The sequence below is a fragment of the Carassius auratus genome, unplaced genomic scaffold (assembly GCF_003368295.1).
Source record: "Carassius auratus strain Wakin unplaced genomic scaffold, ASM336829v1 scaf_tig00028197, whole genome shotgun sequence".
NCBI classification, from domain to species: Eukaryota; Metazoa; Chordata; class Actinopteri; order Cypriniformes; family Cyprinidae; genus Carassius; species Carassius auratus.
In genome coordinates, this window is record NW_020525665.1 from 17,990 (window position 1) to 90,078 (window position 72,089).

Here is a 72,089-nt window from a genome sequence, read left to right on the forward strand (position 1 = left end):
GCAAAGCAGTAATCAAAGCAAAAGGTGGCTACTTTGAAGAACCTACAATATGACATATTTTCAGTTATTTCACACTTTTTTGTTATGTATATAATTCCATATATAATTCCACATGTGTTAATTCATAGTTTTGATGCCTTCAGTGTGAATCTACAAAGAAAACTCTTTGAATGAGAAGGTGTGTCCAAACTCTTGGTCTGTACTGTATATAAATGACATTTTTGTGACAACATCACAACAGCACCAAAGTGAACCCCTTTTCCATCAGTTGCTGCATGGATAGAACGGCTGTAGGCTTCAACTCTAGAGAAAGAGAGAGCGAGAGACAGAGAGAGATAAATAAGAAACATTTGTTTAACATATTCAACTGGAATATATATATATATATATATATATATATATATATATATATATATATATATATATATATATATATATATGAAAAGTGAAAGTCCTTGCAGCATGTGGTGCATCTCTTCAATTCGGGCAGGGATTTCCCTTTTTGATTGTTATATGTATCTATGAAAAGTGAGAGTGTAGTTGTTGGAATATTTTGAGATCATGAAAATATCCCTAGTGCCTTTTTTAATCATCTGTCCTACAATGAGCCTAATCGAATCCATAAAATCACAGAAACTAACACATGATAGCAATGTATAACTGTATGTGGAATAGACCTGCAGATTAGGCCAAATTGTAACAAACTATTAAAATTGCCAAATGCCTAATTTATCATTGCAAAATAATGCCAAAACAACAGGCTAACACATACTGCAACTAGGCAGTCTAGTGCAGTTTAATTATGAAATATATTTTATACCTAAATATGGTAAAACAACGACTATTAAGCCAGTATTCACACTAATACATTAAGCTGCAGGTAAATCTTACAAACCTTACATCAACCATGCTCTTGTCATCTGATAAGTTTAATTAATGTGCAGGCTAGATTCACTTATAATACTTCGTCATTAAAACACAATTAGGATTTATGAAATCATAGCCACGAATTAACGTCGTAGTAATTAATAAAACTAGCTCACAAATTCTTAATTTGGTGGGAATTAATTATTTATTCATAGGTAGCAGTTCTCACTATGTAAACTTTGCACCGTTTAAACGTTATAAAATAAAACTTAATTAAATATCGATACTCACCGTCTGGTTGCTGTCCATGTCGTCCATCTTTAATTAGTGTTGATCCAGTACAGTAGGTGGCACTGTCACAAAAATACTAGGGTCCTAAAGCTGCGGTCACAGAATTGCGGTCCTGTAACTGCAGCCTCCGGTTGTGCAGGAATACCCTTCTCGGAGAATCTGTGAAATCAGTCTGAGAGGAGAAACTATTTGATCAGACACGAAGAACAAACCGACTGAAGACAGTTACAGGAGAAACCAGAGTCAAAGACTCTCAGGATCTCAGGATCAAACACTGCTTTAACACATTTTTAACATCTATATTTGGCTCAGCTTATTTCTGTTGAAAATGACAGCATTGATCTCCAGGAACCTCAGAAGAGCTGATGATCTTGTGCATCAATGCTGAATAAATCGAGGGTTATTTAGCTGACAGGAGAGTTTGACTTCACTTTACTACAGAGCAGCCTCACATCAGCTCATCTGTCTCATCTCTCATTACTGATCCAGTTTGTCTCTTCATATCTGTGGACTCAAACCGCTCAAGATGTTTGACACAGTTTGCTTCTGGTTGTGTTTGTGGAATATGCTTGGTGAGTTTGAAATGTGTATTTTCTTCTCTCAAATATGTGTGTGTGTTTTTCTAAATATCCTTTCTATAAAAACAGTGAAGCTCAAACAGCAGCAGCTTTAGTTTCAGTCGTGACGTGATTCTCATCTGAAGAGTTTTCTGTGGATGAATTCAGCTCAAATCAACTTCAGTTCCTGTGTCGGCAAATGGGTTTTATTCAAAATCAACATTTTCGTTTTGTTGTTTGGATATTATTGGTCCCAGATTTACATTTGACACTGTTTACTTCAGTAAACCTTCACCTTAATCTGTGACAAACTCTGTCTGTGTTTGTTCTTCAGGTGTGTTTCTGATTCAGATGAAGTGAAGCCAGTGTCTGTGATGGAGGGAGATTCAGTCTCTCTACAGACTAACACTGAACTACAGACAAATGATGAGGTATTCTGGACATGTGGACACCCAGAGACTCGTATAGCTGAAATTGATAAAGACACTGGAAGATTCTCCACATGTGATGTTCTTGATGGAGATTCAGAGACAGACTGAAGCTGGATCATCAGACTGGATCTCTGATCATCACAAACACCAGAAACACAGACTCAGAAGTGTATGACGTAACCATCAGAAGTAGGAAAGAGACCATGTACAGATTCAGTGTCTCTGTTACTGTCTCTGGTGAGTCAGATTTACAGTGTTATTTCTGCTGCTGGTCTTCATAATAATGATTCACAAATAATAATTTATTTAAAATCACATTTATTGATGCATTTTTTGTTAAGTCTATTATTTTTCTTTTGCTCATTATTGTGGGGCTTCCCAGCTAGAATTGTTTTGTTCTAAACATGTTCTAAGATCATTACCATGGATTGCTCTAACAATGTTTTAAGCGGGTAGTTTTATTTTTGCTCCCAGAACGTTCTCTCAAAAGATAGGATAATGTTCTCTACAAACATTCTAAAAATATTTATTAATAACATTATTAAATTTCTGCATTTAACAGATGCTTTTTTTAGCAGAGGTTTTGATGTTTGTTTTAAAGTAATAATTTGGTTTGTTGTCACCATAATGGTGGTAAGTGTTGGTAAAAACAGCAAGATAACATGTGATTAGATGATGCTGGTTGCTTGCTGATGATTAAGACATCATCCCATATGTGTTCTGGTTCTCTGGTTTCACCCAATCTAATGTATGGGGTTAGTTGCATATTATTTATTGAAGTTACTCATTGGGTCAAGAGTCTGAGACCCAGCCGAATTTAAAGCAGATAATTTCAAGGACTTGAAAAATAAAAGTACTTTTCTTTGTCAAACGAACACCAAGATTCAGTGTATGAATCTCAAGAATGGTGACATGCTTCATGCTGCAATGTATTCTGGGTACATCATACAAAACTCATCCATATCACCCAGAATGCATTGCGGCATGAAGCATGTTACCATTGTTGAGATTCATACACTAATTATTGATGTGTCTGCGTGTCTAACCCTTCTGAGGTTCATGAATAATGTAATTGTAAAAGAACAGACAAAAGTCCATATGATAAAAATCTGCAAGATCTGCATTGCAACACATTTGCTATAGACACTAATACTAAATTAATAGCATAAATAAAACTCCAGATTAAACCAGTTGATCAGATCGTTTTATGATGCAATTTTTAACATCAGCAAATAACCATCACTTGATGAAATTTTTTTCTCACTGTTTTTGCCATAACAAGTATAGTTACATCAGTCAAACAATGAAAAGACTCAAACTGTCTAACTACTGATCAATAGGCTACTGTAGAATTAACAATAAAATATATAAAATGGATTAACTTAACAATAATAATAATAAAGAAAAATGTGTGTTTTACATGAATTTAGAAATGTTTGTAGACCGGTTATTTATTATGTGGTTTTACTGTTTAGATGGTGTTACTGTCTGGAAACAATGACAAATATTTTATCCAAAATCTGTGTTCACGCCACCTCATACAATTAGTAAAGTTCATTAGAAATTCAGATTTTTATGAAAACATATTTTAAGTTGTGATTTACCACCACTGGCACGTCATCGGACCTTTGGTCTTCATAGTCTCAAGGGGTGTCCCCCCAGGCGTCCCTTATTTTTCTGTATTGAAGGTGGCAACCCTAGATCTCAGTGACCTTTGAACTGAGTATGGTCGTACAATGTTATCATATAGGTTTGGGCAAGCCAATTAATTGCCTTAAAAACAAACAATAAGACTTTAAACTGAACCCTAAAAGGAACTGGGAGCTAATGCAAGGAGGCCAAAATAGGGGTGTTGTGCTCGCGCCTCATAGTGCCAGTTAAAAGATGCGCTACTGCGTTTGTACTAACTGCAAATGTCTAAGGATAAATTTCTCAAGTTTGTTAAAAAACTTCAGGTGGGAAATCATTTTGAGCTGGTAGAAACTATTTTTAACAACAAAACTAATCTGTTTGTCGAGGCAGAGTTCTGAGTCAAGAATGACACCAACATTTCTGGCATAAGGTTTGATAAATGGGGTGAAGTTCCTAAATGTTGGACCACAGTGCATCTTGCCTTGGGAGAACCAAGAATAATCACTTCTGTCTTGTCACTGTTTAACGGGAGAAAGTTGTTAACCATCCAAGTTTTGATGTCTTCGAGACAGACCAGAATAAACTGTATTGAATCCCTAGATTTTAGAGGCAAGTACAACTGTGAGTCATCCGCATAGAGATGAAAAGAGATGTTATGCTTTCTTATGATGTCACCCAGTGGGAGCATATACAGGCTAAAAAGCATAGGACCCAAGATGGACCCCTGAGGCACCCCATATGAAACAGAAGCAGAAGTCCTATCATTGAGATAGGAACTGAACCAAAGTAATGCAGTCTCCTTATGCCCACCTGCTGATCAAGGCGAGGAAGGAGGATGTTGTGATTGATGGTGTCGAAGACAGCACTAAGATCCATCAATATCATCCAAAATTATCACCTAAATCTAGTGTAAGGAGAAGATCATTAGTTACTTTGAGCAGAGTGGTTTCAGTACTAGGAAGTGATCTAAAACCTGACTGAAATGGTTCTAGTATATTGTGAGTGTATGTATGTTTTCCTCTCAGAGCATTCCCTGGTCTTTTCAAGGCATGAAAAGGCTTTATCCCAACTCTTAAAAAAATTAATTCTAGGTCAACACACATCCAGTTTTTCCTGCTAAACAGAAGTGTTGAACGGACCCCAAAATCCTCAGATGAGTTGATTCTTCTGCAGGCTGGACTAGGACGGAGGACTGTTGCATCCCAGAGGATGCTGATCACTTCAAGTTTTACAAATGACTTTTCATTGATCTAAAAGCTGGCATAGTTGAGATTTACCCCTGGTTTAAAGCTAGTCCCAGACTAAATGCATGTTTGAGCTGTCTTGACTAAAAATAACTTGCACCTACATCTTAAAATATCTTGGTGTCATTGTTTTGTCTCAAGATGCACAGCAATAATGTTGCTTTCTCGGGCATTTTTATAAAACCTGCTTAAATATCCTAATTTAAGTAAGGCCTAGACTGGGCTTTAGCTAAGCCCTGTCTGTGAAACCAGGCCTTAAATAATGTATTGATTCAGCTTAATTAGGCTCACTATATATAATTAGTCTCACTATATTTAATAGTGTGATTTTCTTATCAAGCAAGTCTCATCTTAATAGAGTTTGGCATGTTTATTACCAGCAGATATCTAAACTATTGTTGGAGACATATTCAGGAATGGACTCATTGCTATATAAAGATGTTGGTAAGATATCTTGGTTGATTTGTGATTGTTTCGTTGTGACTTCAACTTTACACATCAGTCCACTGGATTGTTCCTTTGAGAAGCATCTCCGCTTTAAAACTATTTTTATTTTTCTACTTTTGAACCTATCATAGTTTGTCTACCTTGGCTATTCATACTAATATTTTAATTGGCTGAAGACGATTATTTTGTGTTACTCATACTAATACAGCCACAACTGACAGCTGTTTTTTAGGTAAAAGGATCCTGAAGAACGTACAGATGAAGTAGTGGCATCTACTTCGACAGAAATGAATCGGAGTAGTGGTAATGTAAGTAGTAATTTAAATTATGGATAATTACGTATGGAAACTATGAAACGATTTCTCAAATTTGATCCTGTTTTATGTTTGTTTTTATCCACAGTTAGGGAATGAGTTGGATTCACCTTCAGCAGTTATGGATGCCAAGGTAAGACCAATGCAGGAATACTTAGTGTCATTTTATAGAAAGAAATGTTATCTTTAAAAAAATAGCAAATCTTTTGTACAGATTCATTTTCAGATTAATTACTTATTAAATGTAATTACTTGTTAATTGTATAATTTTACTTGTTAATGGTATATTATAAGATTAAGACAGACAAATCATAACTGCTGATTGTTCCTTTGAAATTGTAATTAAGATTATTAGATTTTTTTTTTAAACATTGAATGATGTTTTGAATATCTTTTTATCATTGTTTAAAGCTACTGCATGTCATATTCTTATAAGAAAAAAAGTTTAACTTCAAATGTCAAGTATACATTGGTTTGGTTTCTTCTTTATATATACAGAAGCTCGTCATATAATTATAATATCATAAAAAAAGTTTATTTCACAAATTCCATTCAAAAAAAGTGAAAGTTGTATATTATATTCATTCATTACACACAGACTGATATATTTCAAATGTTTATTTCTTTTAATTTTGATGATTATAACTGACAACTAAGGAAAATCCCATACATTAATGTATTAACTGACATGAACTAACAATCATTTGTTTTAATGCATAAGTAAATGATGAAATTAACATTAACTAAAATTAATAAATGCTGTACTAGTATTGTTCAATTGTGAATGCTTAGTTCATATTAACTAATACAGTTAACTAATGTTAGCCAATGAACCTTATTTTAAAGTGTTATCATATATATATATATATTTATATATATATATATATATATATATATATATATATATATATATATATATATAATTACTATAATTCCGTTTGTTTATGTAATAACATAATTGTGTCATCTGTAATGGTAATCACCCAAGTATCATTTTGTTTGTGTTTTTCTGTGTTTTAAGTGTTTTCCTTCATTTGTTTGTGAGGTATCTTGTCCTGTGTGTTCTGCCATGTATTCAGAAGACTTTACTGAAGCACATTCAAGTTTTTTCAGCCTCTGTGTCACAAGAGAAGACATGTTTTATACATGTTGTATAAAACAAAATCATTGTTTCTTCAGAATTTAATTTCTGCTCTGAAAGTAATCTTTTTTATAATTTATTTGATATCTTTTACATCTGCCTTACATTTAACTGTTCTAAAACTTATGTTCACATCAAATATTGGGATGAACTCTAAAAGTGCTGTCCTTTTTTTTTGGTAAACATGTATGTGTCCAAAGACCTAAAAATAAAATGTGACATTCTGTAGTTTTATTGCATATTCATCTTTTAATCATATTTGCAAATATCTTGACTCCACAGCAGAGAAAACAATTTTGTATTTACTTTACTTATGGAGGGCATTTATCTATAATTATTATATAAAAATAAAGTAGAAAATTACAAACCATAAGACAAATACAATAGATACAAATAAAATATCTTTCGAATACCGTAGGTTTAACATGTATAAAGTAATTTGACATCTTTCGTTGTATAATTATCTTTAATGAGACAGACAAGTATTTATAGTAATTGGGATGCTGTCCCTTTAAGACCGAATTAATGTAATAATACATATATCCGGTTTTTAACCAGCTGTTTACGTCACTTAAGCCATAACCGACTGTATTTACGTGAGATAGTGCACATGATGGAGATTTTGACAGCTGTGTGTGTTTTTGACAATAAAGGCTCAAGGAGAAATGATCGAATTGATCGTCTTTCAACCTGATTCCTTCATTTACTTACTGCAATAAATAACAAATTGTGATTGGATGGTAATTTTGTACTACGACAAGATTAGTTACCTTTGATTAGGCTGTTCTCACGTGACAGAACACTTACTGTACTTGCTCTGATCACCCAGTCCTGAGGAAATGTGGAAATACGGGACAAAACATGATTTTTTCAAAATAAGTCGGGACACTAAAAATAGAGCTGAAATATGGGACTGTCCCGGGAAAAACAGGACGTCTGGACACACTAGGCCTAATGTTTATGTTTATTTTCACCAAATCAAGTTCAAGTCATTAACTGTCATGTGTACAAGTATCATCATGTACAAAACAAGATGAAAAAAAAAAAAAACGTTCTTGAATACTTCTGCACATACTGTAGTAAACACAAAGTAAGAATACAGAAAATTCTGTGCTTGTGCTAGATCCTGTTATTCAACATTTGAGTAAAATGAGTCAAGCTCATTTGAGCACTACCCTCGGGCAGAGTTTCACAAAGACAAACCTCTCCCAGAAGCGCGTCTGCATTCAGCGATTAGAATGTGACATTTATTCAGATTAATCACAAGACCCCATATATATAAATTCTATGAGTTTGAATATTCTCATTCTGTTCATCAGAACAACTAAAGTAGACATCGTCCGTGATTAATTTCTGGATTAAAGAAATTCAATAAATGGATTTAAACATGTCAATATATATATATATATATATATATATATATATATATATATATATATATATATATATATATATATATATATATTATTATTATTTTTTTACAATCTCTGCAGTTGTGTCATATTCGGTTTCTGTGAAAAAACTGTTCCCGTGGGTGGAGTTTACATGAATATTCATTAGTTCACAACAGCGCAAATTAATGGAGCTGAAATGATCAGCGCACACTCCTTAAATCGCTTCTTGTTTAATGAATTATTTTGAACAGGTAATTTACAATGCAACAGTGCATTTAATCTGTGTCTTAATTAAATCTGTTTGAGCATCCTGTGTCATGCTTTCTTTAATCTTTAATCTTTTTTTTAATAAGCCGTTTTTACCAGCCTCCACAGTGCCATCAGTATATTTCTTTAATTATTCGGTATATCAGGTAAAGTAATAATTAAAGTCACACTAAATACACATTTACTTCTGCCACATATTTTCTCCTATTAGAAGATTTTAATGTATCTTCTACAGAATGAGTCATACAACATTGAAAGAACATGTGAGTTAATTTTTATATTTAAATGAACTGTCTTTTTAAAATGGACACATTTTTCTTTATTGCATTTAGTTAACAGTCAAATCCAGAGCTAAACGGTTTAGACAATCTGAGAAAGAACTACTACTAATAAATACTGTAATAATAAATATAATATCTAAGCATACATTGTGTTTGTTCTTTGACCATATAGGCACTGAAAAACAACCTCATCATGTCATGTTTAAGAATAGTGATCCATTGTGTAAATAATGTTTAACATTTGAACACCTCATTCAAAACTGTTTCTCACATTTTACAACTATTACATACAATGAAACCCAAATGTTTTTTTTTTTTTTTTCAGCCAAACTTTGTTCTCCTGTCGCTTTCCGAGATTAATCGATCAAGCAAAACAGCTTACAGATGATTTATCATATTACACAATCTGCATTGTTTTGACACTGCTGCAGTGATTCAGTGCTTAATATAGACACTTCGTTACCTGTTCAAAATAATCAGTTAAAAGCCAGCGATTTGAGGAGCATGCGCTGATATTTCAGTTCGTTAGTTTGCGCAACAACAAGAGAACTAATGATTATTCACGTAAACTCCACCCACGGGAACAGTTTTTACCGAATATTACTCAACAGCTGTGCAGATCAGCTCTCTATCAGAGATTTTCTTTCGATATGTTCAGGTGTAAAAATGGCGTCAGGTAAGAAACTATTTGGATCCGAATAAATGCAGCCACGTTTCATTGATTTATTATGTATATATGAAATATTAGCAAACATAGAGTTGTTTACTTCATTTAGTTTATTGAATGATATTTCACTTCAGTCTTATATTTATGTTTAATCCATTGGACACCAGGAAGTAACTAAACTTCTGCGTGAGGTTTCTTTTATTATCATTGCCCATGATATTAATATTAATATTTTTGTGTAGGCTATAGATCATGAGTTGAAGTGAAATTTGTAGATGTTCTGAAGTTAAGGAAAATAATAATGTCACCAATCAAATGATTGTTGATATCAATGATCTCTGATCAGCAGCACACTGTTCTGAACTCAGTTCGTTGGTAAATGCAAACATTGTGAAGTCAAAGCTTTGTAGTGCATGCAGGCTTTAATAAATAATTTATAATGGATAAACCATCTGTTCTCTTTCTCTGTATGTCTGTGATTTGTCTTCTCTAGCATCAGCAGACAGACACAGTCCAGAACTGGATCGTCCTAACAGTAAGTAAATGAATTCTGAAATACACTTGTCTGTAAAACCGAGCTTTTGTGTTGTAACTGTAAAAGTAGAGGTTACCCTAAAATGAAAATAATGATTAGTCCCAATATGTTGAGATTTACTAAAAAAAAAACAAGAAAAAAAAAAAAAAAACATGATTGTGAATTACTCGCATATGTGCAGCTTTACCAAAACAGTTAAATTGATCAAGTTAATGTCTCGCTTTATTTGACAGAGAATGTGATGTTGGACAGTGGTGAACTGTTTGATGAGAAAGACCCCCATATTTTTACATGTATAGTTAGACCAACTTATGCAGTGTAAGAAAATATTAGGCATCATAACATAAACTAAAGCCTCCATAAAACCACCACAAAACATGTCCGTACAGATCTGGGTCTACAGGTTTTTCTGGTTATTTTTTTTTTAAACATTACTTCTTGTCTTCTGCTAATCTGCTAATTCTAGGATTTTTTAAATGTTTATATTGTTCACTGATGATTATGCTGTGCTTTTTTATTGATTTTTCTTTTCAGTTAGTGATGTTCTGCTGGGAAAGAATCAGGAATCTGACCTTAGTGAGAACACAAACACAGGAAGTGATGGAGGAGGTTTGTTACTCATTATTTTTCATAATAAAACGATAAGAGTATGATCATGAACTATTTTTTCCTTCAAGAGACAGAAAATGACAGGGAGAAAAATGAGGGTCACTTTGTGACTCCATTGATAAAATGAAGAGTGTGCGCTGTAGTTAGGCTACTTTTTGGATAATTTTACTTTGTCGGCTGTTTCATATCCTGTTTAACGCGCCTTTTACAATGATATCATGACATTACTAGCATTTAAAATATAATGATCCCAAATGTAACTGCGGCTTGTGGGGCTGTGTTGTACAGTCAGAGAACCAGAACCAGAGCTGTGGCAAGGTACAATTGAGGTGAGGTACAATTGATCTCCTGACTCATTGCGGCCTACCCCTGATTTGGCAGAGAACAGTCCCTGTTAAATCCTGTTGAATCGTGCTACCTTCTCTCCACTGAACATCCTCTGTGTCCTGCTCCGTCATCGACACACTGTTTGGGCCACCGGAATTTCTGGTTTCCTCCGTGAAAAAGTCAAGTTCAGCTCCATCGACTCCCAGGTCTGGGACAGGGACTTCCTGAGGTGGCCAAACTTCTTCTTTAAAGTCTTTAAAGAAGAGTCTTTAAACACCCAGCTGTCCTCCAGGGGTTGCCAAGAATGGTATGGTTTGAGCATGTCATGTTGAACGACTTTTACTTTGGTCCTAAGGTTTCTCTGGATCCGGTACACTAAGTCATCCAGATGTCGCAGGATAAAGTTTCTTCCCATAGTCTGGGAGAAACTTCCTGATTTTGAGGCCTCTTTAATGGTCGAGCATTTGCAGCACAACTGGTGCATGTGCAACACCTAAAGTGAAACATCGACTCACATTTTGTACCAATAATACCTGGTCTGCAGCCGAGACTGCATTCGCTCCACCCTGAAATGTCCACCCACTGGCCCCTTATGCATCTGGTGCATGACATCTTTCCGGAAAACTTGCAGCAGGATAATCTGGCTGTAAAACTCAGGGCCCTCATTTAGGTAGTAACATCGTAACAGAATGCCATCCTTTAGGTACAGTCTTTGTCACTGACTTCAACAGGCTTTCATTGCCGGCCTGTAGAGTGACACATCTTCTCAAGAGGCTCGTTCCTTGCTTTCCTTCATCCACCTTTTGATGGGAGTGATATCAGAATCTGCTGCTTGGGCAGTACTCAGTTCTTCAGTAGTCCACCCAGAGAATGAAGAAGTACAGGCAGTGATGGCAGGTTGTACTAACCCCACAAGACTCTGTGGTAACAGCTGCAAGTACATTATTTATAGGTTTGTTGTCACACTGGACTGCCTGGTGACAGAGCTGAGAGCTAATCAAGGTGGGATTCTTAAGGTTGCTTGTGGCCTGTAGAGTGACACATCTTCTCAAGAGGCTCGTTCCTTGCTTTCCTTCATCCACCTTTTGATGGGAGTGATATCAGAATCTGCTGCTTGGGCAGTACTCAGTTCTTCAGTAGTCCACCCAGAGAATGAAGAAGTACAGGCAGTGATGGCAGGTTGTACTAACCCCACAAGACTCTGTGGTAACAGCTGCAAGTACATTATTTATAGGTTTGTTGTCACACTGGACTGCCTGGTGACAGAGCTGAGAGCTAATCAAGGTGGGATTCTTAAGGTTGCTTGGGAAAGTTGATTGGCATGGCCTTTGGGAAAGCACATCAGCATTTTTTTATGACAGCGCCCAGGGTGATGAACAACTTTGAAGTCATACTCCCCAAGCTTCTCGAGCCACATCCCTCCGGTTCTCTCATTCTTATTAACCAATGTAGGCTACTATGGTCTGTGCGTACAGTGAAGGATCTGCCCAGCAGATACTGATGGAAATGTGTTGTGAACTCCACTACCGCTAAAAGTTCTCCCAGTGTGGTGCAGTAATTCTGTTCAGTTGGCGTCAGTGTTAACGAAGATGACATTTTTTGTGATGAAGATGAGATGCTGACGGAGATAAAACTAATATCTGATGATGAAAACTATGACGAAATATATGCTGTGTCTTCTTTAACAAAATGAGACGGGACTATAATGTTATCCGAGGTCCACCGAACATTCAAAATACATCCTATAGGCTACTGTCTTGTCCTTGAAAATGTGTGTCCATCATTGGATTGCAATCGGATAAGAGGCATTCGCATACTAGTCTCAGTATGGGAGCCGCAGTCAATGGATAGACTACCAAAAAGCGAACTAGCGATCTGAAACAATGGCCTTAGCACCCGAAAGGGTAGGAATGATGTGACCAGATGTCCTGTTTTTCCCGGGAGTTACCATTTGTTTTTGCTTAACTTAAAGTTAGTGAAGGTGGGTAGGCGGAATTGCGCTAATAGTGTTTTAGCAATAGCGATCAGTTGACAGTGCTCAAATACACATACAGAAGTACAAATGTCTATCGTGTAGCGTATCTCACGTAAATAACAAAATGAAAATTGTCATTTATTCATGTTGTTCCAAATTCAATCCTTGATTCAAATTTATCATAAGCTTAATTGATTTGGTCTAAAGAGAGAAAAATTAATGACTATTTTTGTTTGAAGACTACATAAAAAAATATGTTGTTAACTGCAGCTTGACTAAAAGTAATGACTACAAGTATCAACTAAAACTATATAAGACTCAAATGACTAAAATGTGACTAAGACTATTAAGCATTTACGTGTCAAGCTAAAGACTAAGACTAAATCAAAAATTACTGTCAAAATTAACACGGGTTGGCATCAGGCTCCGACGTCCATTTTCTAGTAGGTGCTCCTCTCCTTGTTGCGGTTGAGACAGCACATCCCTGATTCTGAAGTTACTGGCATCTGTTTCCAGAATAAAATAATCTTTGATTGCACAGAATGTGCATCCTGTGTGCAGAATGATGAGCTTGAAACAACATGGAGTCACAGTTTCTTAAAAAGAAAATAACTTATAGTCATTTTTGGATTAATGCTTACTGGAGACGCAAACCGGTTCAAACGATTCAGTATGATCTGGTGAACTGGTTCAACGGGTTCACTAAGAAGAATCGGTTATATCAAACGATTCGTTTGACAGAGAGCCGTAGCGAAAAGAAGAGTTTATGTAACTGAGCTTTTACGGGTTTGAAACAACATGGGGGTAAGTGATTAATGACAAAAATGTACTTTTTGGGGTGGAGTATCCCTTTAAAGCAGCTACTCCTTTTTCCTCTCTCCCGCAACACAAGGGAAGAACCAATGTATCAGCCAACGATATTTATCAGATGATTTTTCCTCAATTAACAACCATCGGCATATCGGGTATATAAGGAAAAAGGGCGATATAACAAACCAATGGTTTATTAATTAACTATGATTTATTTCCTCTGTGGAAAACAAACAGAGATATATTTCAGATACCAAATATATACCAAATCTTTAATTGTAGCTTTTTAAATCATTATACATGAGAGAACTTCTTTGTTTGCATATAGCTGGAAGCCTAGCACACTCAACAACATAGAAAGAGCAGAAGAGCAATGAGAAACTGGGCATGAACTAATTGGATCTAGCATGTTATCATGACTGGTCAGGTTTTAATATACGGAGAAAAAAAAGAGATTTGAGAGCATGAGGCAAGATTTTTGTTTTCTTAGTCTCTTTACTAATGAAGACAAAGTAGAATTAGAGAAGATCCAGATAATATTTAGCACATTAATAATGTGCTACACTATGATCCGCATGATTGGTCCAAACACACAAGTGTCTGTGTTGCTGGAGAAATTGGAGCAGATTATTTAGTCAAACAGTGTTTATTTGTTTCTCCACAGAGACATCGATGGAGACACAGATGGAGAAACTGATGAACTCATTAAAGATGTGGCTTCAGTCACAAGGTAATGACCGTAAAATCTGCATTAATTAAACACACTTTTCATGATTGCTGAAGTCTACACACATTTGTGAGACAAAACAGTAAAATTAAATGCAGAGAAACAACATGATTATCACATAATGTTTCTCCATGTTGTATATCTTTAGATTCAAGAGAAAGAGAAGATGAAGTGAGGATTGTTCTTCTGGGAAAAACTGGAGTTGGGAAGAGTTCAACTGGAAACACCATCTTAGGAAGAGAAGTTTTCATATCAGACTTTTCTGAAGAATCTGTTACTAAAGAGTGTCAGAGAGAAACATCTGAAATCAATGGCAGACACATTACTATGATCGACACTCCAGGACTGTTTGATACTGATCTCAGTAATGAAGAAATACAGAGAGAAATCAGAAACTGCATCCCAATGATCCTGCCTGGACCACATGTGTTTCTCTTACTGATACCATTGGGACGATTCACTCAAGAAGAAGCAAAATCAGTGGAGATCATTCAAGAGATGTTTGGTGAAAACTCTTTAATGTACACCATAGTGCTCTTCACCAGAGGAGATGATCTGAATGAAAAAACTATTGAACAGTATCTGGCAGATCCTGGATCTGGCCTTGAAAACCTGATTGATGAGTGTGGAAACAGATTCCATGTGTTCAATAATAAAGAGACTAGAGACCGAACACAGGTGACTGAACTACTCCAGAAGATAGACAACATGGTGAAAGAGAACGGAGGGAGTTACTACTCATGTAAGATGTTCAGAGAGATGGAGAGAGAAATACAGAAGAAAATACTGATGGAGAGCGTCAGAGAAAGAGAAGAAGAGATGAAAGAGATGAAGATGATCATGGAGAAAGAAAGACAGAATTATGAGAGAGAGAAAAAGAGAAAAGAAGAAGAACTTAGAGAGAGAGAAGAACAATATAAAAGAGAGATTAAAGAAAGAGAGGAACAAAAAAGAAAGATTCGAGAGGAGCTGAAGAGAGAACGAGAGGAATGGGAGAAACAAATACAACAGGAAAGACAAAGAAGAGAAGAAGAGGAAGAGAAATGGAGAAATATAGTTAAGGAAACACGTGATGAATATGATCAGAAACTTAAACTAGAGAGAGAGAGAAGTGAGAGAAAGGAAGAAGAACTTCAGTTCAAACACGAAGAAGAGAAAGAGAGAATGAAGATAGAGATGGAGAAAAAAACACAGAATTATGAGAAAGAGAAAAAGAGAATAGAAGAAGAATTTAGAGAGAGAGAAGAACAATATAAAAGAGAGATTAAAGACATAGAGGAACGAGACAGAAAGATACGAGAGGAGCTGAAGAGAGAACGAGAGGAATGGGAGAAACAGAAACAACAGGAACGACAAAAAGAAGAAGAGGCATTTAGAGAGAGAGAAGAACAATATAAAAGAGAGATTAAAGAAAGAAAGGAACAAGAGAGAAAGATACGTGAGGAGATGGAGAGACAACAAGAGGAATGGGAAAAACAGAAACAACAGGAACGAAAAAGAAGAGAAGAAGAGGAGAAAGAAAGAGGTAGATTCTTTTAACTTTATACAGAAACTCATTTGAACTTTATACAGAACTTTATACAGAGGCTCAGCACACTAACTGTAAGTCAAAACAATAACCAACTCATTTTGACAACAATGTCAAACAGTGTAAATAATTCTTTTATTGCACTATAGGTTTTTTCAGGAGTTTATGTGGTTGAAAGAATAATTAAGGAGTTATAATTAATAATAATTTGAATGTATCTGATTCAAAGTTAAGTTTCTAATCATTTGGTAAAGCATAAAGATTCACCATTTGTCCTTTCTGAGCTTTGTATCTGAAAACAGAAGATGAAAATAGTGAAAAAAAAAAACTAATTATCGGCAGAAAAATATTTACATTTATTCATTTAGCAGATGCTTTTATTCAAAGCGACTTAAAAAAGATGACAGTGGAAGCAATCAGAATCTAACAAGTCTCAGTTAGCTTAACACAGTACACGTAGCATGGGATTTTAACTAATATAATGAATAAAAAGAAAACCGATAGAATAGAAAAAGAATAGAGCAAGCTAGTGTTAGAGTTTTTTTTTTTTTTTTGCTTTTGTTATTTATATAATAAATGAAAATAAACTATGTGTTTTTAGTCAATTCTTGAAGATGGCTAAGGACTCAGCTGCTCGGATTGAGTTGGGCAGGTCATTCCACCAGGAGGAAAAAAGATAATGAAAAAGTCCATAAACGTGACTTTGTGCTTCTTGAATGTTATAATAAAATTATTGCTTTTATCTCTGAAGGAAAGAATTGAAAAAAATTGTAAAGTGCTTTTATAGTGTTTTTTTTATTCAGATACTGTGACGGCGTTAATGGAGGACAGGAGACAAATGCGAGGCGTCCTGGCGTCCCCAGAATCTCTTACCTGTCGATTGTAATCCTCGATAAGGGAATGATCCAGGATGTCCCTAGCAGGCACCCAACTTCTCTCCTCCGGACCGTAACCCTCCCAGTCCACCAAGTACTGAAAACCGCGCCCCCTCCTTCTAGAGTCCAGAATGCGATTAACCAAATAAGTGGTCTCCCCATCTATGAGACGCGGCGGGGGAGGGACCGGGGTAGGCGGATTAATGGGAGAATGAAATACAGGCTTGATTTTGGATACATGAAAGGCGGGGTGAATTCTCCTGTACGTCGGAGGGAGTTTGAGGCGGACTGTCACCAGACTAATGATCTTGGTGACAGTAAACGGGCCGATAAATTTGGGAGCCAGTTTATTAGAAACGGAACGGAGAGGAATGTTCTTAGTAGAAAGCCACACCTTTTGACCTACGACGTATACGGGAGGCCTAGACCGGTGGCGATCGGCTTTGGCCTTGGTGCGCGCCCCCACTTGGAGTAGAGTCTCGCGGGCTCTGGTCCAAGTGCGGTGGCACCTCTGGACGAAGGCGTGAACGGAGGGGACCGCAACCTCGGATTCCATACTGGGAAAAATTGGTGGCTGGTACCCTACACTACACTCAAAAGGAGATAGGCCCGTAGCAGATACTGGTAAGGTATTGTGGGCGTACTCCACCATAGACAATTGTTGGCTCCAGGAGGAAGGATTCTTGGAGACCAAACATCGCAACACCCTTTCCAAATCTTGGTTGGCTCTCTCGGTCTGGCCATTGCTCTGGGGGTGAAACCCTGAGGACAGACTTACAGTCGCTCCCAGTAATTTACAGAATTCTCGCCAAAATTTAGACACAAATTGGGGTCCCCTGTCAGAAACCACGTCTATCGGGAGGCCATGTAAACGAAAGACGTGGTCTATGACTGTCAACGCTGTCTCCTTGGCTGAGGGCAACTTGGCCAAAGGAATAAAATGGGCGGCCTTCGAGAACCGGTCCACCACGGTTAAAACAACCGTGTTGCCCTGGGAGGGCGGGAGGGCGGTAATAAAATCTAGTGCGATATGGGACCAGGGTCTCGAAGGTACCGGCAGCGGTTGGAGTAACCCATCCGGGGGCCGATTGGAAGCCTTACCAGTGGCACATACCGAGCAAGCCAAAACAAAATTGTGAATGTCGCGAGCCATAAGTGGCCACCAGAATCGTTGCTTGACTAAAAATCTAGTACGGTTAACCCCTGGATGGCAAGCCACATTAGAGCAATTTCCCCACTGGATAACGTTGGACCTTAATCCCTCCGGCACAAATAAGCGGTTCGGTGGGCACCCGGGCAGAGGCGTTACCCCTTCTAAGGCCGTTCTGACCTTCGATTCGACCTCCCATGTGAGAGTGGAGACCACTAATGTCTCAGGAAAAATACACTCGGGAGTGGACGGGCGTTCGGAATGGTCAAAAATACGAGATAAGGAATTGGGTTTGATATTTTTGGAACCCGGGCGGTACGAAATAGTAAAATCAAAACGTCTGAAAAAAAAGTGCCCATGGAGCCTGCCTGGAGTTCAACCTTTTGGCGGTGCTAATGTACTCTAAATTCTTGTGGTCGGTCCATACTATAAAAGGAACCCCCGATCCTTCTAACCAGTGTCGCCATTCCTCCAATGCCATCTTGACTGCCAACAATTCTCTGTTACCAATATCGTAATTACTTTCTGCAGGAGATAAACGATAAGAAAAATACGCGCAAGGGTGGACCTTGTCGTCTAAGGGAGAACGTTGGGATAACACCGCTCCTACCCCCACCTCTGACGCATCGACCTCCACCACGAACTGACGTGTGGGATCAGGGGTAATCAGAATGGGAGCTGAAATGAAACGGCTCTTCAGTTTCGCAAACGCAGCTTCCGCTGTGTTTGACCACCTGAACGCAGTTCTGGCGGAGGTCAAGGCGGTCAGAGGCGCGGCTAGTTGGCTGAAATTGCGAATGAAACGCCGGTAGAAGTTAGCGAACCCCAGAAACCTCTGTAGGGCCTTACGAGAATCTGGGCTTGGCCATTCTACCACAGCCCTAACCTTCTCGTGATCCATGCGTATTCCCTCAGTCGACACGATAAACCCCAAAAATGGAATAGACTGTGCATGAAACTCGCATTTCTCCGCCTTGACAAAAAGCCCATTCTCTAGCCACCTCTGAAGCACTCGTCGGACGTGCTGCACATGTTCTTGGAGAGAAGAGGAAAAAATCAATATGTCGTCCAGGTAGACATAAATGAACTGATCAATCATATCTCGCAGCACGTCGTTGACGAGTGCCTGGAAGACCCCTGGGGATTTGGAGAGCCTGAAGGGCATGACCAAATATTCAAAGTGCCCTCTGGGGGTGTTAAACGCGGTCTTCCATTCATCCCCCTCCCTGATCCGAACCAAATGATACGCATTGCATAAGTCCAGTTGTGTGAAAATAGACGCTCCCTGCAACCTTTCGAAGGCTGAAGACATCAACGGCAAAGGATAAGTATTCTTTACCGTGATGTTGTTCAGCTCTCGGTAATCAATACAAGGTCGCAGTGATCCGTCCTTCTTTCCCACAAAAAAGAACCCCGCCCCCGCAGGAGAAGAGGAAGGGCGGATGAATTTGGAAGCTAGAGAATCAGAAATATATTTCTCCATAGCCTCCCTCTCTGGAACAGAAAGTGAATAAAGTTTGCCCTTAGGCGGAGACTTACCTGACAATAACTCTATGGCACAGTCGTAAGGACGATGCGGAGGAAGAGAAGCAGCTTGAGACTTACTGAACACTTCCTTCAGGTGGAGGTACTCAGCGGGCACGTTAGATAAATCCACCGCTTCCTCCTGTAACACAGACACAGACACAGACGGACAAGCAGACACTAAACAAGACTCATGACAGATTCGAGACCAAGAAAGGATGGAATTAGAGGACCAGTCTATTTTGGGGTTATGGAGAAGGAGCCAAGGGTGCCCGAGGACAATGGGTGCCAAGGGAGAGTCAAGGATGTGAAAAGAGATAGTCTCGGAGTGGTTGCCAGAGGTGATGAGTGTGATGTCCTCAGTACTGTGAGAAATAGCGGGAAGTTGCTGTCCAGTGAGGGCATGGACCGTGATGTGGTGCGGAAGGGGTTTGAGGGGAATGTGGAGCTTGTGTGCAAGATGACGGTCCATGAAGTTGCCTTCTGCCCCAGAGTCCAGTAGTGCCTGACAGTGGTGTGTCTGTGCTGACCACCGCAGTCTAACCGGAAGGAGCGTAGATGATGGTGGTGATGAGGTCTTCTCGGCAGAGATCCCACCCGATAGTAGCCTCATGCGTACTACCGGGCTTGGCCTTTTACCGGACAGATATGGGCTTGATGTCCGGCTCCCCCACAGTACATGCAGAGGCCCAGGGATCTCCGCCTCTCCTTCTCCTCCCGGGAAAGCCGAGCACGCCCTACCTGCATGGGCTCGTGATCGTAGGTGGGGCTGACCACGTCTCCGCCGCTGAATTGCCCGTCCGCCGGGCCCCTGGATGGGGTGTTGAACAGCCCCCTCCTCTCCATCCGAGTGAGGGGGGCATCCACCCGTAACGCAAGGTCAATGAGTCCATTAAGAGAGGGGGGCAGATCCAGGGCGTAGATCTCCCTCTGGACGCTGTGAGCCAGCCCATGCAGGAACATGTCCCACTGCGCCTCCTCGTTCCAATGACACTCCGCCGCCAGGGTTCTGAATTCAATAGAGAAGTCGGAGACGGACCTCTCTGGCTGGCGTAACTCCGCCAGCCTCCTGGCCGCCTCCCGTCCTGCTACGGCCCGATCGAAGACCCGCCTCATCTCCTCGGAGAGCGCCAGGAACGAGTCGCAGCATGGGTCCTGGTTCTCCCACACCACCGTCCCCCATAGTGCCGCCCTCCCAGAGAGTAGTGTGAGAACAAACGCCACTTTCGCCCTCTCGTTGGAGAATGTCCTGGGTTGCAGGGCAAAATGCATATCACAGCGGGTTAGAAATGCTCTACAAAAACTGGGCTCACCCGAGTACGCTTCCGGGATCGGAAGGCGCGGTTCCTGCTGGGAGGCGGTCACTGGTGGTATCGGGAGAGCGGGCGGTGTGGGTGGCGCAGTGGGTGCTCGAAGAAGATGGAACTGCTGGGTGAGCTCGGACACCTGCGTCACCAAAGCTTGGACCGCGCGACCAGTGTCGTTAAGAGTCCTCTCCTGGGAGTCCATCCTCCGAACACTGGCGCTGAGAAATTCCTCCAGAGATGAAGCTTGAGTACTCGCTGCCTCCATGATGGTCTGATCGTTCTGTGACGGCGTTAATGGAGGACAGGAGACAAATGCGAGTACAAGTAAGTTTATTGGTAGTATGATGATGGTGGAAGTCCGGAGAATGACGCAGGAACCACGGTGTCAGCACAGACTGGTGAGTTGTGACGTGGGGTGCGTAGAACGATGATGACAGTGGTGATAATCCAATGGTGGTGAGTGTATTCCAAGCGTGAAGACAGGATCCGACAGAACGGCGACAAGGCAAGGCAGGAACAACACGAACACGACATCAAACACCAGGATCTACAAACAACGATCAGACAAACAGGAAACGAAAGACAGGGCGTTATATAGTCTGTGGGAACGAGCCGCACCTGCCGCTGATCAGACGATCAGCGGCCACACCCACGTGAAACAATCAACATGACGTAACATGACTACAGCTGGAGACGGTGCATTCACGAACCGTGACAGATACCCAGTTAGTCAAGAAGTACGAAAACAATACCAGCAAGCATGTGAGCTGTTATCAAAGGAAAAGGAGGCTATTTTTCTTATTATGTGAATAAATACTATTTAGTTGTTTTGGTTTGTTATTTGTCCAAAAGATACAATTACAGTTTTAGATTTATTTCTAAAATATTTGTGTTTTGTCTTATGACAGGTGGTCTAATAATTTGTTAAGGATTGTATGTTTTCATAGCATTCAGTTGGCACATTTGTTTTAAGGACATTGGGCAGAATGTGGAATAGTGTGTTTTTGTCAATAAAATTAAAATAAAGAAAATAGGGGTTTTAACCCAATTAATCAAGAAAATAATTATAATAATAATTCGGCCAACTAATCCATTATCAAAATAATCATAAGTTGCAGCCCTACAGACAACAAATCGTATTTACCTGCTTTAAAAACTTACCCATATACAGTGCCAATAGACATTAGAAGGAAAAAGAAAGGGACATCTACTTTATATTTTAAATCATTTGTTTGAAAAAAAAAGAAAAGAAAAAGATGCTAGGATTTGGGAAGGAAACCAAGAGATTCTTCGTGCATTTCAGTGAATTATTCATGAGATCTAGTATTTAACTATTGTAAAGTAAATTGGCTGAACAGACCATAAGTGTGCAGTATATGCTGTCTTTCTCACATTGTTACAGTTGAATACAAAGGAAAAGGAGTGAATAATTCAGGAGCCAAACAAAAAACATTACGGTAGATAGAAAAGTGGTCATGCTATATTTTTGTCAAATTAAATGTCACATTAATGGTGACTTAATTATACCCCTGTTTGCAGGAAGTGACTGTTTTGTTATCTTTGACTCGTTGGATGGAAATGGGGCTTTATTCACATATGTTTTATCCCTGCTGCAGATGAAGGCTGTCAGTATGTGACTGGAATTGTGGGTAAAAACCCATTACTCCTGAGAGATCTGGATCTCACTGGACGTAAACTAGGAGACACAGGAGTGAAACAGATCGCTGCTCTACTGCAGGATAAACACTGTACACTCAACACACTGATGTGAGTATTGTTCTCAGTTATTATAATGTATTTACAGTATATTAAGGAAATTAGGTGAATCATACAGCTGCAAAAGTAAAAGCAGATAAGTATATATTTAAAGTTAAAAAGCAGACACTCTAAAACATTTTTTAATGTTTCAAATAAAGGATCTCAGATGTGTGTATCTTCTAAATTCTGCTGATGATACTATATTACTGCTCTAATATAACATTTATAATTTCAGCTCCAACTAACTAGAAAATAATTTTCTTTCTGCGTAGTACTCTTTCTATTTCCCCTGATTTGTGAGTGTGTATATATATATAAAAAAATAAACATTTTAATCAAATTATTTACATGATGTGGTGATTAATTAATCTAATTAATCGCACATCAAATTTTGAGAAATAAATCTGAAAAGATAATTTAAAGTCGTTGTGCAAAGCGTCAAACAGAGATAAAAAAGTAGGTTCAGTAAGAAATATTTTGTTTGAAAAATGTATTACATATACTCTTTTGGACCTATAAATTATCTATAACTTTATTAATTAATTTTCTTCATTTTATTATTATTACTATGAAAATAATTACTATTTAAAATTATTGTCTTCAAATCCAATGGGACTATGGCCAATGGTTCAACGTGAGAAATGGTTCACCAAATTCGTTCAAAACTTGGATTAAGAAATGAAATTCCTCTGTGGGTTGCTCGTCGATGAACGGTTCTGATTTGTCTTTATCTTCTGGTTGGCAAAACTGAGCAAAACAGACAACATTGTGTCTAAAATAACACAATATTAACTTCTTAATGAACTGTTGTATAAGATGAGTATCACATTTGCACTCGTGTAATATTGCACTTAGCCTACGGCTCGTGTGATATTTCTTAACTATGAGATGTAAATATGAGACACAATCTCAAACAGGCATTTTGCCCCATATCTTGAATTTTAGGGATATTCTCTAGGCTCCATCATGCAGTAAGTTGTTGTCTGATCATGCGACTGTATGAAATGTAAGATGATCCACATAGGTCTGGGGCGGGGAAAGTGTGTTAAATTGCGTTAATAATTTTAACACATTATTTTTCTCCATAATTAATCTAATTAGCACATTAAATTAGCACCCTAATATATATATATATATATATATATATATATATATATATATATATATATATATATATATATATATATATATACACTCTAAAAAAGACTGGGTTAAAAACAACCCAAATTGGGTTGTTTTTAACACAACTGCTGGGTAAATATAGGACAGAACCCATATGGGGTTAAACTAACCCAAGAAGTTGGGTTATTAATTTTAACCCAGCAAATGGGTTGTTTTTTCTACCCAAAAATTGGTTATTTTTACAAAAATAATGGGTTAATTTGATTTCATAAATGGGTTATATTTTCAAAGGTAAGTTTTATTCCTTTTAACATTAAATATACCACATAATAAACAAACAGATCAACATTGTATTATCTTTATTTTTCTTTCAGCATATTACACTTTGTAATTACACTTTACCTCAACCAAAAATTCAAGAGATCACACAAAACTAAAAAAATAAAATTCCATTTATAAACAGTATTTAAAACAATTTCTTTCATTTTTATGGTTTGCCTCTGTAACTTTTCTAAACTGTAAATGTTTAGAAAAAAAAAACATTTGAATTCATAATGGGAATTCATGGCCTAGTGGTTAGAGAATCAGACTCACAATCAAAGGGTTGTGAGTTTGAGTCTCGGGGCCAGCAGGAATTGTGGGTGGGGGGAGTGCATGTACAGTTCTCTCTACACCTTCGACTTATGTGCTCTTGAGCAAGGCATCGAACCCCCACTGCTCCGGGTGTGTGCGCACTTTGGATGGGTTAAATGCAGAGCACAAATTCTGAGTATGGGTCACTTGGCAGTAAAACATTTCTACATAAAAATGTAATGGTTGATCATCAGTACACATAAAGTAATACTTTTCCTCAAGCAATAAAACAGTTGTTTATACAAAAAAAAAAAAAAACAGAACAAAAATCTCATGTGCAAATAAAACTAAAATGCTACCTCGTGTTCTTGAACCACTGTTTGTTCAAAGAACCTCTTATAATCTACTTGCAAGAATGTAGTGCCCAGTGCAAAAATTTCACTGTTGGGGATTCACTTCCCTCCAACTCAAAAATATTATGAATAAACTCCTGAATATAGAAACACTGTTTCGGGTAGTTTACATCAAAAACATAAAACGATTTGAAATATACATTTACTGTCCCAATGAGAGTGCTTTGTTCCAAAGCTTCTCCTGCGAGGATGACAAATGCCTGTGACGTAATGTGTCCATTTTCAAGTTACAGGACATAAGGGTAAGGTCTTGATGCTTCAGCCTGCTGGAGGTACTCCACCATATTTGTTCCAACCTAAAGGACAGATAATGCAAATGAATAAAGGTGAAACAGAATGGGAGTGTCAGGGGTGTGGGTATGGGTGGTGGGATGGGGATTCATTCGAAACTGTTTATTCAATCAAGCAGTCTTTAGAAACAGTAGGTCTTGTATAGCCAGAGCTTTGGATGAGGCAAAATACCTGAAAATTATTACAGCTTGATCTGGCCCACTTTGACAGAGCCACTGACAGGGATGCAAAGCAAGTCAAAAGAGTTTTGGTAACACTTGAAATACTTTAATTTTACTTTAATTTAACACTTTTAATTTCTACATTTAATATTCTGCCCTACAAAAGCAAAAGACCTTAACTTGTTAGAGTGTGAAACTGAAAAAATATTACTTTTTTTTTATTTGTCTAGTAAAATTAATTATAGCTAGGACACTAGAAATTTGCCAGTAAGATGTTTTAGTAATGAAAATTATCTACAGAAAAAAAAGAAATTGTGAGCTCAGACTTATTTATCCAAGATACATTATAAATTAAATTACCAAGTTCTTATGGAGCATATCTTGTCAACATGTTACTATATATAAGACTGGAATAACGATGTTGGAAATTCAGCTTTGATCACAAAAAAAAAAAAAATGTCTTTAATATATTCAAATACCAAATATTAATTTATTGTAACAATATTTCACAACATTACTATTTTTGCTGTATTTGGATCAAATAAATGCCTTTGTAAGCAGAAGAGACTTAATTTAAAAACATTTTAAAAAATCATACCGATCCCAAACGTTTGAATGGTAGTGTATTCAACCTGGTGAAGTCATTAAATGATTGAAGTAAATTTCTTGAGTCGTACTTACAGGCTGAATGTCAATGAAAGCTTTTTTGCTTTCATCATTGCTGGGCCGGATTGTTTTTCTGCCAATTTTGTAGGGTGGAGGTGGTAGCAAAACAGGTAACAGCTTTAGTGGAAGATTTCCCTTTGCATCTGTAGGAAAATAATATTACATTCATCAACACTACTAAAAACAGTAGCGAGTTGTCATTGAGAATATAGGACCAGATTTACTAAACAGGTCAAATTAGCGTGAGTCCAAAATCCCATAAAAGAGTAGACTGAAGTGTAAAGTTGTGCTTTTGATCCACTGACAATATGCAAATAAAAAAAAAAAAAAACACAGACACATAATGACCAACATATCCTACCAAGAGCAGCAGAAATTAAAAGCAATGTTATAACATCTTTGTCTGGCATTCTAAATAAATGAGATGAGAGGAGAAAATGCTGCATTTTCTAGCAGCAATTATTGCCAAGCACAAAAATGGGTTATATAAACTACCACAAATATGCAGTAATGTTAGTTGCAAAAAAAAAAATGTGCCCAATTTTTCATCACTGCATTGCTTTAGTAATCCTGATATCACTATGGTGCAAGCTATTAGTTACGGAAGCCCTGAACCGCATGGTGGAGAAAATAAAAAAGGAAACTTATCTCGTTATTTCGACTTATTAAGTCGTTATTTCGACATAATAACTCGTTATTTCGACTTATTAAGTCGTTATTTCGACTTATTAAGTCGTTATTTCGAGTTATTAAGTCGTTATTTCGACTTATTAAGTCGTTATTTCGAGTTATTAAGTCGTTATTTCGACTTATTAAGTCGTTATTTCGACTTATTAAGTCGTTATTTCGACATAATAACTCGTTATTTCGACTTATTAAGTCGTTATTTCGACTTATTAAGTCGTTATTTCGACATAATAACTCGTTATTTCGACTTAAGTCGTTATTTCGACTTATTATGTCGTTATTTCGACTTATTATGACGTTATTTCGACTTATTAAGTCGTTATTTCGACTTATTATGTCGTTATTTCGACATAGGTCTCATTATGTTAAGGCTTGTGTTAAGTTCAGTATGAGCCACTAGAGGGCAGAATAAGACCGCGAATCAAAGAACGCATTGTAGTTATGTTGACCTACGGTTAAGCACTTTTACAGGTGGGTGCTCCAAAATCCCAGAAGTTTATCATTGGAAATTGCATTCATCCCAGGCATATGCATTAATTTCAGGCTAACATATATTGAGGTGAAATTTATGTAGCCCATAAATGCAATATTACCGTAAAAGTTTGCCATAAATACACTAGGTATAGGCGTTTATTCTATGTAGTTTTCATAACACTGGATATTCTACTAATTCATACTTTTCTAATACATTGCCTAATGGGCAATTAACTTATTTAATAAGTACATATTTTGTGCTAATTGCTAGTATTGTATGGGGTCAGAATTGTTGCATTATTCCAAATAAATAGATTATTATCCATAAATAAATGTAACGAGATTCACAAAAATATATCAAATTCACAAATAAATGTAAAGAGTTTCACAAAAAAATATAAAACGCACAAATAAATAAAATGAGATTTGCAAATAAAAAATATATATTTACAAATGTGTTTAATGTCACAAACACAACTTGACCCACTGCAAGTGTCTGATTCATTTGGAGTAGATATATACCTCAAGACTCTCACATATGTACAGACTTTGATTGAATAAAGGGATATTTGAAGGTTTATTTCTGCTGCTCTAATTTTGACAGCAAGGTTGTAAATGTGTATATATAGTTGTATCTTAAGTAAAACTTGTGGAAACAACCTTTTAAGACATGTAAAATAATTAAATTTATTTTAAAATGTCATTGAAGTACTTTATTTATTATTATTACTTGTACATAGAAAAAAAAAAATTACATAGAACCAGTGTCCAGAATTAAATGAGTCCAAATCCAGTGGAGGATGTGTTAGCACAAGCTTGCAATGTAGATGCAAAGTTATCCATTGTGGTTATTTCAGCTGGTATCATCAGGGTCCTGCTGCAGGTAGAAGCCTTGAAGTATCTTCCATTCCAAACATTTACCTGGAGATTCTTGGATGGGACTTCCCATCCAGTCCAAAATGATGTAAGCTTTTGTAGCTGGTCTGTAGTAACTGTGTGGAAAAATAATCAGAAGATGCATACAAACAACTCTTAACATTTTATGGAAGGTTGTATGCATTAAAACTGTCAAACTGCAATGAGTCTTAGAATGAGAAGTTTGAAAAATACTTTTTACAGGATTTATATTGTAATTAAGCCATTTATAATACATATTAAAACAATAAATATCGCTAATTTGATTTGCAAAGTATTAATAAAAAATATAATCTTAAGAACATCTAAGTGTACTCAACTGTGCTCTTTTGAGACACCATAAACTAAAATGTGCTTTTAATATACTACCTCTATTTAAAACAATATGTATTTAGTTACCACTTGTAGTACAAGAAGTTCAGTTGGACTATAAGTGGTAACTAAATACATGTTATTAATACTTCCAATCATAGTAACCTGAACGACATACCAATTTTTCCTCAAATGTGCTTTATAATAAATTACAATAAATCTATGAACAGGCTGTGGTCATGTCATGCATTCCAGGTAACGTAACAACAGCTTATGACCCTCAGTTCACACATACTCGTAGTATCTGAGACGATGCCACTGCGGGGGGTGACAAGGGGGAATAAAACCGAGTCTCATGTAATATGCAGTGGAAGATCTTACCCCAAACGTATATCTGTATAATTAGGGCAGTTGGCAACCTTACTACAGGCGCACATCGAATCTACCCGCAGCTTCACATATTCTTCATCTTGCACTCAATATTAAGTAATAGTTTATTTAATCTAATAAACTAATTCAGTAATTCTAAATGTAAAATAAATCCGCTGACTGTTTCGATGGCTGCTTTCTCAAGGAGGTCGCATTTTGTAGGCCACAAGTAAAGAAATTCAAAAGTAAAGAAATTACAACAATTTACACCTCACAATGAATAATGGTCCATTTTAGAATTAAGACACCCTTGATGTATGTGGCAGACAAATGTGACAGTCTTCGAAATGGTGCTTGAGAGCAAATAATAACTTATTAAATCATGGTGTAAATTGTCAAACTACCTCACTAGTTATGACAAATGATGACATATCAAGAACCTGGTAAAACTTCAGTTAATTACTGTGTTAGCATCACTCACCTCTCTTTACTCCTCTTGATCGGCCCATGTTGAAGACTGTAGCGAGTGACTCGCGTTCATGTGTCTGATCCCGCCCTGGTTGTTAGGCAAAACGTGATTGGTTGGAGAGAGAGCGTGCTGCGATTGGTCAGTGCAACATGGGCGTTGTCTGATTGGGTTAAGTAGACGGTGGGTGGAGTCCACTTATTTGTGGATTTATCTGCACGTCGACGCTAGAAGTGTTTCAAATCCACAAATGCACAGGAAGCGATCCACAAATGCGTGCAGTAATTTAAAAATGCACAGACAGCGGTGCACAAATAAATGCCAGGTAGAGTTGTGTTTGTGACATTAAACACATTTGTAAATATATATTTTTTTATTTGCAAATCTCATTTTATTTATTTATGTTATGAACATTTTTTACATGTAAAAGGATTAGTTTCCATAAAAACAGAAATACTCTTCAGAGCTTTTCAACACTTTAACTAGTAAATCCTGGATGTTTCTAAACTCCATGCAAATTGATTCCTGGATTATACTGCTTATACATTTCACTTTGCTCAGAAGTCATTCCAAACCAGTAAGATCTCCGTTCATCTTCGGAAGACAGTTTAAGATATTTTAGATTCACCAAATGAACTGAATAGTTTTAACGGTTCACGTCTCCAATACGCATTAATCCACAAATGACTTAATGTGAACGAGTCAATGTTTTGTTCATTATCTGGCTCGGCTCGGTGTTCATCTTCAGTTCTCTCTTCAAAGCAGTTCAGTCAGTGTACTGTTTGAGTAAATGAATTACTCCGGGATATTGGTTTGTTTGAACTCAGAGGGAGTGTCAGCCACATTAAACAAGTTAAAAGCTTAAGTCATTTGTGGATTAATGCGTATTAGAGATGCAAACCGTTTTTAAAACGATTCAGTTTGATTTGGTGAAACTGGTTCAAGAAGATCCGGTTACATCAAATGATTCGTTCGCGAACCGGATATGACAAACTGCTTTGTTTTAAACTCTCTCCCACAACAGACACGGAAGAGAAGACAATGCTGAATAAAGTCATAGTTTTTGCTATTTCTGGACCAAAATGTATTTTGGATGCTTCAAAATATTCTAACTGACCCTCTGATGTCACATGGACTACTTTGATGATGTTTTTCTTACCTTTCTGGACATGGACAGTAGACCGTACACAAAGCTTCAATGGAGGGACTGAGAGCTCTCGGACTAAATCTAAAATATCTTAAACTGTGTTCTGAAGATAAACGGAGGTCTCACAGGTTTGGAACAACATGAGGGTGAGTTATTAATGACATAATTTTGATTGTTGGGTGAAGTAACGTTAACCCTTTAACTAAACGAGTATAACCACAATAACTTTACCGGATCTATTTAATAATAGTAACAACTGTTTTTATGGTTTATTGTAATTTTATCATCAATGTATGGCAATAATTCAAATTAGATGAGATAAAAGTGTAACCTACAGCGAAAGGCTGTGGATTTGCCACCACGGACAGTCAAGAGCAGGTCTGAGGGGAAAAAACAATATATTTTAGTCCAAGATTAATTGACACTTACCTGGATTTCAAATAATAATACTGATAAATAAATGATTAGAAATGTATTTTATTGTGAAAAAAAAAAAAAAACTAAACACATCAGACAGAAAAAAAAATAGGTAACGTTATCTCTGGTGCTCGCAAATGCACGATGCTTTATGATCTATCATATAAGTGATATTTTAAAACCAGAACGGCACATTTTTGCCAATCGGTAACGATTCAATGATAAAAAGACCAATACAAACCTTTATTTCACCAGAAAAAAAGGCTGAAGTCAGTTTGTTTTTAAAATAATTTCTCCTGTAACGATTCAAAATATGCCCGCGACAGATGACCCAAAAATTGGGTTATTTTGACTTAGCACTGCATGCAGTAAGATGGAGGATGGGCAGCTTTGTGTACTAAAGGTGGTTAAAATGTATAAAATGTATTATTTGCTTAAAGGCTGTAATGGACATCTAATTTTTATAATCTAAAAAGGCAAGGAATGCACGTTTACATCACATGTGGCATTGAAATTAATTGACAATGGACTTTGAAGTAAATTATGTTAACAGTTAACGTTAGTTTAAGAAGAAACGTAATACTTTGAGAAAAGGGTCGTTTAAAACATAAAACCTGTAGAAAACGTATTTACTATCCAGCAGGCATTACAAACCAGCAAACCAAAACGAGCGAATCTGGCGATGCATTTAATGTCATGTAAACGTGACTGTTGTCGCACATTTCTTTGCCTTTTTATCGCTCGTTCGCTCAGTATTTATGTTATGTGTGTAAATATGTTTAAAAATACATGTCAAATGTATAAATATATTGATACGAACCTTATTTCTCCAAATATTACAGCGTGTGTGTGGCATCCACCTCCACCTCGAATTCAGTCAGCCCGCGCTGCGTCAGCGCTGATCCTGCCTGCGCTGAGTTAATTTGACCCAATGAGCCAAGTATCCCAGAGTGCAGTCTGGACGATGGGGCGGGGCGACACGTTGGCGGTTATTGGTTTATGATTAAGATGAGCTTATTGGTGTACAGATGAGTGACGATTTTACAGCTTATTGGTAATAGAGAATTATGACGCTATTAGCAGGATTGGAATGCGGAAGTAGACACTAAGATGAATAAACTTTTAATATAAATTAAAAAGTGAATATAAATGTTGTGTTTTTGCATTTATTGTTGCATTTCCACAACATCCCGTATAAATACAAAGAGTTTTGGATTACGACGAACAGAATAAAAATAAATGGTCTACTCCCTCAATGGCTGTAGTGTAGACGCTACCTCGGCATTACTCGCTGGTTTGAAAATGACACGGCAATATTATGCAAAGTATGGTTACGTAGATAGTCATGGAGTACCTTGATTTATATATTCAAATTATATATACATACATATATATATATATATATATATATATATATACATACATACATATATATATATATATATATATATATATATATATATATATATATGTGTGTGTGTGTGTGTGTGTGTGTGTGTGTGTGTAAAAAATTGTCACCAGTCTCTGAACGTCACCAATAATATTCTGAACATTCCCTTGGCCCCTACGAAAATTTACCATGGTTCTGCTACAGTAACTATAGTAAAACTATGGTGTTTTTATAATTACAGCTCACAGTAATTAATATGCCAACAAATATTTTTACTACAATAAATCCATGGTTACTTTTTGCAAGGAAGGAACTATACAGGTTCTAGAGAACTTACCCAAAAACACTCGTCACTTTCTGTTATTTGTTTTCTGAACTGCACTTCTGAAAACCTCATTAATCCTCACAATCCCGTCACAACTAAATTAAGAATCCATTATGAGCAATGCATAGCAAATGATGTTATCATCAAATATGAGAAACCTTAAAGAATGATAGACTGATGTAAATGACTGAAACCTGTTGTCATGCACGTGTTTTCCATAGCTTTTTTATTAAAACATTATACAGTGCAAAGTTTAACTTTAAATTACATCAATTAATACATCAAAACCAGTTGATCTCAGCCCATTCTCTATTTCCCTTCAATGAACTTAACACACAAATGTGTTTCATGCCGAAAAAAAAAAGAAAAAAAAAAAAAACAACAGTCCTTGGAACAAAATCCTGTGTAAACAAAAGCCCAGAAGATCACCACGCCGGTCTCTTCCCTGTACCCAGTGGGTTAAACTTGAAAAGGGCTCTGCACTGCAAGCATTCCCTGATGCAGTACATCCGTCTGAACTCGTTCCGGTCAGGAGACAGGAGGACAATTCTTCCAGTTGGCCACAACTTATAGTGTAAAGACAAAATACATGAAAGATAATAATAATAATAATAATACAAAAAAAAAGTTTAACAGCCTTCTACTACAAAATTCAATTGGAGAATGAGCATTAAACGGGGAAATCTTACTGTCTAGCCAGGCAAACTGTGCCGCTTTCCGAAAAACTTCGGAGCACAACCCTGAACCATCTGCAAAGCAGAGAAAGTGTCAAATATGCAGAGTCACCCGCCGACAAAATAACTTCCCTGAGGATTTCCAGTGGAAGCTGTTGAATCAAAAACATACATAGGTTTATTTATATATGTATATAAAAGTTACTAAACATTATATAAACACTGAATACAGACAACCTTGCTTTAAAACTCTCATTAAAAACTCTATAGATTGTTGTCACAAATACATATTCTTTTATTATAACACTAATAAAATGTTAATATATACAGTACTGTGCAGAAGTATTAGGCATATTAGTATTTTCACATTGAAAAAAAAACAGTTTTAAGCCAATTATTTATATCTTTTGCTGTTGTGTGTCAGTAGGATATATTAGTTTACATTTCCACACATTCATTTTGCCATTAATTGTAATAATCCAGTGAGATATTTGTATATATTTGTATGCATGATCCACATGAAGATCTTTTACATTGAATATAAATATTTCTATCTTATATGGTGAACAAAATCCACATTAGATCGCAAACAGAAGTTATTTAAAAAACTCGCTGCTGTCTGAAAATGAATTAAGCTGAAATGTTTTTAAATGTCTTTGATGCTGATGTTAACTGATAGCTATATATTAAATAATCCACAGTATTGACCAATATAGTACTTGTACATAATACCAATTTCACATCTGAACAACTATGTAGCTGTAATAACTAAAATACCTCTGCATGTACACACATATGTAATTATTAGTTCTTAATGAATGTATGTGCACAAATAACCTGCTTTGCTGGACTCTGCCTGAAGACATGGTGAATGGTGAAGTTCCTCCCCTCAGTGGTTGAGCTCTAAAAGAACAAATTTCAAGAGGTAGGTATATTGCTAGTTATAGTACAGAGTAATGTTTCATGTAGCAACATTCAAACAGCTACATACATTTGTGGAGTGAAGCTGTCCAGGAGAACAGAACACCACCACCTCCTGATCATGTCATCCTGAAAAATAATAATAATAATAATATACACACAAAAATCATGCATGTCTGTTCAAATAACTTGACAAATGTGATGCCATACCTCTGTAAAATCGAACCTATGAACTAAAGCCATGTACAGAGTGTACTGTTACAATCCACAAAGAACAATAAAATGAACAATTTATAACAATTATTAACAATAATTATTCAAATTGAACGTACCATGGATGAATAAATGATCCAACATCGCATTTCATATTATAAGATATTTACTAGTGCTGTCAATCGATTAAAAAAATTAACTAATTAATCGCACAATTTTTTAAAATTAATCGCGATTAATCGTGATTAATCGCAATTAAAAGACTGAAACTTTTTGGATATGTAAATGTAAAATGTAAATAATTAATGTAAACTCAAGACAAAGAAACTATTTAAATTCAAAATATGATTGTTTATTGGAATTTTTGTTTAACTTGTAACACAGATTTTCTCATGTACCTACAACATACCTGCAATAAACCATCAATATCCTCCAAATTAACTGTTGGCTTGAAAGCCATATTTATTACAGAAATAAAAACACAGGCATGTAAGTATCATTTGAATTTCAAAACAATCAATGCCAATAAAAAACAAAAATGATTTCCATGTTGAATTCTAAGTGGACTGCAAAAAAATTCCAAAGTATAGTCATTGCCAGTGCTTTAAGTGGGCCTGTACGCACCAGTACTCAGTACCGCCACTTCCAAATATAGCTCTTGAGCGTACCGCCACCTCTCTGTGCGCCCAGAACGTGCTTGTAGCGTACCGGTACGCTCATTTGGACATCTGTTTTAATAGAGGTTTTAATCTTTTACCTGCACTGCCGATTTTCAGAGCGCCCTTCACAATGCAAGCTTCCTAATTCATCCCACCCAGAGCAGAAACTACATTACCCATTCACCCTTAAGTTACACAAGTGAATAGCGCATGTGTCGCTTTTCCCACTGTTAAGTGTCAACAACTCAACGTGGCCGGAGAAGGTGTGTGAAACTCGTTGTGAGTTATACTAAAGCAAAATCTTGAGTATTTATTGTCTGATAAACATTACAAACTGTCTGCGGAGGTTGAGTCGTCCTGCAGCCCCCGCTGGCTGTTCATTGGCTGCAGCATCTTTTTTCTAAGTTCTAAAAAAATACCGTAGACGGAAAGGCACAAATTTAGATATTCATTTATCTAATTAATCTATAGCCTATGCACAAAGACAATATGATCTTTTTGTTTTAAAGCTTGATGAAGAGAGAGAGCGCAAGTTGCTGCAGCTGAGGAGGACAGTGATGCACGCGTACAGGAGTGATTGACAGTTCGCGGCACTGTGTACAAAAAATACTCCGCTACACAATTATTTCGTTATTTTCGCTTAAGCTTATTAACGTTAGCGTTACAGAAAGGTCTGATTCACGCACTGTTACAGTCATTGTTTTTTTTTTTTTTTTTTTAAACAATGATATTTGAGTTCATGATTTTAATGTTGCTGTTTCTTGTGGCAGACTAAATGAAGAGTAATGTTTCTTGTGGCAGACTGAAGAGTAATCCGGCAGAGTTTTATACTGAAACTTTCCGTCTAAAAGTCCTTCCTTGGTCTTATCCATATTTCTTTGCACGTTGAACACACATAGGCCACAACTGGAAATAAAAAAACTGCAACCGCGTTAATTGCGTTATTTTTTTTTAACGCGTTAAATATTTCAAATTAATCGAATGCGTTAACGCGCTAATTTTGACAGCACTAATATTTACACAACCACTTTTACTCACCTCAAGCAATCAACGGAATAGCGTTATTACTCTGCTGCTGTAGTTGCCACCGATCTGTTTGTTTCAACGCAAACTGCCCCCTGCTGGCTCGGAGGAAAATGTCAAAGGCGGGGAAACAAATATGGGCGGGGCGACACGTGTCGCTCCGCCTCGAAGTGTCGCCCCGCCCCATCGTCCAGACTGCACTCTGGGGTTACTCCAATGAGCTGGGTTATTGCGTCCGAGTGGGGGAGGGGGTGCATTGATTCAGCTCTCAGTGAAAACGACCCAGAAAATAACCCAGCGGTTGGGTTACATAGAACTACCCAAAAACTACCCAAGACTGAGAAAATAACCCAAAAAATTTACCCAAATGGCTCAACCCAGCACTTGGGTAGAAAAAATAACCCAGGATTTTTTAGTGTGTATATATATATATATATATATATATATATATATATATATATACATACACACAGAGGGGACAGCTGTGGCCTAATGGTTAGAGAGTTGGAAGGTCGCATGTTCAAGTCTCATTGCTGTCAGGAGTTGTAGGAGGAGGGAGTGAATAAACAGTGCTTTCTTCCACCCTCAATACCCATGACTGAAGTGCCCTTGAGCAAGGCACTGAACCCACAGTTGCTCCCTGGGCGCTGGATCTATAGCTGCCCACTGCTCCGGGTGTGTGATCACAGTGTGTTCACTTCTTCACTGCTGTGTGTGTGCACTTGGATGGGCTAAATGCAGAGCACCAATTCCGAGTATGGGCTACCATACTTGGCAAATGTCACGACTTTCACTTTATATATATATATATATATATATATATATATATATATATATATATATATATATATATATATATATATATATATATATATATATATATATATATTTTTTTTTTTTTATTAGTGCTGGGCACCGATTCAAATGTTTAATCGCAATTAATTGCATGATTGTCTGTGATTAATCGCATTGTGCACAGAATTCCCTAATTAATTCAAGAGTAGTGTAATGTGCACTTTTTTCATTTAAATTCCTGCTATATGCACAAAAGTGCAATAACATTTGGTTTGCTAACACTTCAAAAAAATAAGGTGCTTTTTTTACAGCATTATTCATTTTACATAGTATCAGTTAAAATATTTCTTGTAAATCTCAACTTATAACATTAATGTCATCAAATTAAATATAAAACAAGGTATTTGCCATAGAATACAAGGTATTTTATAGAAAATATTTAATAGTGTGTTATAGAAAAAACAAGATATTCTCAGAGTCCAGAGGCTTGATCATAACATTATAACACACACTTTAGAGACCTGCACCATCATGGGACCCATGGGAGTGCAGCGCGGGACAACACTTGATGGGCGAGTGTGGGCAGGGGTGGGTAGAGGCCAGAGACAGTTTATAAGAGACATGTCTCTTCCTCAATCCTCAGTACAACTATATAAGGAAAACCCATAACGGCAAAGATGGCGGTTATGTGCACATGTCCCGCCCCTCCCGCTGGAAAGCCAATCATCTGCTTTTAACAGTCAAGCCTGGAAACACTTAAGCCTATCGTCTGGTTCCACTGACGTACGCGCACATTTGAGGAACCCTTGCACATGCGTAGTAAAGGTATAACCTGTGGGGAAAAGGCGTTTTAAACCTTATTTTGGGTCAAAGTCATCAAAATAATTTAGCGATTTTTATCATATTTCACTGCTGTTTCGATACATGCTGTTTTTATGTCACGGTGACCAGTGAAAGTGCAGTTCTGACTCTCTGCCCATTCATTTAGATAGGAGCTGGTCTTGTTAGTCTGAAATAGCTGCCCAGAGGCATTGCCAAGATGGCAGCCAAGTGGCACGACTTGCCTGAAAGGACTTTGGTAGAGATTCATGTGTGCCGGATGCGGGAGAATAAGGGTGTATTTACACTAGGCAATGCTAACCATGACCGAACATGTTTGACCCCCAAGGCCCGGTTCGTTTGACTAGTTTGATCACTTCGTGTCACCCTGGGGCACATTCATTTAGCCGTCCATGGCTCGGTTGGAAGAGGTGGGACAGATTACGGTTCAGATATAGATCAGTTTGTGCGAGTGCTAATCACGCCAGAGCATAGAACTTATAAAACATGCTTATGATTGCGTGAACATTTCTGAGCAGGAAAAGCAATAGGTCTGTAAAGCAATATATTGTAAGAGGGCCGTGTGTTACCATGTCCGAAAAAAATTAAAATATAAACCACAAAGTTAACAAAACGGTGCTCTCCACTGTGCTTTGCCCCCCCCACCGACACCGACATCCCAATGGCCAATCAGCTGTTTTTAGGTTGGAATCCACACACTCAAGTCTTTTTGATGAATTTAAAGGGAGCACTCTTACCATGCTGTATATTATATTAAATAGAATGTTTTTTTTTCATGCTTGATAAGCGGCCACGTATGACACAGAGATAGTGAACTACTACACTATATAGAAAAATATAATAGGCTAAATTTAGAAGCACAAAGTGATGTGATTCTGCAACCGAACCTGGTCCAAACACAGGATTTAGGTAAAGAAATGGTTATTAATTATTTGTATTGGCTGCCATGCCAAATCAGGCACCTGTTTGCTTTTCTGTTTAATTTCAGTGTTTTTGTAAATTTTACATGCTTTAAAAACAAAGAATTGTAACATTTTACAATAAGATTACATTAGTTAATGTTAGTTAATGTATTAAAGCGTTAGTTAATTATTGTAAAGTGTTACCCAAATATTGTATTTTGAGCATTCACTTGAAACTAAGTGCTACCCCCCCCCCAATAAATATAAAATTGAAGTGTGAGTGAGTGACACACACCCAGGGCAGCCATTTATGCTGCGGCGCCCGGGGAGCAGTTGGGGGTTCGATGCCTTGCTCAAGGGCACCTAAGTCGTGGTATTGAAGGTGGAGAAAGCACTGTTCATGCACTCCCCCCACCTACAATTCCTGCCGGCCCGAGACTTGAACTCACAACCCTTCGATTGGGAGTCCGACTCTCTAACCATTAGGCCACGACTTCCCCGCAAAGACCCCCCCCCCCCCCCAAAGTCTGCTTCCAGAAGACCTGGCGCACTTCATCTTCACTGATCTGAATTGAGGGTGTGGGGGAAAGGGGGGTTGCAGGAGGTGTGAATGGTTGTGTGGAGAGGTGTTCAGGGCAGGTGATGGGTGTTCTTTCAAACCTGCAGTAAAACTCGTTCAGATCGTCTGCCAGTCGTTGATTCTCCACAGTGCTGGGGGGTGGTGTCTTGTAGTTGGTAATCTCTTTCAGACTTTTCCACACTGATGTGGAGTCGTTGGAAGTGAACTGAGTCCTTCGTTTTTCAGAATAATTCCTTTTTGCCACTCTGATCTCCTTTTCCAGTGTATATTTAGCCTGTTTATACAAGACATTGTCCCCCTTCCTGTAAGTGTCTTCTTTGACCTGACAGAGCTGTCTGAGTTTTGCAGTGAACTAGGGTTTGTCAGTGTTGTAATTTAGTTGAGTCTTTGTAGGAATACACATATCCTCACAGAAACTGATATATGATGTTACGGTCTCTGTCAGTTCATCCAGATCGGTGGCAGCAGCTTCAAAAACACTCCAATCAGTGAGGTCAAAACAAGATTGTAAACCCTGCTCTGCTTCATTAGTCCATCTTTTTACAGTCCTTGATACAGGTTTAGCTGATTTTAGTTTCTGCCTGTATTTCGGTATCAAACAGTGATCAGAGAGCCCCAAAGCTGCTCGTGGAACAGAGTGATATGAATCCTTTATTGTGGTGTAGCAGTGATCCAATATATTACTGTCTCTGGTAGGACATGTGATTTGCTGTCTGTATTTTGGCAGTTCATGGGAGAGATTTGCTTTATTAAAGTCCCCAAGAATGATTAAAACAGAGTCTGGGTGTTGTTGTTCTGTGTCTGTGATCTGATCAGCGAATTTCTGTAAAGCCAGACTCAGGTGCGCTTGTGGAGGTTATTTTTTTCCCAAAATAACCACTATATGGAATCAAGATATATTTATCTTGTTGATATGGACTATGCAGATGAGAGTGATGTTTACCGTGAAGCTTACACTGCGATGTGCTTGAGAGAAAACTGAGTTGACCATCTGATTTTCACCAGTAAGAAGAAAGTGTTTTAAAGTTTGTTGTTTTGCAGAACATCACAGTTATATATGACATGAGAATAAGGCCTGAAGTTAGGAAGAATATTTTAAGGAAAATATAATTATATTTTCATAATAATGTTTTTCCTTCTCAAACCTTGTCTGTGGTCTAAACAGCCCTGGCCAAACAGGGTGCATCTCTTCCCACTTTGATATTTACTGCCGAACATCAGTTCTGAACATCACATCTTTTCTTTTTCCCCCAGATGTAATCGATATAGGTGGTTGAATAAAAATTACCTCAATGTAAAAAAAAATTAAAACAACAACAACAACAAAACCTCTGTCTACCTGCTCAATCAACTACAGTCTCTAGATTATAAAAAACTGCACTCTGTGGGAAGTAACGTATAGAGACCACGGCTTGTAACTATACCCTAGTTACTATTTTGAAAATTATAACACGTTAAATTATTCCGTTATTAAAAATTAATCAAATGACAGTAACGCGTTACTAAGTAATACGTTATTGCCCAACATTTTCCAATAGTAATTATATATTAATAGTTTTTTACAGATGCAAATATGTTAGAAACGATGCATTGTGATATAAATGCCAACTTGTAACTGTAATGTGTGTGTGTTTCTCATATTTAAGGTAACAATGCAACACATAATATCATATTATTGATATTAATAATATATGAATATAATATTAATAAATATATAATAAACGGCTTAAAACACCCCTCTTCCATCTATATTTGACCCCTCTAACTTTGGCACTCACTATTCTGATTCTATTCTTTAAAAATAATATAAAAAATCTAACTACCTTTCTAATCTTTTTGTATTCGATCTACTTCTTTTTATTTATTGTACAATTATAAAAAAAAGACCTCTAACACTAGCTTGCTCTATTCTTTTTCTATTCTATCTGTTTTCTTTTCATTTATTATATTATTTAAAAGCCCATGCTACGTGTACTGTGTTTAAGCTAACTGAGACTTGTTATAGCACTTATATATCATTGCTCTTTTGTTGTTTTTGATTGCTTCCACTGTCCTCATTTGTACGTTGCTTTGGATAAAAGTGTCTGCTAAATGAATAAATGTAAATGTACACTGTAAAAACATAAAAAGTTGGGCCAACTTAAAATTTTAAGGCAACAAACTTCAGCAGATTTTTGAGTTTGCTCAACTTAAAGGTCTATTAGTTGTACAAACTTTTGTGCATGTCCAATCAACATAATATATTAAGTTAAGTGAACTTTGTTAAACCTTCAATTTTGTGTTTAGTTGACTTAAAATTTTAAGTTGGCCCAACTTATGACTAAGTTAACGAAACACAAAATTGAAAGTTTAACTAAAAGTTCACTTAACTTAATATATTATGTTGATTAAACATGCACAAAAGTTTGTACAACTAATAGACCTTTAAGTTGAGCAAACTCAAAAATCTGCTGAAGTTTGTTGCCTTAAAATTTTAAGTTTGCCCCAACTTATGCTTGAGGCTACCAGCTTCAACAGATTTTTGAGTTTACTCAACTTAAAGGTCAATTAGTTGTTTACAAAACCTGATAGTTGAAGTTGCTTTAAAAAAAAAAGTTGAAAAAACTTCAAAAAGGTTTTTGAGCTCTCAACTTTTTTTTGTTTTTGTTTTTACAGTGCAGCTTCAGAACTTTAGGTTTTACTCAAGCAGTTTAAAGTTCAGCACAAAACTGCCAATCCAATATGAGTGATTTAATTTGTTAAATGCTACTCAGTATAACATTGGTCTTCAAAAAAATCTTTAAATGGACAGAATCACAATTTTTTTTTTTTCCATCAATATGATTTTTTTTTTTTTTTTTGTAGAACAGCAAGTTTAAATCACAAACCAAATCAAGTAATTTCATTCGCAATAAAATTACAATAGAAAGTTTTTTTCAAGTTAAGAGCTTGTCACATTTGTGTTGCAAAATGTAAAAACTTCTACACAGTTTTTATTTAATGCTTTCCCAATTAAATTAACTATCACAAAATTCAAGTCCAAAATAATGTGCAAAAATAACAACGGGTCCAGTCAAAAATGTATTGGCTTCCATATCTGTCCTTCATATCTATCACAAGCAATATAAAATTAACTGCAATGGTGATAAAAGTGTGTGCATAACAACAGTTTGTGGCTCGCTGTCTTTTGGTTCTGCATTTTGAATAATGATATTTGCTTTAAAGTCTGTAATGGAAAAGCTGCAATGTTTTTGACTTCTGTGACCACTGGATGATGAAATCAGATGTGTTTCAAAAACCACACTGGCTAAAAGGGCACCTTAAAGTTTCATGATTTTTTTTTAAATGGCTCCTTATATGTTTGGAGTAATAGGGAGTTTTACAAATTTCCTTAAAGTCACACAATTCACCATTCAGTGTTAAGTGACTCTCACGTGAAGATAAGCACTTGTGTGATCTTAAAAGGTGAGACGTCAACCAGTGGTTTTAAAGGAGCAGGTGCAATCTGTGTAGAGGCAGGGTAGTTGGCAGTATCTTCCCTGGTAGTGGCACAATTGGTCATGTTTCAAAAGGACCTCCTGGGCAGGGTGTTCAAATCTGCATATCTTGCACTGCATCAACCTAATCCAAATTATTTTGCCAACAACATACAATTTTATTTTATTTTTTACCACCAGGGATACATTAATTAATTGCTGGAGAACAATATAAAATAACTTAAAGGGATAGTTCACCCAAAAATCATAATTATGTTATTAATAACTCACCCTCATGTCGTTCCAAACCAGTAAGACCTCTATTTATCTTCAGAACACAGATTAAGATATTTTAGATTTAGATTCCATGTGACATCAGATGGTCAGTTAGAATTTTTTAAAGCATCAAGAATACATTTTGGTCCAAAAATAGCAAAAACTATGACGTTATTCAGCATTGTCTTCTCTTCCGTGTCTGTTATGAGAGAATTCAAAACAAAGCAGTTTGTCATATCTGGTTTGCGAACGAATCATTCGATATAACCAGATCTTTTTGAACCAGTTCACCAAATCGAACCAAATCATTTGAAACGGTTCTTGTCTCCAATAAGCATTAATCCACAAATTACTTAAGCTGTTAACTTTTTAATGTGTCTGACACTCCCACTGAGTTCAAACAAACCAATATCCCGGAGTTATTAATTTACTCAAACAGTACACTGACTGAACTGCTGTGAAGAGAGAACTGAAGATGAACACCGAGCCGAGCCAGAGAACGAACAATAGACTGACTCGTTCACGAGCCAAGAACAATTTCTGTCAGACGCGTCCGATTCGAGAACCGAGGAGCTGATGATACTGCGCATGTGTGATTCAGTGTGACGCAAACCGACACACAGAGCACCTGAACTGAACTGATTCTTTTGGTGATTGATTCTGAACTGATTCTGTGCTAATGTTATGAGTGCGGGTAAACCGAAGGCTTGCAATCGTCGCCAATGACGTCATTACATTGAGCGCAAAAGAACCGGTGAACCGTTTTCTTCAACCAGTTTATTGAATCAAACTGTCCGAAATAACTACTGGTGATCCGAAAACCGACAAGTCAATGTTTTGTTCGTTAACTGGCTCGGCTCGGTGTTCATCTTCAGGTCTCTCTTTACAGCAGTTCAGTAAGTGTACTGTTTGAGTACATGAATTACTCCGGGATATTGATTTATTCTCACTCAGAGGGAGTGTCAGTCACATTAAAAAAAGTTATTGGAGACGCAAACCGTTTTAAACGATTCAGTTCGATTTGGTGAACTGGTTCAAAAAGATCTGGTTACATCGAATGATTCATTCGCGAACCGGATATCACAAACTGCTTTGTTTTGAATTCTCTCACAACAGACACGGAAGAGAAGACAATGCTGAATAAAGTCATAGTTTTTGCTATTTTCGGACCAAAATGTATTTTCGATGCTTCAAAAATTCTAACTGACCCTATGATGTCACATGGACTACTTTTATGATGTTTATATTACCTTTCTGGACATGGACAGTAGACTGTACACACAGTTTCAATGGAGGGACTGAGAGCTCTCGGACTAAATCTAAAATATCTTAAATGGAGGTCTCACGGGTTTGGAATGACATGAGAGTAAGTTATTAATGACATAATTATGATTTTGGGGTGAACTATCCCTTTAAAGTACTATCTAAAAGCAAGCAAGTTGGTTACACGAATATCAAAAAAAAACTATGAATTTAAGCTTTAAAATAGCTCTTAAGTTATTTGCATTTTTAAAACATACAGATTTATAGCACGCCAAGCAAACATAAGCACATAAATTTAAAAGAAGTTAAAAGAAGAACATGCATCTTTGAGACGAAAACACACAAGCTTATCTTATACGGTTACATTTGTTTAAAAAAAAAAGTTAATACACTTATAACTTAAATAACCTTATTCAAAACTCAAAGGCACCCACACAACTGTACAAAATGAACATATTATAAACAAATAAAGAAAACTCTATATCCTTAACAATAAATAAATCCCTTTACTTAATATATATAAAACAGTGCTTACCTAAGTCATGATACTGTCAGAAAAAAAAGCCGTCGAATGACTTAAAGACTTCTCGAAGACGAAGCAGTAGAGGTTAAACTGACCAGTTTGGAGCCACCTAAGCAGTTGTACAGAAGCACATATTGTGAACAAATACCATTCAGACCTTACTGTTAATTATTCTCATAGCCTACAGAGAACATTACCTGCCAGAGCGATTGCACTGTCGAGGGAAAAAAAAAACTTGCACTCGTCTGACCCTTCTCATGCAACTCGAAGACAAAGCAGGAAAACTGAAATGACTAAGTTGCCGCCACCTACACCGTTGTAAAGATGTGCATATTGTGAACAAATTTCATTTAAATCATGGCTTAAATTGATAGACAAAGAACCACCGCTTACCGGATGATAACAATGACGGACCAACGTTAACTGGGCGCCGCCTGAGGCAACTCTAAAACGGCATACAAAAGCACATATTTTGAACAAACACATTTCAACTCTTATGGTAAATATTATATAAAGAACAGCACCTACCGGAGATATTAATTTACACTGTCAAGCAGAAAAAATAGGCGACGTCTGACCTGAGGCAACAATAAGACCAGGCGGGAAAATTTAACTGACTAACTTGCCGCCACCTATGTTGTACAAAAGCGCATATTGTGAATAAACTTCATTTAAATCATATCGTGAATTGATACACATAGAACTACACTTACCAGAGCGATCACAATGAGGGAATAAACAGATCACAATGAGGGAATAAACAGAGGCCGCTTAAGGTGACTCGAAAATGAAACAGGAGAAAATAAAATGGCGTCGTTTATAAAAAAGTATTCGAACTGCGCATGCTCATCAGCCTTTGTTGGCAATACTAATAACCAACTTAAAGTTGTTAGTTGTTCTAACTTGAAATATTAATTTGGTATAACAAATTGATCTAAATTCCTATTCAACTTACATTTCTGTGTTATCTCAACTTTTTTAATGTTAAATTGTTGAATTGACTTTAAAAACTGAGTTTGCAAAACAAAATGTAAGTTGGATTTTTTACAGTGTAATGATATGAATATATCTGTAGTCACTATTGATTAAATTGGAGGAAATCCTGCCCATTCCACAGCTAGGAAAAAAAATGATAAAAGCACTTATGTTCAACTACTGAAGTGGTATTCTGGAACTGTGAATAAATTGAATAAAAGAGCAAAATAACAACAACAATAACCTCTTCATCAAACAAAAAACAATTTACCTTAGATAAAGTTTATTAAGTTAATTAATATGTACATACAGTACAGTCAAATGTCTGGACCCATTACTATTTTTAATGTTTTTGAATAAAGTATTTTATGCTTATCAAACCTGCATTTATTTGAACAAAAAAAGACCTGTAATATTCAGCAAGTTTGTGTCAAATAGATAAAAAAGTGATGGTAAAGAGATATTGTTATAACATATATAAAGAACTTCTTTATAATCAACAAATCCTGAAAAAAGTATAAAAGATATAAAATAAACATTAAGCACTGTTTCTAACACTGATATTAAATCAGCATATTATAATGTTTTCTATAGGATCATAGGACACTGAAGACTGGAGTAATGGCTGATAAAATTCAGCTTTGATCACAGAAAAATATTTTAAAGTAAAATAGAAAACTATTATTTTAAATAGTATTTTTTTTACAATGTTATTGTGTTAATACTTGTTTTTCAAGTGTTTTCTCTTTCTGCAGTCTGAAGAACAACTGTATCACAGAAGGAGGTTGTCATGTTCTGGCTGCAGCTCTAAATTCAAACCCTTCAAATCTGACAGAGCTGGATCTGAGTGAGAATAAACTAGGAAACCCAGGAATGAAGATCATCTTGACTCTGTTTGAAAATGTACAGTGTAGACTGGAAAAGCTGAAGTAAGTATTTTAAAAGTGTATCCCGTTAATTACCCAGACTCTAGTGACCCACCACAGTTTCATAAATTTGAAAATATTTGATATTTCTCATCTGGACTGCACAATTAATTAAAATGAACCTGACACTGTGATAGGTGTTAGTGCAGTTATCAAATCAAAAAAATGCTGCATTTGCATTAAATATACAGTCTGCAGTAGGGATGCTTTGATCGGCTTTTTTCACCTCCAATACCGATTCCGATTCCGTATTGGCCGATACAGATACCGATCCAATACCAGTTACCGGATATTCTTACAAAACATTCAATTCAATATAGATAAGTAAATAAATCCACACAAACTATCAGATTAAATCTGTCATTTGAGAACAGCGTGAGTGATTCAAATAGTGATTCTCAAAGCGGCTTCTCATCGGCACAATCTCATCCGCACTAAAAGAGCTGCTCAATGCTGCGATGCTAGACTTTCACTCACATTCTGGGACAGTTGACAGAACTGTCAATTACCTAATCAGGTCATTGTTGCATCATCACAAAAATGAATCACTTGCACATATTGTAAGTCTTTTTAAGCCATTCGATACTCCAGAAGTGGGTTTTCTGTGGGCTCACAGCAGCATATACACAAAAGGAATATTTCTTTCAAATATGGTTTTAGGATAATTCATCCACCTCACTGGTGTGGCATATCAAGATGCTGATTATACAGCGTGATTATTGCACAGGTGTGCCTTAGACTGGCCACAATAATACTGTTTTATTGCATTGGGGTGTATGGGGGTGTCTGAAAACCAGTCAGTATCTGGTGTGACCACCATTTGGCTCACGCAGCAACACATCTCCTTCACATAGAGTTGATCAGGTTGTTGATTGTGACCTGTGGGATGTTGGTCCACTCCTCTTCAATGGCTGTGTGAAGTTGCTGGATATTGGCAGTCATCGTATACGTCGATCCAGAGCATCCCAAACATGCTCAATGGCCGACGTGTCCGGTGAGAATTCTGACCATGCAAGAACTGGGATGTTTTCAGCTTCCAGGAATTGTGTTCAGATCCTTGCAACATGGGGCCGTGCATTATCATGCTGCAACATGCTGGGCCTCAGGATCTCGTCACAGTATCTTTGTGCATTCAACATTCCATCAATAAAATGCACCTATGTTCGTTGTCCATAACATATGCCTGTCCATACCATGAGACAGTTTCTGACAATTTGTGCAGAAATTCTTTGGTTATGCAAACGATTGTTGCAGCAGCTCTCTGTGTGGCTGGTCTCAGACGAGGAGGTGAAAATGCTGGATGTGGAGGTCCTTGGCTGATGTGGTCACACGTGGTCTGTGGTTGTGAGGCAGGTTGGATGTACGCCAAAAAATCTCTGAAACACCTTTGGAGATGGCTTATGGTAGAGAAATGAACATTCAATTCACAGACAACAGCTCTAGTGGACATCCCTGCAGTCAGCATGCCAGTTGCACGCTCCCTCAAAACTTGCTACATACATCTGTGGCATTGTGCTGTGTGATAAAAAGTGTTGCGTTTGTAATTTTGTTCAGTGTAGTTTTTCATTAAAATTGCTTAACAATAATTTGGGACAAATGTGTGTCCTGACTTCACACTAAGCTGGAAGATTGGCAGCTTAGTTTTTTTTCTATCAACTTCATTCAAAGATAAATTGATGCAACTGTTCATTCTTTAAGTGAACTTTTGACTGTGCACTAGTGATTAGATTCACTGTTGAAGCTTGAACATCAGAATAGAGTACAGCTGACACATCCGGTGTGTAACGCCTGTGAGATGTCTGAGTCGCAGCGCTTGTCTCTGGAGCTGCTGGAGACAAGGCCTCTATTTGGCTTTGATGGGATTTGTTGTCTACTACCCAACCGCTGAAGGCCATCAATCAGACAATATAAAAACAATTACCACTAGGGATGCACTGAAATTTCGGCCACCGAAAATTTTCGGCCGAAAATGGCCAATTTTGGTTTTCGGCCGATAGACTTTTATCACCGAAACAACACGGCCGAAATGTTGTGATGACGCAAACAGAAACCGCGACCTGCATGTGCACCTGCATAGCAAAGACCACGAGCTCCCCGCGACATTCACTTAACACCAGTGAGAACATTCTCTCTCTTCGTATTCCTTTATTCGCAGCACTAAAGCGTCCTCTAACAAAGAGATTAAGACAGACCACGAAGTAAAAACAAAGAAAAGTACAGTCTTATAGAGTCTGTTAGCACACGTCTCACTGAGATCTTTTCGGATCCTCTGCACTTCATCGCGAATGTGCTCGATCCGCGTTATAAAGACCATTACTTGGATGCAGAAATTATCCAGGCCACGCTGGATGCGGAGAACCCAAGCGCAGGAGACAGATCAGAGCGCAGAAAAAAAGACTGGTCTCTGCACCAGATGAGTGGCATGCACCATCGCTGTCTGATATGTTCACTGGAATTCTGCAAGAAAGTGCCTCAAATAATAATAATACGTTGGCTGTTTTGTTCTTATACACACACACAAACATATATACATTCATAATATCAGATTGTAGCCATATTTATGCTAGATTTTCTGCTAGATTTCTGCTTTAATTTGATAAAAATGTTTATTTATGCCTTGGCCCTATTTAAATACACTCTCTCAAATATTTCTCAAATGTCAGGCAGATGACAAGCTTAACTGCTCAACAGCTAGATGGTTATCTGTCTGAAGTCCCCATCCCCAGAAGTGATAACAGTCTTGCCTACTGGAGAAGTGATGCACTTTCTAGTCCTACAGAGAACAATTTCAAATGCACTTCACCTAAATGCACTTTGTTTTTATGAGAGAACTGTTCATTTTAAACCTTTCTGCAGGCCAGTAGGCCTGTACATTATTATTAAATATACACATGAGTGGGATACATTTTTAGTTTGAATTTTATTTTATACTGTGCATTGTTGCAATGTGCTTAATAAATATTTGCATCATTTGTAATTATGTATTTTTATGTTTTTTTTTTTTTAAATAAGTTATGTAATTGTAATTATCTTTAAAACTTTAATATTAATTTATGCAATTGCAATGTCTTAATTTTAGTAAAGGTAGTACACGGTCATAGCAATAAATGCAATGGTACTAATAATTGGCATAATTTCTTTCGGTGTTTCGGTTTCGGTTTTCGGCCTTGGTTTTCTCTTTTTCGGTTTTCGGTTTCGGCCAAGAATTTTCATTTCGGTGCATCCCTACTTATTGACGCTGTTCAGTGAGTCTATGTGAACACAAATAAACCGCTGCAGACTTGACTGAATATGAGTGAGTGGTGAATTTCTATTCAAAATGGGGCATAATACGGATTTATTATTTTGCACTCCTGACATAAATCACTAAATATCTGTCACTGCAACAATGTTTTATCAAAATATTGGTCAAATATCGAAGCTAGAGTCTTTAAACTTTCAATTGATGCACAGTTTGTCCAGATCAAGTAAGAGAGTGATGTTTAATGTGCTGTGAAAGTGAAACAATAATAAACTGGGGCCGTCAGCGATGTTTGCACGTAAAGGGCTTAATTGATCTTGATTTTATAATATGATTCAGTAGTGGATGAAGGGATGTTTTGAACCAAATTGTTGCTTTCAATTCAAGTTTATATCTTTGTAGACTTTCAGACTGCAGTATCACTGAAGAAGGTTATAAAGCTCTGTCTTCAGCTCTGAGATCAAACCCTTCACACCTGATAGAGCTGGATCTCACAGGAAATGATCCTGGAGAATCAGGAGTGAAGCAGCTCAGTGATTTACAACAGGATCCAAACTGTCAACTCAAGACACTGAGGTGAGACATGATGAAATAATGCTAAATAAATGATATACATGTGAATTATTTGTATGTATTACATAGAAAATGTATTATATTATATTGTTTTAAAGTGTATTATTGTATATTACATTATTTCACTAATTCAGTAAGGTACACAATTTGTTGTTGAAAATGATCAAACATTGAAGATGTGAGCTGCAGCTGCTGTTATTTTGATGATAAATGTCAGCACAGTTTAGTTGTGTTAAAAATTACAGACATTTTGGGTCACTAGATGTGCTGGTGTTCAGTAGTTTGGTGTAGAGATTGACCGATATGGGTTTTTCTATAGCCGATGCCGATGTTTAGAGGTCAGGGTCAGCCGATGGCCGAAATGTGCCGATAAGTCAATCATTTACATAAGTTTTAGAGCATTTATCAATTAGAATTTGTCAAGTTTGTTGGAACGTAAATGTAAGCTTAAATAAACTGTAGGAGCCATAAGGCTATTAATAATGTTACTTAATGTCACGGCTGTATGTAGCTAGGGTCTGTACTTCCCCCTGTGGTAAAGGGAATTGCACCCTTTTTGGGGACTTCCTGAAGGTAGCCATCTTAAACAGGAAGTGATGTGGCAAAGGGGAAGGGAGAAAGTTTTTTAACGTACATTACACCACACTGTTTGTTTTTGAATTAAGAGTTTTGTTTCCAAGTTTTCACCTTTTTGTTACAATAAATTTCAAGTCTGGTTAAAACAGGTGTAGTGTCAAACATACTTTCCCTCACTGAAGTGGCTTAAATGGTAAATGGACTGCATTTATATAGCGCTTTCAACAGACCACATGGCCATTCAAAGCGCTTTACAATTTGCCTCACATTCATACATTCACACACTCATTCATACACCGACTGCGGTGTCTGCCATTCAAGGCGCCATCCAGCTCGTCGGGAGCAGCTGGGGTTAGGTGTCTTGCTCAAGGACACCTCGACACTTGGTCAGGTGGAGCCGGGGATTGAACCACCACCCTTCCGGTTTGTAGACAACCTACATGAACCACTGAGCCACTGCCGCCCCCCTTAAGAAGGAAAGGAAGCCACTAAATTAAGTCAGAAAACTCCCAAGAAGGACATACAGGCATGCGGTAGGCCCAGTGAAGGCTACATTCATAATGATCAAGCCATGTGTGGCAAGCATCGACAGCTTTCAAAGGATTCTGAAACTCATCCAATGCGTGAGTAAACAAGGGTGAACTTATGTCTAAGAGCTGTGGTTGAGAATTTTGGTTTTGATCAAATCATGGTACAAGAAGTTGATGCTTACGTGTACATTGTGGCCTGTTGATTCTATGGAAAGCTGGATACTTGATTGTGCTTGTTTGTGTCAAACATGGCTGATGAAATGTCCAAAAAGGAAAAGGATGAAATTGGTCAAAGCATTGGATCCCTCAGTTCTATGCGTAGGGGAAAGCTTGGTGTGTGCACACGTTGGATGAATGAAGTAAAGAGGTCCAAGAGGTCACATAAATCTCGTAGTTCTCACAGCTCAAGTATATCATCATCTGTATCATCAAAAACCATGCCCTTGAAATGGAAAAAGCTGCTTTGAATATGAGACTGGAAACAGTAAATTTGGAATGTGACATAGCTGCAACAACAGCAAGTCCAAGTTTAAAAGTTCGATCTGTTAATTCCCAGCAATCTTTTGAACCGAAGGACAAAATGAATGAATATCTTGAAAAGTACGGTGCCGAGAATTCTAAGACATCAGGATCATACATCACCAGGACCCTTGCCATCTTTTGAATTTGTTCAATCAAAATCAATCACCTTTATTTATATAGTGCTTTAAACAAAATACATTGCGTCAAAGCACTGAACAACATTCATTTGGAAAACAGTGTGTCAATAATGCAAAATGATAGTTAAAGGCAGTTCATCATTGAATTCAGTTATGTCATCTCTGTTCAGTTTAAATAGTGTCTGTGCATTTATTTGCAATCAAGTCAATGATATCGCTGTCGATGAAGTAACCCCAACTAAGCAAGCCAGAGGCGACAGCTGCAAGGAACCGAAACTCCATCGGTGACCGAATGGAGAAAAAAACCTTGGGAGAAACCATGCTCAGTTGGGGGGCCAGTTCTCCTCTGACCAGACAAAACCAGTAGCTCAATTCCAGGCTTCAGCAAAGTCAGATTGTGCAGAAGAATCATCTGTTTCCTGTGGTCTTGTCCTGGTGGTCCTCTGAAACAAGGTATTTACAGGGGATCTGTATCTGGGGCTCTAGTTGTCCTGGTCTCCGCTGTCTTTCTGGCAGTAGAGGTCCTTTCTAGGTGCTGATCCACCATCTGGTCTGGATACGTACTGGATCCGGGCGACTGCAGTGACCCTCTGATCTGGACACAGACTGGATCTGGTGGCCACGGTGACCTCGGAACAAGAGAGAAACAGACAAATATTAGCGTAGATGCCATTCTTCTAATGATGTAGAAGGTAAATGTGATGAAGTGTTTCCGGTTCTGTTTTATCTTCTTAATGCAGCCTAAAAATCCTTTAACGGATTTGGATATTAAAAGCATATTAGTATATTAGGTGTATGCCAGGTTAAAGAGATGGGTCTTTAATCTAGATTTCAACTTGGAGCTATCCCGAAAACTCCGTTGCAACGAATGTTGTTTCAACATCCAAAACTCAACCAAGTAGAACATTGAAAGTCCAATGTTGAGGCGGCGACAGCAGCAACATCTGATAATCCTGCTACAACTTTTCAAAATCCATCTGTTAGTTTTCACAGACGTGGAGCTTAGATTCATATTTGTTTCGAATGTGGTGCGGAGGCAAAATGACATTGCTGAACTTCTGGTCTTGAAGCAAAAGCACACTTTACTCCCATCTAGAGAAATTCCAGTGTTCGATGGAGATCCACTAAATTTTCGCCCTTTCATGCAAGCCTTTGAACATGGCATAGAAGATAATACAGACAATAATTGGGATAGACTTTACTATCTGGAACCATTTACTTCTGGCCAGATACTAGAAGGGGTAATGGTAAAGCTAAGAAGCTCCACAAATGTCATTCTGGTGATGAAGTGCAAATCACCAGTGCTTATATGGAAAAGGCCCTGGGCTGGAGTAATATCAGGATCGATGATGGAAAGGTGCTTAGTGCTTATGCACTTTATTTGAGAGGCTGTTGCAATGCTGCGGAAGACCCTCCTAACATGCTTGATCTTGATTTGCCTTCCAATCTTAAACAGATTAGATCCATACTTATATGGGAGTTTGAATATAATCCAAACTCCCATATAAACTATGTGAAAGGTGAAGAAACATAGCATGTCACATTCTTGAAAGAACACGCAGTAGAGCCAAATTCCAGGACGTGGTTGCCTTTATTGAAAAACAGGCAATGATACTTCAAGACCCTCTCTTCAGCAATATTCTAGACCCTACTTCTTCATTAGGGGCATTAGGGCCGAGACAGGGTCTTGTCCTTTCAAGTCTGGGAGTAAGAAAAGCTTTGCTACTTCCATATCACCACTGATAACCAGTATGAAAGAAATAAAGATCCATGAGGCTATAGGTGTTGCATTACAGGCTCCCTGCTTGTTCTGTTCTGGCAATCATGCATTGGAAGCATGTCGTCAGATAGCGTTAAAGCCTCATGGAGAGAAGATTGATTTTCTAAAGGGAAAACAATTCCCTTTAGAATGTTCCAAAGCTTATAGAGCCATGGAGGGTCATTAATAGTCAAGAAGACGGACCCTATGCCGTCCTAACTCAATTGGGATGGCTAATTAATGGACCATTGGGCAGAAGCCCATCTATAAACAGAAATGGACAACTAAAGGTGTCCTGTAAGGGCCCTTTCAATTTCCAGCATGGAACAGCTCATCCGGAGTCAGCTGAATCATGATTTTCCTGAAAAGGTATGTGATGAGAAGTCTGAGTATTCAGACGAGGACAGGATGTTCCTCAAAATTCCAGCAGACTCTGTTGTTAAACAAGATGGTAACTATCAACTTCGACTTCCATTCGGTCAAGAGGAGGTTCACCTACCTAATAATAGAATGATACCTGAACAGAGAGCTAATACCCTCATGAAGAGATTCCATACAGACAACATGTTATTTGCTGATTATAAAGGAATTCATGGGTAACCTCTTGGAGAAAGGGTATGCCGAAAAGGTGACACTAGATCAGCTGTCAGGAAAATTCGGAAGAGTATGGTACATACCCCATCACGGCGTGTACCACAAGAGGAAAAAGAAAATTAGGGTTGTATTTGATTGCGGATCTTCATTTCAAGGCACATCCTTAAATAAAGAGCTTCTACAGGGACCTGATCTCTCTAACAGTCTCCTAGGAGTTATCCTTTGATTCTGTCAAGAACCCGTGGCAGTTATGGCGGGTATTGAACGAATGTTTCATCAGGTTAAAGTCACACCTGAGGACGTTGACTTTCTGTGGTTATTTTGGTGGCCTAACAGTGACATTAGCCAAACATTGGCAGAATATCGGATGTTAGTTCACCTCTTTGGTGCCTGCTCTTCACCTACTTGTGCAAACTATGCACTCAAGAAAACGGCAGAGGACAAAGAGGGCAGTGTTGGTAAAGAACTTCTTAGTACCATTTGAAGGAACTTCCATGTTGACGACTGCCTAACTTCCTTACCCAATGAGGATGCAGCTATTGCCCTGATTCGAGACTTGACAGCGGTCTGCGCCAACGGCAGATTTAGACTGACAAAGTGGACAAGTAATAGTCGCTCTGTCCTATCCTCAATTCCAGTAGAGGAGAAGGCCAAAGACGTGAAGGCGTTAAATCTTGATATTGGTAAACTCCCTGTGGAAAGAGCTCTTAGAATTAAGTGGAGCACTGAAACAGACTCCATTTTCTTTAAAGTTAACTTAAAGGAGCAACAGTCCACCAAGAGGACTATACTTTCTACTGTGAATTCCATCTATGATTAAATTGGGTTTCTTGCCCCATTGATTCTTCCTGCAAAAAGAATCCAACAGGAACTTTGCCAAATCAGTTGTGGTTGGGATGATAAGATTCCAGACAACTTAACAAAATATTGGAAGGAATGGCTTGAGGGTTTGGACAAACTAAGTATTCGCAGATGTATCAAACCAGCAAGTTACGGTAAAATAAAAACTACATCACTTTAGTGATGCGAGTGAATCAGGGTATGGTACTGCTAGTTACCTGCGTCTTACCAACATCAGTGGTGATGTTCATGTGGCCTTTGTATTGGGCAAGGCCAGAGTTGCTCCATTAAAACCTGTAACTATCTCCAGTCTTGAGTTCGCAGTTGCTGTCCTTGCTACATGTGTTGACAGGATGCTAAAGAGACAAATTGAAATTCCACTCACAAAATCTGGACAGATAGCACATCTGTCTTAAAATACATCTTTAATGACACATGATTTAAAACATACGTTGCAAATAGAGTTTGCAAAATACGGGATTTGTCTGAGAAAGCCCAGTGGCATTATGTGAATGGCTCACTGAACCCTGCAGATGCGGCATCACGAGGCCTGTCAGTTGATTCCTTTCTTGGTTCAGAAAGATGGTGGAATGGTCCAGAAATCCTTTCATTACATGAATCAAACTGGCCTTGCTTTCCGGAGGAGCAAATGACCATATCTTGTGACGCCTCTGAGATAGTGAAAAGGGCTATGGTTTTACTATAGTTTTAACAGGAGGCTCTGATATTGTTAACAAATTCATCGAGCACTTCTCTTCTTGGAATAGCCTCAAAAGGGCTACTGCATGGATTCTGAAGTTTAAAAGGATGTTCCGGATAAGGAGCCAAAAACAATACGATGCTCACTCAATTCTTCATCTACAAACAATTGATCCTCATTATTCGGCCAGGTCCAATGACAGGAAAGCTGAGAGCAAAACTCAATTTGGAGATAAAGAGCTTTCAGTGGATGATCTTAAGCAAGCAGAGAAGGCGTTAGTAGGCTTTAACCAGCAACAGACATTTTAATCGGAAATGACGTCTCTGAGAAAAAGGACATACTGTTAAGAAAACTAGCAGTATCTACAAACTCGATCCTTTTCCGATGGATGGTATCCTGGAGTTGGAGGGAGGCTGCATAAGATGTCAATGCCTGAAGATTTGAAACATCAAGTAATTTTGCTAAAGAATAGTTATCTGTCCACATTACTTTTAGACCACATTCATCAATCAGCAGGTCATTGTGGAAAAAAAAAAAAAATCAGATACTCTCAAAGCTTCGCCAGAAATACTGGATAGTTAATGCCAATTCCCGGAAGGTAGTCAGGAACTGCCTGCCATGCAGACATTGGAATGCACCAGTAATGGAGCAAAAAATGGCCAATCTACCTCTAAGTCATCTAGCTTGTGACTCCCCTCCATTTACATGTGTAGGTACAGACTATTTTGGTCCAGTTGAGGTAAAGAGGAGCAATCCATCTAGAAATGGCCTATTCATTGGATACAGATTCCTGCATTTTGGCCTTGAGAAGGTTCATATGTGGAAGAGGTAAAGTTCAAGAAATTATATCATACAACGGAACTAGTTACGTAGGAGCCGAACGAGAGCTTAGAGATTGTCTCACTCAGCTGGATAACAGCAAGATCCAATGTGCAATGTTGAATGAGGGAATCAAAAGAGTTTTAATCCTCCCTCAGAGGCTTATCATGGAGGTGTATGGGAAAGGCTTGTCAGCATGATTAAGAAGTCTCTGTATTCCATCCTAAAACAACAAGCCTTAGATGAAGAGGGACTACAGACAGCACTCTGTGAGGTAGAGGCTATAGTGTGACGACTGGGTGAAGGAGGAGCTGGAAACAAGTGAGAGTTAAATGATTTAATGAAAACTAAACAAACAAAAAGTACAACACAATGCTGGGAAGACGACAATCCAAGATGGTGGGGAGACGGTGAGTAATCTGGATGGTGATGGTGAGTTGGCAGCAGGAGAGGATGGCACAGTAACTGTGGGAAATCGAGCCGAAGGTAAGTGGTGATGATTGTGGAGGTGCGAAGAGTGGATGAGGTTCCGGGGGAAGACACGAACATCCAACCCAGAACACCACAGAAGCATAAGACAGTTACCATACACCAAACAAACTTCTCACAAACACAACATGTAAGACAAGCCAATATATAGGGAGAGACTAATGAGTGACAGCTGCTGCTGATGACAATTAACGGAGACGCCCACAAACTAATCAGTGTAGAGGCGAAACAAACAGACTTCACCACAAAGTGCAAAACCCAGAGATCACGGTTTACCAACCGTGACATATAGTCAGTGATCACCCTATTACCACCATGTCTGATGATATCACCAATCCCGAGCCTCTTACACCTAATCATCTCCTACTCCAGAAAGGAAAACCGATTCTGCCACCTGGATTATTCATAAAAAAATGACTTGTATTCAAGACGGAGATGGAGACAAGTCCACTATATCAGTGATCTTTTTTGGAAGAGATGGACAAGAGAGTACCTGCCACTGATGCAAGAGAGGCAGAAATGGCATGAAGTGTGAAAAAATCTTAAGACGGGAGACAAAGTTCTTATAGTGGATGATACATCACCTAGAAACTCTTGGCCTATGGGACGGATCACAAAGACCTTGCCTGACAAAGAGGACATGTTCGTCGTGTCTTGGTTAAAACAAAGTCCAGCATACTGGAAAGACCTATTAATAAGCCATGTCTGTCAAGTTCTGATCTATTCCTTGTGCAATTCCCCACTTGAAAAGGACAATCCCTCCACATGACGCTTTTAACTGGATTTCACTCAATAAACAGCCATGCGAACAGTTGTTTGTCTTTTATTTACCATTCCTTGATGGCACTTTTAAGAAGTATTTTCATTGTAAATAATTATTCTAAGGCATCATTGTAGCCACACAACTATATATCCTTTACAAAACAAATCAATTGTTATTTTAACTTTACAGAATTTTCTTATCTTTTAACCAAGTATCTTTAGCCAAATAATTTTAGACTATACATTTTTTACTGAATTAAGAACTTGGTTTATTAAGATTTCTACAAAGTTGAAATTACTTTTAACAATTTCAAACACATTCTTTGTCAAACAATTTGGCTTTTCTTATTTTTCCTTTATACCCCACAAACAACATCTGAAGTTACAAATACCACTGCAAAAGTCCTATCAAAGTCAACAAGAGTTAAAGAGTTTGTGTTTCCCAGAGTACCATTAGCACCGCACTGCTTAAGTCAGTCTAGCCAAACATGGCCAATATAGCGCTTACCGGCTGTCCTTCACAGTATTGTGGAAGGCTTGGTCTTGCACAGTCACCTTGATGACAAAGATGGTTTCCTTGGTCTTGTGGTGCCTTAAATGCTCCTTTGACTGCGGTCTAAAGACAACAACAGAGCCAGGTACTGGCAAGCTCAGATTACCTGGAAGATTTGTTCCACCTGGTTCACCACTGATTGAAGGAGGAGGAGTTTCACCACTGAGGAGCTCCCAGGCAGTTTGTCAGCACAATGTCTTCTTCAAGAGTAACCCTAAGAGTAACTTTTGTTGCTTGCAGAGTTGACATACTCTCTTGATGAAGGTAACGATCACCACTTTTGACAATTTTTTGGGGATATATTTTGAACCTTTTTTCTTTGATTGATTTTTCCATTGGACTATTTTTGAATCTCTTTCTTTGATTGATTTTTCTATTGGACTATTTTTGAATCTTTTTCTTTGATTGATTTTTTCATTGGAATATTTTTGAATCTTTTTCTTTGATTGATTTTTCTATTGGACTATTTCAGAAACTTTTGTGTGTGTGAACACATTTAAAAAAAAATCTTGAAGTACATTGTAATATGTATTTATATGGCTCCTCAATATATGTATAATTTATATAATTGCCTTTTCATCGTCAATTAAGGGGCTGGAATGTAGGAGCCATAAGGCTTTTAATAATGTTACTTAATGTCACGGCTGTATGTAGCTAGGGTCTGTACTTCCCCCTGTGGTAAAGGGAATGAATTGCACCCCTTTTGGGGACTTCCTGAAGGTAGCCATCTTAAACAGGAAGTGTTGTGGCAAGGGGGAAGGGGGAAGGGAGACAGTTTTTTGACCTACATTACACCACAGTGTTTGTTTTTGAATTTAGAGTTTTGTTTCCAAGTTTTCAACTTTTTGTTACAATAAATTTCAAGTCTGGTTAAAACATGTGTAGCATCAAACATACTTTCCCTCACGGAAGTGGCTTAAGGAGGAAAGGAAGCCACATATACATTTAAATAAATACAATTTTAGAAATAAAAATCTATTAAACTCAAAAATATAAAAAATTAAATAACAGTAGTGCTGCAAACACACTAGCAACCAGCAACATTTTTTTTTGGCATAAATGACACAGAACATCTAAAATGCATTCTAATTTCAAACTTATATAGCAGTCTGTTATTAAAAATAAAGTATTATTAAAATAAAGTACAGTCAACCAAACATTTAAAAGGTTACACTGGTCCGTTTAAATAGACTGTAGTATACTGGTCAACTCTGCTGTTATGCCAAGGATGTTTTTGCTCATGTGAAGAGGATGATCTTTTCCGTCTAGTTTACATTAAAGAAATAAATAATAAATAATATTATAGTTTAACATTCAGATACATTGCGAACATGGAAACATTTGGATATGTGCGGAACGAGACGTGAGCAATAACCTTCAAACACATCTAGTCAAACCCGCGCTCGCTCGTCCTCGTATGGATCGGATCATTTTTCGGATCAGCAAAAAAAAAAAAAAAAGGCCAAGACAAATAAACATACATTTTGTCTTTTTTATTAACATTATTAAATTAAAATATATGGAATCAACTTAAAGTGCACATGGCATTAATATCTTCATGTTAACATAATAGCCAGACTTCTCATCTCCCAGTCTGCTGTGATGAAGTGAGCAGTTATCATCACAGAGCTCTCCGTCCCCATGGACGTCCACCCGTCTGTCGTGAGCGCAACAGAGGATCCTTGGCATAGTTCATCCACAACTTTTTTCTTCTCCTGTTCATAAAGATCTGGCACAATCTTTTCGCTGAAGTGGGTGCGCGACTGGATGTCGTAACGTGGCTCTACACACCCTCATGGTTTTACACTCTAACCTCTTTCCTTCATCATTACATCTGACAGGGAAGCCAAAATGCGCGTGGCATTCAAGCTTCTCCGTTCCTCCGCTCGCCATGACCACTGAGTGTGGACTGAACATGCGCAATTATTTTTTTTTTTCATAAAAATATTGATCCGAACGGATCACAGATCAATGATGATTCATTGCACTACTGCATTTGAAAAAATTGCAGTTGCGTTTTAAAAAAAACATTTAAAGACGCGCATTCAGTGGTATCCTTGACGGGAAACAGTCAACAAAGTAAAATGATCTCCAACGTATGGCGCGCTCTCTTCATTTTATCAAATGATCATAATCACATCTATTCATTTTACAGTCCGGCTACTAGCATTTTATTCAGACTAAACCACCTTTAATTCGGGTGAGAAAGCTTTTTTTTCCAATGGCTTTTGCACATATTAATAATACCGCTACAGACGTATTTTGCAGCATTAAGGTTATTAATTGATCGTTAATTTAAACAATGATCGATCATGGAAATTATTGAATATTAACATCCCTAAATACAAATGAGTTGGATGGAAAACTGGTTATTGTCTGCATCAAACCATGCTTCCGAACAAATGTGATTCAGCGTTCTGGGCAGCTCCAGAACAGCTGTCTCTCCGAGCGCGGTGCTGTCTGTGTGCGGGGCGGGGTAACGTGGCCCTCAATCATTCTGCAGTGTTTGTAAGAGCTGCCAACTTCTCCACCCCATTTACAGAGTGAAATTATCTGACTACATTTATCTCCCAGGACTGTTGTTGAATCTTCCAAAAGTTTTGGCTTGGGGTGCTTCACATGCGGCAGCAGCACTTTCCACCGCACCAATAACACTATCGGCCAATGCCGATATATTAAAAAATGACAAATATCGGTGCCTCAATTTGGCATTTGGTGCCTCAATTAAAACCCCTTACCAGTCACCCCCATTTTTTGGCATGGAGACAGAAATGACATAAGGTTTCTGCTCATGATTCTTTCTGACTAGATACATAATCGACATTTGTTCACAAAGCTGACACTTCAAAGTTTACTGTTCAGGAATCAGAATCACTCAGACTGTTATGACAATAGAGATATATAAGCTCAAACATAAAAACAAAAATACAAATATTAAAAAAATATTTTTTAAATGTATTAACCCTAATGTGGTGTTCGGGTCAATTTGACACGGAGGAGATTTTCTTTTTCCCGAAAATAATAGTTAATGTTATCGCTTTGGACTGAAACTTAGTGACTTTGTTCCCAAAGGGTATAACTAAAGTTAAAAAAAAATTTTGGGAAATTTTCTTACTTTTTTGTGGGGGTTTTGTTACCTTGTTACACTTGTGGTGTTTTGACCGGCCTATAAAAAAAAGCTTATAAATTACTCATTATACCATATTTTCACCCAATCTTGGATTCAATCTTTTTGTCAACTTGTTCTCTTTCAATAAGGACTGGTTTTAATATTTCTGTTTGCATCTGATTAATCGTGGGTATCATTTATCTGAGAGTAGGTATCTATTTTTTTGAGTAAAAAACAAATAATTTATGAGTAAATTTGGAAATATGAAAAAAAAATTATGAAAAAAATGGCTAATGTTGATCACACTAGTCTACTCTAATGTTTCACCAGGAATTTTGTTTTGAAACTTTTGTTTTGTAAAAAATATGGCACATAGTCGCACTTGTGGTGTTCCCGGTCAAAAATGACCGGCCTTTAAAAAATAGCTTAGAAATCACTCATTATACCATATTTTCACCCAATCTTGGATTCAATCTTTTTGTCAACACGGAAATTCGTCAACCGAATCATCTTCATTCATTGCTACGAACTGATGGCGGTCATATGAAGGACGATTTAAACCATGCTAATGCACTTCCACTAATGCTAATAAAGTGTTCAAGTCTATGCAAAAGAATGCTGTGGTCAATTGTGTCAAACGCAGCACTAAGATCCAATAAAACTAATAGAGAGATACACCCACGATCAGATAATAAGAGCAGGTCATTTGTAACTCTAAGGAGAGCAGTCTCAGTACTATGATACAGTCTAAATCCTGACTGGAAATCCTCACATATACCATTTTTCTCTAAGAAGGAATATAATTGTGAGGATATCACCTTTTCTAGTATTTTGGACATAAAAGGGAGATTCGAGATTGGTCTATAATTAACTAGTTCTTTGGGGTCAAGTTGTGTTTTTTATGAGAGGCTTAATAACAGCCAGTTTGAAGGTTTTGGGGACATAACCTAATGACAATGAGGAATTAATAATAGTCAGAAGAGGACCTATGACTTCTGGAAGCACCTCTTTTAGGAGCTTAGATGGTATAGGGTCTAACATACATGTTGTTGTTTTAGATGATTTAACAAGTTTATACAATTCTTCGTCTCCTATAGTAGAGAATGAGTGGAACTGTTCCTCAGGGGATCTATAGTGCACAGTCTGATGTGATAATGTAGCTGACAGCTGAATGGTTGCAATTTTATCTCTAATAGTATCGATTTTAGAAGTAAAGTAGTTCATAAAGACATTACTGCTGTGGTGTTGGGAAATGTCAACACTTGTTGAGGCTTTATCTTGCGTTAATTTAGCCACTGTATTGAATAAATACCTGGGGTTATGTTTGTTTTCTTCTAAAAGAGAAGAAAAGTAATCAGATCTAGCAGTTTTTAATGCTTTTCTGTAGGATATGTTACTTTCCCGCCAAGCAATACGGAATACCTCTAGTTTTGTTTTCCTCCAGCTGCGCTCCATTTTTCGGGCTGCTCTCTTTAGGGTGCGAGTATGCTCATTATACCATGGTGTCAAACTGTTTTCCTTAACCTTCCTTAAGCGTAAAGGAGCAACTGTATTTAAAGTGCTAGAAAAGAGAGAGTCCATAGTTTCTGTTACATCATCAAGTTGTTCTGAGGTTTTGGATATGCTAAGGAATTCAGATACATCAGGAAGATAACTTAAAAAGCAGTCTTTTGTGGTAGAAGTGATGGTTCTTCGATACTTGTAACAAGAAGTAGAATTTACAATTTTGGCTATATGAAGTTTGCACAGAACTAAATAATGATCTGAGATATCATCACTTGGCTGCACAATTTCAACACTATCAACATCAATTCCATGTCCATCCATCCATCCATCATCTTCCGCTTATCCGGGGCCGGGTCGCGGGGGCAACAGTCTAAGCAGAGACGCCCAGACTTCCCTCTCCCTAGCCACTTCCTCCAGCTCTTCCGGGGGGACCCCGAGGCGTTCCCAGGCCAGCCGGGAGACATAGTCCCTCCAGCGTGTCCTAGGTCTTCCCCGGGGCCTCCTCCCGGTGAGACGTGCCTGGAACACCTCCCTGGGAAGGCGTCCAGGAGGCATCCGAAATAGATGCCCGAGCCACCTCAGCTGGCTCCTCTCGATGTGGAGGAGCAACGGCTCTACTCTGAGCTCCTCCCGAGTGACCGAGCTTCTCACCCTATCTCTAAGGGAGCGCCCAGCCACCCAACGGAGAAAGCTCATTTCGGCCGCCTGTATCCGGGATCTTGTCCTTTCGGTCATGACCCACAGCTCATGACCATAGGTGAGAGTAGGAACGTAGATTCACCGGTAAATCGAGAGCTTTGCCTTACAGCTCAGCTCCTTCTTCACCACGACAGACCGGTACAGCGACCGCATTACTGCAGAAGCTGCACCGATCCGTCTGTCAATCTCACGTTCCATCCTTCCCTCACTCGTGAACAAGACTCCAAGATACCTGAACTCCTCCACTTGAGGCAGGAACTCTCCACCAACCTGAAGTGGGCAATCCACCCTTTTCCGACTGAGAACCATGGCCTCGGACTTGGAGGTGCTGATTCTCATCCCAGCCGATTCACACTCGGCTGCAAACCGTCCCAATGCACACTGAAGGTCCTGGTCTGAGGATGCCAACACGACAACATCATCCGCAAAAAGCAGCGACGAAATCGTATGGTCCCCAAACCGGACACTCTCCGGCCCTTGGCTGCGCCTAGAAATTCTGTCCATAAAAATTATGAACAGAACCGGTGACAAAGGGCAGCCCTGCCGGAGTCCAACATGCACCGGGAACAGGTCTGACTTACTGCCGGCAATGCGAACCAAGCTCTTGCTCCGGTCGTACAGGGACCGAACAGCCCTAAGTAGGGAGCCATGTGACAGTATTAAATCTAGAGTATGATTTCGACAATGAGTAGGTCCAGAAATGAATTGTCTAACACCAATAGAGTTCAGAATGTCTATAAATGCTGATCCCAATGCATCTTTTTCATTATCGACATGGATATTAAAATCACCAACTATTAAGACTTTATCTACAGCCAGAATTAACTCGGATGTAAAATCACCAAACTCTTTAATAAAGTCTGTATGGTGCCCTGGTGGCCTGTATACAGTAGCCAGTACAAACATAACAGGGGATTTATCATTAACATTTGTTTCTCTGGATAATGTTATATGTAGCTCCATTACTTAAAACGAGTTATACTTGAAGCCTGTACTCTGAGAAATCCTGAAAACGTTGTTATAAATTGAAGCAACTCCTCCCCCTTTGCCTTTTAGACGCGGCTCATGTTTATAACAGTAATCTTGGGGGGTGGACTCATTTAAAATAATGTAATCATCAGGTTTTAGCCAGGTTTCTGTCAAACAGAGCACATCTATATTATGATCAGTTATCATATTTGTAACGATACAACCTTTGTACTCATCGGGAAGAAGGAGGCGGGAACCGGCGCACAATCAAAAAGCATTTTAATATTCAAAAATAAACAAAACAGCGCGTCAGCCCCTCACGGCGACTGACGCGCACAAATAAAAGCCAAAACATAAAATATTGTCCAGGCCTGGTCCTCTCTCGTCCTTCACGGTCGTCAATCCAGTTTTATATCCTTCCATCTCCTACGTGGGACTCGATACTAGCTGTGGGGCTCAGGTGTAGCTCATCTCCAATCACTACACCTGGCCTCACTCCTCGTTCCCACGCCTCTCGGCCCCGCCCCACTCGCCACATACCCCCATCGCCCCTCGCAGGCCGGGGGGTACTCCCGAGACTGCGCTCTACTCCCCCCCCCCCTTCCCTCCGGGGGAGACCGCTCGCGGGGACCTGCGGGAACCTGGGGTAGGACAGACGAGGCGAGAGAAAAGGAGATGGAAGGAGGAGCGACAGGGACGAGAGAGGGGAGAGAGGGAAAAAAAATAAATCCGGTTCCCAGACGCACTGCTGCTCGGCCCTCCACCAGCTGGGTGATCTCCTCCGCGGTGCCTGGCGGTGGCACTGGACGGCCCTCGGCGGACGGCGCGACACTCCTCCGCCGCCCGATGGACGGCGACGGCTCCTCCGGTTTTGGGCAGCCGGCAGGAGTCCCCCGTTCCCTGCCCCTCCGGATTCCTTCGCGGAGGCAGCAGGCTCCGGCCCCCTGGCGAACGGCGCCGACTCCTCCGCTCCCTCACGGACGGCAGCCGCCCCTCCTTGTCGTGGGCGGTCGGCAGCGAGCTCGCCCGTCCCCGGCAACTCGCTCCAGCCCACCGCCTCGAGCTTCCCTGGCGGCACATACCTCGCCTGCTCGAGGGCACCGCGGATTCACCACAGCGGCGAGGGATCTTCAGCAGCGCGTCCCTCCTTCTCCCGGGCTTCAGCACCACTGTAACGATAAACATTCCATATACATCGGGAAGAAGGAGGCGGGAACCGGCGCACAATCAAAACATAATTTTAATAATCAGAAATAAACACAAAACGGCGCGTCAGCCCCTCACGGCGACTGACGCGCACAAATAAAAGCCAAAACATAAAATATTGTCCAGGCCTGGTCCTCTCTCGTCCTTCACGGTCGTCAATCCAGTTTTATATCCTTCCATCTCCTACGTGGGACTCGATACTAGCTGTGGGGCTCAGGTGTAGCTCATCTCCAATCACTACACCTGGCCTCACTCCTCGTTCCCACGCCTCTCGGCCCCGCCCCACTCGCCACAATATTATTTACAAAAAGTGTTTTCGTAGAAAGGGATCTGATATTCAATAAGCCAAGCTTTATCATTTGTTTATCTTTTTGTTTATCTAGCTTTATTATTTGTTTTTTATTTGTTGAACCTCAATTAAATTGTTTACCTTAACTTGGTTTGGACATTTTTTGTATTTTCTAGTTCGGGGAACATACACAGTCTCTATAGTGTGATATCTAGGTGAAAGAGTCTCTATGTGCTGAGAATTAACTGACCTCTGTGACGGGAGGCAGCTAGCAGACGGTCGGTTTAGCCAGTCTGTCTGCTTCCTGACCTGGGCCCCAGTTAGTCAAGTATAAACACTAAGACTATTTGCCATATTTCTAGAGAGAAGAGTTGCGCCACCCCAGGAGGGATGAAGACCATCTCTTTTAAACAGGTCAGGTCTGCCCCAAAAGCTCGTCCAATTGTCTATGAAACCTATGTTATTCTTTGGGCACCACTTAGACATCCAGCCATTGAGTGATGACAATCTGCTATGCATCTCGTCACCACGGTAAGCAGGGAGGGGACCAGAGCATATTACAGTGTCTGACATCGTGCTTGCAAGTTCACACACCTCTTTAATGTTATTTTTAGTGATCTCCGACTGGCGAAGTCGAACATCATTAGCGCCGGCATGAATAACAATCTTACTGTATTTACGCTTAGCATTAGCCAGCACTTTTAAATTTGCCAAGATGTCAGGCGTTCTGGCTCCCGGTAAACATTTGACTATAGTGGCTGGTGTCTCTATATTCACGTTCCGTACAATAGAATCGCCAATAACTAGAGCACTTTCATCAGGTTTCTCAGTGGGTGCATCACTGAGTGGGGAGAACCTGTTTAATGTTTTGATCGGAACAGAAGAGCGGTGTTTTGACCCACGACTACGCTGCCTCACCGTCACCCAGTTGCCCTGCTGCAGGGGCTCTGCTGCAACCGGACAATGTACAGGAATCCCTGAGCTAGACGCATCCAAAGTTGTTTCTAGAGCCCTAGCATTCTTACTGTCCTCAATTAAAGTTTGGATGCGTGTCTCTAATTCTGAAATCTTCTCTGTCAGCCTAACTATTTCCCTGCATTTATCACATGTGAATCCCTCATCAGCGACAGAGATAGATAAACTGTACATGTGACAAGAGGTGCAAATAACAATAGCAGGAGACGCCATTACTCACCGTGCTTGATGAAATATTCTTACTGCGGTTGTTTGATGAACTTGTGAAAAACTGGAGCGAGAGAGAGGAGAGGAGAAAAGAAAACGCTAATGACAAGCTAACGAGTGCTAACGCTTTGCAGTTGTACTGCAGTCACGGAAGAGTGAAAGATCAAAGTTAATCTGATAAGATTGATCGATAATATCAGAAATATGGTGTGAATTAAGTTATATATTACAACTTAAAAAAACACAAACAAACAAACAAACAAACAAACAGACAGTGATAGTAAGATAAAGATTCTAGAGAAAAAATAAAATAAAAACAGCTACACGGAGCTAATAAAGTATATGAACAATGCAGTGCTAACTGACATAGCATTTATTACAGTATATAAACTATTCTGCCTTATTATGTGATAAAAAAAATGTTTGTAGTATATAAACAAATCATTATTCTTTGTTATTGTCCAGCATTTATAGATTTCTAAGCCAATTAAAAGCTAGAAATTAGAGAAATGTTCAGAAATAATTCTGATACTCTGATTTGTTATTAAAAAAACAAACAAACAAAAACTTGTATTATGATAATGTTGAAAACAGCTGAGTATAATTCTTTCAGGTTTCTTTGATGAATAGAAAGTTCAAAAGAGCAGCATTTATCTGAAATAGAAATCTCTTGTAAAATTATGTCTTTATCATCAGTTTTGATCAATTTAAAGAATCCTTGCTAAATTCAAGTATTAATTTATATCATTTATTTAACAAAACAAAAAATTATACTGACTAAGCTTTTGACTGATATAGTGAATAATGTTGCAAAAGCTTTTTATTTCACATACATGCTGATCTGTGGATCCTTCTATTCATCAAAGAATGCTGAAATAAAATTTACTCATCTGTTTTAAAAATTGATAATCAGCATATTAGAATGATTTCTGATTAATGTGATACTGAAAATTCACCTTTGATCACAGGGATACATTGCATTTAAAATATATTCAAATATATATATTCAAATATATATGTATATGTGTGTGTGTGTGCGTGTGTGTGTGTGTGTGTGTGTGATTCCTGTCCCCCTCACTTCTGAAAAGATGGCTACGCCCCTGACCCCAATCGAGTGTCTCTAATAACATCCTTGTGCGATCACGGGTGGAATTGGGTCGTTTACTGTTGTAAAATATGTTATTTGTAGCCTTTTCCATCGCTGCATAAGTTAGCATTTCAGATGTACATTTTGATATTTTTTTTTATAAAAACGCCCCAGATCTCAATAAAATCTCATACCAAGCTTTACTATCGTAATCTTGGGTTTATTATATTTATTATACACACGGATATTTTGTGTGTACAGAGGTGTTTCAGTGTTGTTTTGGTCAGATAACCACCAGAAAGTGTACACGAACCATGTGACACGACGTGGCAGTGTCCGGTCAGATTGACAAGGCGAAGGACCAATCAGAGTTTGTCTGGGTCACAGCACAAGCACTGAGGCAAAAACAGACATACACAGCGCTGGGAGAGGCTGTTGATCATCAGATCGCGTAAATCCGTGTAAAATGAATAGAAATTACGATTCTGTCTGAGGAAATATGAAGTAAACATCAGTAAATATATCCATATATCTCCGCAGATATGCATCTTTGGTCTATAAATCCTTATTAACGCTTTTCAGTGAGTCTATGTGAACACAAATAAACCGCTCTTGACGTGACTGAATATGAGTGAGTGGTGAATTTCTATTCAAAATATGGCATAATACGGATGTATTATTTTGCACTCCTGACATAAATCACTAAATATCTGTCACTGCAATAATGTTTTATCAAAACATTTGTCAAATATCGAAGCTAGAATCTTTAAACTTTCAATTGATGCACAGTTTGTCCAGATGAAGTAAGACAGTGATGTTTAATGTGCTGTGAAAGTGAAACAATAATAAACTGGGGCCGTTGGCGATGTTTGCACGTAAAGGGGTTTTAACATTTATGATTGTGTTATTGTGGACATTTCTCATGAAAAAACATTCTGTGTGATTTAGCATCCTGATAGTTTAAATGTTACTGAATGCACTGTACATTAATTTCCATCAAGCTCAGATTCACAACACTGTAGATCTACTACAGCAGGTCTATCACAGACCACAAACATGTGATGTGTGTCACGAGAGGATCAGTGATAACACACACACACACACTCACAAGCCTGAACCTGCAGTTCTTCTCATAATGAGCAGAATTACATCAACACAGACATCAGATAAATAAAACAATCCAGAGATGAACTGAACCCAGATCATGTTCTCTGTTAGTGGATCAGTAATCCAGTGTTTGGTGAATTCTGCTACATAATAATAGAAAGAGCCGGCATCAAAAGATCAACTAAATATATCACTATGAATGCTTAGCTGTCACAAGCTAGTTATCTCTTTGCTAACTTTCCTAATATCCTGCTTAAAAGCCAGGAAGATCTTCAGATGCTTGAGAATCATGATTTAGTGAGCTTCTGCCCCCCGAGTTTCTTTTAAATTTACTTTTGACTTTTGTCTTTCTTAAAAACATTTGTATATTTAATGTTTAACTGTTTAAACTTGATCTAGAGCTTTTCATTACAAGCAATGTTTGATTATCTTTAAATGTTTTGTGATGTAATGCACATTGAATTGATTCCAGCTTCATCTTCTCTTCTGCAGGTTTTTGGGTCCTGCTGCAGATGAAGGCTGTCAGTATGTGACTGGAATTGTGGGTAAAAACCCGTTACTCCTGAGAGAGCTGTATCTGAGGGGACATGAACTAGGAGACACAGGAGTGAATCAGATCTCTGCTCTACTGCAGGATAAACACTGTACACTCAACACACTGAAGTGAGTATCTTACATCATTTCACATGTTACATGACTAGTAATGTTACAGTCATCTATTTTAATTCTCATTTGAGTCCGACCTCACGTTATAAAGCTTAAAAGAGCCAGGACATGTTTAATATAACTCTGATTATATTTGTCTGAAAGAAGAAATTCATATACATCTAGGATGTCTTGAAGGTGAGTAAATCATGGGGTAATTTTCATTTTTGGGTGAACTATCCCTTTAAGTTCACAGGGGTTGGAGAAAATAATGTGAACACATTAGAAATAGACAGTATTTTATTAATGTGTTTATCAGTTTGCCTTTAATACAGCTTCAGTATTATAGTCCTTTACCAAGTCACAAACTCATCAACACAATGTAGATTATAAACCTAGAAGACAAAAATAATTGCAAAAAACTCAGAATTAACCAGATTTGCCCAACAATTAAAATGAATGAATTCTAACATCTTCTTCTATGATGTGCAACACAAACACCTCTAATACAATCTCAGAAAAAATAGTCTGGGGTTTCATGACCCTTTAAAAACTAACTTCCCATCACCCTCACTGACTGTTACCTTGTTTGAAGCACAATATATATTTTCATTGTGTTTCATTGTGTTTTCTCTTTCTGTCTTCAGTCTGAGTAGATGCAGTATGACAGAGAAACAGTGTGTCATCCTGACTTCAGCTCTGAAATCAAACCCATCACACCTGAGAGAACTGAACCTGAGCGGGAATAAACTACTAGGAGACTCTGGAGTGAAACACCTCAGTGATCTACTGATGAACACGCAATTCAAGCTGGAGAAACTACAGTTAGTATCATTATACTCTACACAATTACAGTCAGATTGATTTATCAGGGTACATCATTTATTTCCAAAAAATGAATGTACCCTTGTGATCTTTAATGAAAATAACTCTCACTTTCTCTCATAAACACATCTCTTCTCTCGTCTGATGATGTGAAGGAGGGAAAACCTGTCAGTCTCATGAGATCACAGCAATACATTTACATTTATTCATTTAGCAGACGCTTTAATAATATAATAAATAAAAAGAAAACAGATAAAATAAAAAAAGAATAGAGCAAGCTAGTGTTAGAGGTCTTTACACACACACACACACACACACACACACAATTGCATAATAAATGAAAAGAAAATAGAATACAAAAAGATTAGAAAGGTAGTTAGATGTTTTTTAAGAATATAATTAGAATAGTGAGTGTTAAAGTTCGAGGGTCAAATAAAGATGTGTTTTTTAAGCTGATTCTTGAAGATGGCTAAGGACTCAGCTGCTCGGATTGAGTTGAGCAGGTCATTCCACCAGAAGGGAACATTTAATTTAAAAGTCTGTAAAAGTGACTTTGTGCTTCTTTGGGATGAACAATCAAGCGACGTTCACTTGCAGAACGCAAGCTTCTAGAGGCACATAAGTCTGAAGTAACAAATTTAGGTAAATGGGTGCAGAGCCAGTGGTAGTTTTGTAGGCAAACATCAATGCCTTGAATTTTATGCGAGCAGCTATTGGAAGCCAGTGCAAACTGATAAACAGAGGTGTGACGTGTATTATTTTTGGCTCATTAGAAATTAATCTTGCTGCCGCGTTCTGAATTAATTGTAAAGGTTTGATAGAATTGGCTGGAAGACCTGCCAAGAGAGCATTGCAATAGTCCAGCCTGGAGAGAACAAGAGCTTGAGCAAGGAGTTGTGCAGCATGTTCCCAAAGAAAGGGCTTGATCTTCTTGATGTTGAATAAAGCAAATCTGCAGG

The 72,089-nt window shown here is 38.1% G+C and overlaps 1 protein-coding gene across 1 annotated transcript; it reads left to right on the forward strand.

The window, feature by feature from the left end:
* The first annotated feature begins 10,664 nt into the window (after positions 1 to 10,664).
* Positions 10,665 to 16,145, forward strand: LOC113079470 (GTPase IMAP family member 7-like). The gene is made up of 3 exons (XM_026251734.1): positions 10,665 to 10,677; positions 14,454 to 14,519; positions 14,665 to 16,145. Exons 2-3 carry the CDS (start codon positions 14,462 to 14,464, stop codon positions 16,053 to 16,055), a joined length of 1,449 nt encoding a protein of 482 aa, XP_026107519.1. The 5' UTR covers positions 10,665 to 10,677; positions 14,454 to 14,461; the 3' UTR covers positions 16,056 to 16,145.
* The last annotated feature ends 55,944 nt before the right edge of the window (positions 16,146 to 72,089 follow it).

Coding starts and splice junctions, on each gene's coding strand:
- LOC113079470 (XM_026251734.1), top strand. CDS start 14,462: ATGGAGACACAGATGGAGAAACTGATGAACTCATTAAAGATGTGGCTT. Junction 14,520..14,664: donor GATGTGGCTTCAGTCACAAG/GTAATGACCGTA, acceptor GTATATCTTTAG/ATTCAAGAGAAAGAGAAGAT.